Source organism: Eschscholzia californica, unplaced genomic scaffold, assembly GCF_041429995.1.
Source record: "Eschscholzia californica isolate CP2 unplaced genomic scaffold, dmEscCali1.0.p SCAF_6, whole genome shotgun sequence".
Classification (NCBI taxonomy): Eukaryota; Viridiplantae; Streptophyta; class Magnoliopsida; order Ranunculales; family Papaveraceae; genus Eschscholzia; species Eschscholzia californica.
This window is the reverse complement of record NW_028238483.1, coordinates 11,759,230-11,831,318: the sequence shown is the minus strand read 5'-3', so window position 1 is coordinate 11,831,318 and position 72,089 is coordinate 11,759,230. Positions and strand designations below refer to the sequence as shown.

The window sequence follows — 72,089 nt, the reverse complement described above, 5'->3', positions numbered from 1 at the left end:
TACTACTGACTTTTTGTTGTAGCAGAGATAGCATTTAGACTTTGGGGGAGTTCTCTGTTCTGTTAGTTTGTTAATGGTGTACTAGGGTTTTCTGCTATGTACTTAGTTCTCTTTTCTCTGTTCTGTTAGTTTGTTTGGGGGAGTCTTCTGCTATGTACTCAGGTTCTTGGTGTTTTTAGTTTTATATATTTTGGTTGTTTTATATTAATTACTTGTGTTTTTAGTTTTTTTCTTTTTGTAGTTATTGATCTTTTGGTTGTTTTCATCTTGTTTCTGTGAGGCCTGGTTGTGCCTCTTGTCTTCTGGCGTAGTTGGTTGTATTCAGAGGTTGGTTTTTAGCGTGAGCTCTACCTTGGTTTTAGGATTAATATTAGTTTTCAGTTAGTGGTTTTATAGTAGCTCAACCTAGGTTTTTATAGTAGCTCAACCTAGATCTTTCTGGACAGCCCACCCATAGAACTTTCGATTATGGCCTGGAATGTTAGAGGCTGTAACAACTTCGCTAATCGGAAACATCTCATTCGTTTAATTAAAGAACACAACCCGGACTTTATCTTCTTGTCCGAAACCAAATGTATGAACGTGAATATTGATAAACTTCTAAACCTCAATAATATCTATAACAAACATGTTATCGACCCGATTAATAAAGCCGGCGGACTAGCTCTCTTTTGGGCTCCCAACTACGACATTGACATTATCTATGCTGACAATAACATGATTCATGTGAAAAGTACCCTCCAGACAACAGGTCATCAAGTTTACCTCACGGGATTCTACGAAAGCCCGTACAAGAACAATAAAATGCAGCCTTGGAACACTCTAGCTCATCTGATCCCTGATAACAATATTCCTTGGCTTGTCATAAGTGACCTCTATTGTATCCTTGACCAGTCGGAGAAATTGGGAGGTAATCCTGTTCATCTCCCGACAATCCGGCACAACAAGCAAATTATAAACAACCTAGGACTTCATGATTTAGGTTTTATAGGCTATCCGTATACTTGGACTAACAGACAGTTTGCAGGTAATCTGATTGAAGAGAGACTTGATAGAGCTATTGCTAACTATAATTGGCTCACTATTTACCCTCATTCCAAACTTACTCATCTATCCACTCTCGGATCGGATCATAATCCCATCCTTCTTTCTACCAAGGATTCCTCTTCTCTGGGGCATAAGCCCTTCAAATTCATTCGTACTTGGATGTCACATCCCAACTGTGCCAGCTTCATTAACTCCAATTGGCTCACTACCCTCAACCCGATTCAATCTAAACTGAACTCCCTAGCCATTAAACTCTCTAAATGGAATAAAGAAGTGTTTGGTAATCTGGAAACTAACATTAAGCAGCTCACTCAGAATCTTCAAAAGATTAAAAATGCTGAGGCTTTCAAAAATACATATATTCAGATTGAAACGCTTCTCCTCCAACAAGAGAGTTTATGGAAGGAAAAATCGAGAATAGCCAACATTAATCTGGGAGATAGGAACACTTAATACTTCCATGCCAAAGCTACTACGAGAAATCGTAAGAATAAAATTCTTTCCATTAAAAGGGAGGACAACACTTGGTCCAATGATGAAGCAGAAATATCTAATATCTTTTCTCATCACATCCACAATATTTCCTCGACTGCTGGCTCCATTATGTCTACTAATCTCACGGAGTGCTTTCACCCTCAAATCTCCACCACTCAGAACGAATCCCTCACGGCTATCCCTCATTATGAGGAAATCAGGAGGGCCAATTTCTCTCTCAAATCGGGTGCCGCCCCGGGCCCTGACGGCTTCCCCCCTTTTTTCTACCAATCCAATTGGGATACTATCAAAGAGGACATTATGCTTATGACGTCCTCCTTCTTCCAAAACTACTCCTTGCCGGCGATGTCTAATCACACGCACATTTGTCTTCTCCCTAAGACCAAGACGCCTCAATCGCCGGCGGATTATCGTCCTATTAGCTTACTGAACACCACCTATAAAATTATTACAAAAATCTTAGCTAATAGACTTAAACCTATTCTGCATGATATCATTTCACCTTTTCAAGGGGCTTATGTCCCAGGAAGACAAATCACCGATAATATTATTATCAGTCAGGAACTCATTCACTCTTTCAAAAAAGTTAAAGGTTCCAAAAGCTACTTTGGTCTGAAGCTTGACATGTCCAAAGCTTTTGACAGAATTGAATGGAGTTATCTGGAGAATGTTATGAAGTTAATGGGCTTCTCGCCTGAGTGGATCAAACTTATCAATACTTGCATCACTACTAGCTCCATGGCAGTCCTCATCAATGGGAGGCCAGGTCAAGTTTTTAATGTCAGTCGTGGTATTAGACAAGGCGATCCGCTCTCCCCCTTTCTGTTCACTATCGCCATGGAAGGGCTCAGCCGTCTTTTGGAGACGAATAATAATAACACTTCCTTTATTGGTTTCCCCATTCCACACTCTAACCTCTCTATTAAACATCTTCTTTTCGCGGACGATTGCATTATTTTCGGGCAGAACTCCCTTGATAACATTTTCAATCTCAAACTTATTCTTAAAGAGTTTAGTGCGGCGTCTGGCCAAATGATCAATTATGCTAAATCCAACATTTTCTTCTCCAAGAATTCGCATCCAAAATTCAAACGCATGATTATTAGAGAACTTAAGGTTCATCAATCATCTTCTGGTGATAAATATCTGGGTATCAATCTGTTCATTGATCGTAATAAGAAGCAGGTCTTTAACTCTATCATTACCCAAATAAAAAACAAACTCGCTAAATGGCAAACTCATCTCCTCTCACAAGCTGGTCGCTCGGTGGTTCTTTCCACTATCGCAGCGACTGTTTCCCGATACCAAATGCAGTGCTTTGCCCTTCCCAAAGGCATTAGTAACAGCATTGAGTCTCTACAAAGGACTTTCTGGTGGGGAAAATCCAAAACATTTCATACCATTAATTGGCAAGCCATCTGCAAACCTAAAAAATTTGGCGGTCTTGGTTTTCGTCTCCCTACCCTCGATAACCAAGCTTTCCTTCATAAACTTAATTGGCGACTCATCAATAATCTTCAAGCCATGTGGGTTCAGGTGCTCTAAGAGAAATACTTTCATAACTCCCAGAGACCCAAACCTCCCAAAAACAACAATTCTTGGACGTGGAAATCCATATCGAAACATTATATCAGATGGAGAGATTGATCTTCTAGGACATCAACCGTGGCGAGCATATCAATATTTGGAATGACTACTGGATACCCAATCATCCCCCACCTATTACTAACCATAATGGTTCTACGTTGGATAAGGTATCACAACTTATTACGAACGGTATGTGGAACGTTGATGTTATTAATAACTGTTTTAACAATGATATATGCAGCTCGATTCTCAGCATTAACATTCAAACCAACCGAGAGGACAAAGCCATATGGACACTGAATAAATCAGGTAATTTCTCACTCAAATCAATGTATAACTACTTACGTATTACCAATATTCATACTATCCATGATCAAATAGATTGGCTCTTTATATGGAATATCAATACACTGCCTCGTATTAAATTATTTTTATGGAAATGTTGTACTAATAGCTTACATGTGAAAGCTAAGATTGGTAAATTTATTGGAAACACATACACCTGTGTAAACTGTAGTGAGGACGAGTCTCTTGACCATGTTATGCTTCATTGCACTTACGCTAAAGCCATTTGGTTTCACTATCAAGTTCGAACAGATCAACTCACAACCACGATACAATGGATTCAACAATAGAAAAACATAGAGGAAGAAACCATTAACCTATATGCCAAAATTCTTTGGTTTCTTTGGAAAGCGAGATGCGAAAATTGCTTTTCCACGAATAAGGACACTCCTGTACAACTAATAGAGAAAATAAATAACACCATGACGACTCCACTCAAGAATGAGTCCATGCCTATAACTAAATGCATAGACAAACCACAGGTTCAAACATGAAGACCTGCATCGTCACCATATCTAAAGTTCAATGTAGATGCCTCTTTTATCAGCCTCAATGAACCAGCTGGCATAGGATGTATTATCCACGATGCAGAAGCACAATATGTAATAGCAGCAGCAGATTCAGTGCGAGGTCAGAACGCTGAAGAATGCGAAAGTTTGGCTATACTGTACAGCCTAGTATGGGCTACCCAACTGCAAATTTCTCATGTACATCTAGAAAGCGATAATCTAGCATTAATCCTCTTCGTCAATGGCAAGAATGGTGTAATTCAGTGGCAATCACAACAAATCATTCAACAAATTATGGATATTAAGGACAAATTTGAAGGTATAATTTTCTCTCACGTTTCCAGAGAATGCAACTCTCAGGCAGACGCTATAGCTAAATGGGGACGAAAAAATGGTCGTCAGAAAATCTGGAATGTTGCTCCACCTTTTATTTTCGATGTTCAGTTGTATATTTAGATGTTTGTTTTGTAATGACGCTTTCTTTAATGATATTTTCCTTCATCAAAAAAAAAAAAACTCCAAAACAACCAGGATCAACTCTCAAAGCTATCATACGAACAGTATTTGTTCACCTTAAAAAAGTATCTTGTAAATAAAAGAAGGTGAGTTTCCAATGGGCAAAAGTCTAGAATTTGGTCAATCAGGTTGTTTTGTTTTGTTGAAATAGAGACATAATATTAATAAATAAGAGTATGGTGGTTATACAAATGATAAATAGATGAAGGAATAAACCATGTGCAATTACACTTGTGTTTCCTTGCCCATTTAGCTAGAGCATTCGTCGGGATATTATTTTTGCGCCCAATGTGGCCAAACTTGATGCTGTGAAAAGATGGAATGAGTGTCTTGATCATCTTCATATAAGGAAGCACTTGCTAGTGTTGTTCGATTTGATGTCCTTGGAAGTACCTCATAACTCCTTGGTTATCGCTTTCAATTTTGAGGAATGTGTACCTATTTTCTTTTGCCCATTGAATTGCTTATATTATTGCCTTGATTTCACTTTCCTCTATTGATCTGGCTTTAGTTTGAACTGTTTTTGCTGCACTAAATTTTGCCTGAAAATCATGAACAACTATGCTTATACCGATAGGTTTGGCTACGTCAGTAAATGAGGCCTCAATGTTGATTTTAATATAAGGATGGTCTGGGGGTGTCCAATTGTTAGATAGTGGTAATACATGATTAAAATTTGTATTGAGGTTTGAGCTAATAATCGAAAATGCCAATATTTTTTGAATTACTTGTGATAGTGAGATGATAGTGTGTTCAAAACATCAATCACAACAAGCTTTCTATATGTACCGAAGAATGGTAGAGTAGTGCACTTGGTTAATATAACATTCAGATTCGTGAAGGTTTTTCCAAGATCGGATTCATTCCATAAGTGAGGTAATGGTTGTGGTAATAATGTTGAACTACAACTAAACATTTCTAGCAAGTGAACAGTGTAGGAAAGCATAATCTATGGTTTCAGTCTGACGATAAGATGGACAATCATATTGATTATTAATGTATCTACATATACGATTTCGATGTGGGAAAGATTTTGTACAAAATTTCCAAATAGAAAGTTTAATCCTGGGAATAGTGTTAATATTCAATATGAAAGTCCAAGGTACCTCAGGTAGATTAGGTTGATGTTGAGTTAGAGATAAGTGTTTATGCATAGAGCTCACAATATACTTACCTGATTTGGTGAGAGCCCAACGCAGATGTCCTGACCTGTACCACGAATCTCAATGGATTTAATTAAGTTGTTAATGTGTGCATCGAAAATGGAGTCCAACAGGTGATTATTCCATGATTGTAAGTGATAAGTTGGGAGACCCATGTCAGTGATGAGTTATTGTTGTTGGGAAGGGGAGGGGGAATTCAGGATCCAAAAATCAGTCCACATATTGACCTGATCTCCTGTATTTATCTCCCAAATGTCTAGGTTATTAATGTTATCAAGGTATTTGTTAATGGATTTCCAAAACCAAGAGTTATGCTGTTTAGGTGGCCTCAGACTCTTAGTCTTGGGAAAGTATTTAGCTTTAAGAAGTTTTGTCCATATGTCATTAGGGTTCGTTTTCAGTCGCCTAGCAAGTTTCCCGAGTAGCCCTTGGTTGTGAAGTAATGGGTTGTGGAGGCCTAAGCCTCCCCGACTTTCGGGTAAACAATTTTTTTACCATGCTTTGGTATATATACCCATAGATTTTCCCCACCAGAACGAATTTTGGAGAGTCGTTATGCTTTCGCGTATGCCTTTTGGAACGACAAAGCATTGCAATTTGTATCGGGGAACGGCTGAAGCTATAGACGAAATGACTACAGTTCGACCAACTTGTGAGAGAAAGTTGTTATGCCACTTGGAGAGTTTTTATTTTATTTGGTCAAGAAGGGTTTGGAAGACTTGTGTTTTCTTAGCCCCCATAAAGAGTTGAGTACCAAGGTACTTATTAGAGAGAGGCTTGATGAACTTTGAGAATACAGATGATCATACGTTTGAATTTGGGATGCGAATTCTTCAAGAAGAAGATGTTAGATTTGTTGTAGTTAATCATTTCGCCTGAAGAATTACAGAAAGTTTTGAGAATATTTCTCAAGTTGTGAATGTTATCCAAGGAGTTGTTTCCAATTGATAGAACTTATATTCATTTTGATCTAGGGCTGAGAATCGGTACGGACGGGCTGCTCGCGAGTAAAACAAGTCTCGGTCCGGGCAGGTTCGGTCAACAATCCATAGCGACCACCAAAGTTTTCAGATGGGCTGGGCGGGCAAAACATCCTTTCTGACCTGCCATTACCCGCCCAAGCCCGGTTATTCTAGCGGGCATGCCGGGTTTCGGTCGGGTAATACTGGGGTAACCCGAGTAGTGCCGTTAAGAAGAATTCCTTAAGAAGCTCTAGTTTTAAGCCCATACAAGCTTTTGATGATAAGTTGAAAACTTAAGAATCTTATAGAAGTTCAAATCCCTTTCCATATCAAACAATATTTAATGTGGGACTATATTTGTCTTGCTAATGTGAGTCTTGCAATTTGAACTTAGTCTCACATGAAAAACAAGTAAAAAAATGAAGTCTTTCGCATACTATATAGTTGGACTTCATGTGAAGCAAGCTCTTTTATCTTAGTCCCACGTGGAGTGTAAGTCTTTGAACATTATATAACTAGCCCTCCTATAATACAATCCTTTTTATCCTATTCCCATGTGGATTATAAGTAGTCATGTAATGCAAGCCTTTTTATTCCATTCCAACATGAATTATATAAGTAATAAGAAAAAAGTGAAGTCTTTTGAACATTATACAACTAGCCTTCATTTTTTCTAAAGAGGGTAATATATAATTTGCTTTTATGTATCGCAAGCATTGTTAACTTTGTCTAACATGGAGAAATAATTAAGAAAGTGAAGTTTTTTTAACACCATGTAGTTAGCTTTCATGTTCCACAAGGAAGGTGGTGAATTTAAGAGATTTTGAACAATATATAAAACTAACCTTCATTCTCCATGGGGAGTGGTTGAGCTCCTTGATGCTACTTATAGAAGCTAAAACTTCTTCTATTTCTAGCAAACTCCTATGTGGGACTATTCATTATAATAGTAGTAGTAGTGTTATACTCATTTAGTTTAGTCCGACATTGAAGCTTTGTTAGAGATGGCAGGGACTTGGTACATGATATAACCATCATATGGAGACTAGTAGTTGAGCATGAAGAAGTCCTTTAACTCGGGCATCAATTTGGCGGTTAAATAGTTCGGGCTCGGGCGGATAAGCGGATTTGGATTCAAACCCGAGCCCGCCCATTTACTTCATCCGGTCCGGGCGGGTAGTGCCCGTAACGGGTAGCGGGCGCCAATTAGCCCTTCGGGCTTCGGGTACCCTGTCCGGGTTTCGGGCCCACGGGTGTTTTTCCCAACCCTATCTGGATCAGATAGTAGGAGTCTTCTAAGTCCTTCCATTACTAATGTGAATAAGAAGGGGGGAAGGGGATCTCCTTGCCCAATGCCTCTACTAGGGTGAAAAGTGGGGCCAGGTTTATCATTAATAAGAACTGCCATCGATGATGAAGAGATACAAGTCTTAATCACAGCTATCTAGTGGTCGTAGAACCCAAGTTTTGACATTATATTCCCCAGAAAAGACCATTCAATGCGGTCAAAAGCTTTAGATATATCCAGTTTGAGCCCGAAGTAACCTTTCGAGCCTTTAACTTGCTTATAGGAATGGATTATTTCTTGACCAATGATGATGTTATCAGTGATTTGTCTGCCTGGGACATATGCTGCCTGGAAGGGAGAAATTATGCCAGTGAGGACTGATTTCAGTCTATCCGCCCAAACCCTTGTGATGATTTTGTATGTAGTGTTGAGCAGACTTATATGTCCGAAATCCTCCGGGATCTGAGGGGTAGGGGTTTTTGGAATTAGGCAGACATGAGTATGATTGGTGTTTTCAGGTAACTTTGTTGTTGAGAAAAAGGAATGGACCAGGTCATATATATATATATATATATATATCTTTTTGGATAGTGTCCCAATTTTTCTGAAAGAAAAACGGAGGGTAACCGTCTGGACCTGAAGCAGTTTCGGCCTTGAGCCCTTGAATGGCTAGATCTATTTCTTTCTTGGCAGGTAAAGAAGTGAGGTGGATATTCTGGCTAATTATGGAGGGGTGAAAAAGGTCCAGGATAAGTGGGGAGGCTTGGGGTTTACATGAAGTAGAAATATCAAGAAGGTGACTGGTGAAGGTGTCATAAATTTCACTCGTTTCACTGACCCAATCGCCATCTTTATTTTTTATTGATATAATTCTATTGTTCAGATTTCTATGAAGGGCCTGGGACTGGATGTATTTAGTATTTTTGTCCCCTACAGTGATAAAAGCGTTTATAGACTTTTCCTTCCATAAACTTTCTTGTTGCCGATAAAAGATTTGAGTTTTTGATTGAGGGAACCACTAATGTGGGGTTGATTGGCCCTCTGCATGTTTTGAGTGACTTCCTTAATTTGGCTCTCGATATTGTCAAAAATCCCTTTATTCCAGGTAGAGAGATTGTTACTAAGTTTTTTCAGTTTGATTTGAACCTTAGGTTGTTGGGGTTGTGATCATAGTGAGGCCAATAGTTCTTAATGAAGGTAGACATTTGGGATGTGATCCAAGTGGGGATGAATTTGAAAGGTTTAGGGGTAGCATTAAGCAATTTGGCATTAGAAAGGAAGATAGGAATGTGATCTGACCCCACCCCTTCTAAGTGTGTGAGGCTCGAATCAGGAAAATGTTGGAGCCAGTCATTATTTCCCATGGCTCTGTCGAGTCTTTCTTGGATTAGATTGTCTTGAAATTGCTTATTAGACCAGGTGAAAGGGGAACCCATGTACCCTAGTTCCGAGAGTCCCATGGTGTTAATAAGGTCTGTTATTTTGGGTGTCAGAGAATTCATAGCGTTCCTACCACCAGATTTCTCTTGAGGGGGAGGATATTGTTATTGTCACCTATAAGGGCCCAAGGTGTGTGAATATTTTTGCTTAGGTTAGCCAGAGTTTTCCAAGGGGCCATTTTATTCTTGTTAGAAGGACAACCATAAAAGCCAGTTAAGTGAATTGATATGTCCTTATTAGATATGTGGAAGTTAGTGTGAATATTGTTGGGGTTGGACAGAAGAACAGTCATATTCATGTGCTTTTCCAGTATATAGCAAGACCACCTGCTTTTGTGTATAGGATCCGCTAGGTGGTGGTTGGAAAGGTTGATCAGTTTGTTGATTTTCGCAGCATAGGTTTTCGTCTCAGAGAAGAAGATAATATCTGGGTTTTTATTGTGTGTGAGAGTGAGCAAGTGTTTCCTAGTAATGTAGTTTCCTGTTCCTCTAATATCCCAGGCAAGACAAGTTAGAATAGTGTATTCCTGGTAAACATTATCCATGAGACTACAAGAAGAGATAAAAACCACCACCAAAGTAACTGGATCACAAACTAGCAAGCCAACACAAAGGATAATACCAAATCAAAACTTAATAAAGGAAACTGATGAATGCTGAGAACAACACAAGAAGGATGAACAAACTAAATAGAGATAATAGTTAATCTAGATGAAAGCAGAAAAAGAGTAGAGAAGCTAAGAAGACATAAATTAGGATAACAACCATAAAAAACAACAGAGGTTGAACTCACACTAAGAAAAACACCAATTACTAAAGACTAACACAATAGAAACAGAAAGTAAACAATAACTCAGTTGTTAAGTTTCCAAATTCGGCCAAGTGGAACTCAATGCCTGTTGTCTTCCTTTGTCATATCCAAATTTCATTAGGGGTTCTAGGGTTAATGAACACAACCACATTTGTCATTAATTGACTTGGCTTTGTTCAACAAACTATATTTTGGATAAATTCAAACAAAAACCTAACAAATTTGACGAACAAAATCTCAATTCTAAGTTTTCAACAATATCTTTTGATTTTCTTGGTCTTGTCATGATCAATAATCTCCCTATAAATTTAGTTGTTGGTGACGAAGAAGAAGAAGGTTTATGGAAGAAGAAAATAGGGAGCGTTTAAGCAAAAACTCTAATTTTTAAAAGGCATGAGTGAAATATATTAGAGTAATGTCCCTAAAAATTGTTGTCTATATAAGATTTATAATTTTTTTCATCTGTCCACATTGTAAAATTATTGGTCATATAAGATATTTGATTGTCCATATACTGGTCACCTAAATTTTTGTTTTAGATATGTATTTCCCTTACTCTTGTCCTAATGGTTCAGATTTTTAGAATTTTTTAACAACTTTTTCTTCTTCAAACTGTTACTGTTTTCAAATCTTCATGGTCCTTTTTCTTCAAATATGGAAGTGGCTGATTAAACTCATTAAAACGAAGAATTCAGTCTAATACAAAGATTTTTAAGAAGGAAAAGAAGTGAAGGGGATGAAAAGGGTGATTTTGTTCGAAAGAGTAACACGACCGATCTTACACCGCTACCTTCCCTCTAGGTTAATTGTCGGATCTCTTTCTCTCTCACTTTGTCTCTCTCTTTAAGCGAAAGTTTGAAAGCTGAACCCTCACCACATCCGGCGAGAGTTCACAAATCTATAAGCGAAATTGGTTGTGTGTTGTGTTGTGGTGGTCGTAGTACATGCGGTGATGGTCTGATGTGTGGTGGTCGTGGTGTGTGGTGTTGTGTTGGTGGTGTGGTCGTGGTGGCCTTGCTGGTGGTTTGTGGTGGTTTTATCGATGGATTGTGGTGATTTTCCTAGTGGTGGTGTTGATGGTTTTGCCAGTGGTGTTGATGGTTTTGTCAGTGGTGGTGTTGTTCATTGTTGGGACAAAAGTTACTGATATGAAGGGATAGAAACATCATTTATCGTCGAATTTCACCCATTTGACCTATTTTTAGACTTGTTTTAAAGTCCGAAATATGTGGGATTTTTTTCAGCCAATTCAGACCTTGGCCCAATTCAGCTACATTTTTAGATTTTCTTAAATTCAAAAACAAACATATGAAATCTGAATTCAAAACAAGTCCTATTGCGGTTGTAGAAGGTAGAACCCATGTCCTTTTCTGGACAAAATATTTTAATCTTTTTTTGTAAAAGTAACATATACATACTGCACAAATTCAATAACTTACTGTGAAAGACAGTGAATCTACATTATCCACATAAATACAAGTGATTATCCATAGATAAGAGAACTCCTAAATTACCAAAACAAAACTGCAAGTATTTTTCCTTCAGTATTAGAACATTATATTGAGCATATTAAGATCATTCCGACGCTTTATTCCCTCTGAAGTCTGAACGGTTTTCGGGATAATCGACTTTGCTTCTCTTTCTCTCCGTAAGCTCATGTGGCTTTCTTTACCTCAAGGACTGATGAAATAGAAATATAAGTACTAATACTATATAATTGGGTTCTGATACATATAATGGAAATTGGGTTATGTTACATATAATTGGTTTAATGACTAAAGTAGATATTAATTTCGCACTAACACTATATAGAAACTAACGACGATACCTTAATCTATTTCGCGCCAGCTGGTCTCTATACGGGCCTACAACTTCTCTCTGTTCTGTAACTAGTCGTAATTTTTCTTCCATAATCATCTTCTTTTTAACGTTAATCTACAAAGCAACAAAGTAGATTATCGTAAGTGATGTTTGTTTTTTCTCACTGTCGGAAACCGTAAATGAATCTCTAAAACAAGTCGGTTTAAAATGTTTGTATAGCATTTCCTACTAATTTCTTGACCCCAATCTATGGAAAATTGCACAAATAAACCAAACCTTGAGTTTAGAAGGATCAACTCCCTAAAGAGGTGGCTTTGCTTCTGCACCCTTTCTCTTTAGCCCTTGTTGTGATAACGCTTCCTTCGTGTTTCTCCTCGGCTGATAAACAATTATTGGACTCACTTCGTTCGTGTTTCTTTAGCCCTTTTTCTTTGGACCTAATTTGGTATTACTTCCTCCGTCTCAAAATGAAAGTCCCTTATTCTTTTTTGGGTTGTTGTCTCATACCATAAATAACCTATAATATCCCATATTTTGACACATATACCCCTCCTTAATTCTATCAATATCAAGGGCATTTATTAGGAAAGATAATGCATGCACTACTTTTGTCCAATGAAATTCACTAGATTGAATAACAATAAATGCTAGCATTCTTATTTAATAAGGACAATATGTGAACACACAAAACGAAAATAAATTGGGTGAGTTTCGATAATGGACTATGAATATGAGACGGAGGGAGTAATAAATTAAGTTTCTGTCCTACATGAGTTTATCACAATTCTACTGAATGTGTGAAGAAGCAAGGTGCAGACCTATTGACTTTTTTTTTTGTTGAATTGAGCATATATATAGAACTTTAAGAGTCATTACAAGTGATTAAAAACTTATTACAGTACATATTAATCAGAAAGTAAGGAACATTATGCCAAGTCCTGGATAAATTCTTTTTTCGAACCCATTTGGCTAACTTGTCGGCTTGAACGTTGAGATTCCTGTTGGTGTATTGGAAGAGAACTGTTTCAAACCTGTGTTTCTTTTCATGTATTTTTTTAATGTGTATTTTAGATTGACACTGTATTTCATGAGATTTGTCTGATATGTTTTTTATCACATTTATGTTGTCACTTTCAATAATGATATTCTGAAAATTCTGAGATTCAGCCCATAAGAGGCCATTTAGAATCGCTATCGATTCGCTTTCTTCGCTGGATCTGCATCTAACAGTAGAGGTGTGAGCTGCTATAAACTTCGATCTGAGTTGTGGACTATGAGACTTAGTCCAACAATCTACTAGTTGTTTGTATAAGATGCATCAACATTTATTTTAAGGCAGTTCGGATTTGGAGGTTGCCAATTATTTTGTTGTTTTTGTTTGATTAGTTTAATTTTATTATGTGATTCAGGAAAAGTAATGATCATGTTTATAACTGTTTCTAGCTTGTTAATTTCATGTTGGAAACAGTGGTCACATCGCGTTTTCCAGATAATCTATAGGATCGTTGCAAAATGTATGTTGTTCGAAGTTTTGTGATGTTCAGGTGTAGACTGCCAGGAGAAGATCCACTCCGTGACTGAGTTTATGTTTCCTGCAATGATATTAAAATGGAACCAAATGTTTCTAGCTAGAGGGAATTACAGTAAGGCATGCTCTATAGTTTCGATCTCGTCACAATTCGGGCAATTAACATTGTTATCAATATATTTACCTATCCTTTGTCGAACTGGAAGCGCTTTGGTACATATTTTCCAAAGGAAGAGTTGGATCCGGGGAACTGTGGGGATATGCCAAATGAAGTTCCAATCATAGTTGTTGAGGAGAGGGGTATTCATGCTATTACTTAGGTAGTTGTACATAGATTTTACCGTGAAATTACCCGATTTTGTAAGCGTCCATTTTCTTTGGTCTTTACCATTGTTGGTAAGCGGAATAGATTTGATTGAGTTGGCGGTTGTTTCATCGAAGGTAGATGTGAGCTTTTCTTCATTCCAATTATTATGATCAATTAGGTGTGAGACCTTAGTGTAATTTGAGGTGTTATTATTGTGAGTAGGGTTATTAATTTCAGGGATCCAGTTATCTTTCCATATGTCTATGTCTTCTCCATTATGAACCTCCCAAGTAGTTAAGTCGTTAATCCCACTTATGTGTTTTCTGATAGTTTTCCAATTCCAGGAATGAGAGGCTTTAGCCGGTCCCAGATTTTCCATGTGTGGGTAATATTTTGCTTTGAGAAACTTAACCCATGTCGCATTAGGTTCAGTTTTGACTCTCCATGCTAGTTTGCTTAACATAGCGATATTGTCGAGCTCCGGTTTGTGTATTCCTAGACCTCCCATTTTTTTGGGGGTGCAGATAGTGTCCCAAGATTTAGTACAAATACCTTTAGACTTACCCCACCAGAAAGACCTTTGGATGGTCTTAATGCTTTTGCTTATGCCTTTAGGGATGGCGAAGCATTGCATTTAGTATCGGGGTACGGCCGCTGCAACTGCCGAGATGACTACAGCGCGCCCTGCTTGAGAAATGAAAGAGTTACTTCATTTCTCTAGTTTAGATTTAATCTGCTGAACTATATCTTTAAAAACTTTTGTTTTTTGGGCTCCAATAAAAAGCTGAGCGCCGAGGTATTTCTCCGAGGTGGTGGCGTATTTAACTTTAAGAGATCTCATAATAATACGCTTGAATTTGGGGTGGGAATTCTTGGAGTAGAAGATGTTGGATTTGTTGTAGTTAATAATTTGCCCAGACGCTTCGCAAAAAGTCTTGAGAATATCTTCAGCATGTTGATGTTATCTAGAGAGTTACGACCGAACATAATGCAGTCATTCTCGAAGAGAAGATGAGAGATAGAGAGCTCAGGGTTGTTAGTAAGAAAACCTTGGAAATGTCATTGATCTTGATTATCCATAATAAGTCTACTTAGTCCTTCCATGGCTATTGTGAAGAGGAATGGAGAAAGCGGGACACCTTGTCTGATTCCTCTAGTAGGGTAAAAAGTTTGACCCGGACGCACATTGATGAGCACCGCCATGGAAGAAGTGGAAATACAATTGGAGATCATCTTAATCCAATGTTCTGTGTATCCTAGCTTAATCATAATGTCTGTCAGGTATTTCCATTCAATTCTAGGCTTTCGACATATCAAGCTTGAGACCAAAATAACGAGTGGCTCCTTTCATGTTTTTGAGGGAGTGAATAATTTATTGGCCTATAATGATATTGTCCGTGATTTGTCTGCCTGGGATGTAGGCTGCTTGAAAAGGGGTGATAATGTTAGTGAGAGTATTTTTGAGCCTGTCTGCCATTATTTTTGTTATGATTTTATAGGTTGTGTTGAGAAGGCTAAACGGTCTAAAATCTGCTGGAGTTTGGGGAGATGCAGTTTTGGGTATTAAACAAATGTGAGTATGATTTACTTCCTCAAGTAAGTGAGCTGTTGTGAAGAAATTTGTTACTAGGTTATGAATGTCGGGGCTAAGCGTGTCCCAGTTAGATTGATAGAAGAAAGGGGGGTAACCATCCGGACCCGGAGCCGGTTCAGTCTTTAAATCTCTGATAGCTTTGTTAATCTCTTCCTTGTTAGGGATGTTCTGATCTTGAGTGATAGAAGTGTTGAAGAGGCTGGTAATTTTTGGATCTGTGATGGGGTTAAGTGGTGCTTATGTTAAGAAGGTGGGATGTAAACACCTCTTGAATCTGATTATGGTCCTCATGCCATTCTCCGTCTTTATCTTTCATAGCTCTGATGTTGTTTGTTCTGTTTCGTTGGATTGCCTGGGAGTGAAAATATTTCGTGTTTTTGTCTCCCATTGTAACAAAGTTGTTTCGAGACTTTTCTTTCCAAAGGCTTTCCTGCTGTCTGTAAAGTTCTTCTAATTTAATGTGGAGATGAATACTTTCTTCTTTGTTGGTATTCTTTTGGATATCTTTTATTGTTTGATCTATATTTTTCTTTAGAATACCAAAAACTCTCTTATTCCAATTAGTAAGGTGTTTGCTCAGCTTTTTGAGTTTGGGTTGAATATTATTATTACTCTTCCAGTTTTCCGCTATGAAGTCATGGCAGTCTGGATTAGACATCCACGTTCTGATAAATTTGAAGGGTTTAGGTTTATTCTGAAGTTGATTATTCTCATGTAGGAGAATAGGAAGGTGGTCCGAACCTACTGAGTCCAAGTGAGTAATCCCCGAGAATTGGAAAGCTTGAAGCCAAGAGATGTTGGATAGAGCTCTCTCTAGCCTTTCTTGGATAAGGTTTTCTCCTAACTGCTTATTACTCCACGTAAAGGGGTGACCCTGGAAACCCATGTTTAGAAGCTCCAATTGATTGATAATGGTGAGGATTTTGGGAAGATGCGAAGTGTTAGCTTGAACTCGTCCTTCTTTTTCTTGATTGTCTAAAATGCTGTTGAGATCCCCGATGACTATCCAAGGTAAATTATTCTCCACTTTAAGCTTCATTAATCTTTTCCATGGCTTCAACTTGTTCTTCTGATAAGGGCAGCCGTAAAAACCCGTAATATAATAATAATTATTATTATTGGGGTTTGCTACCTCAGCATGCATAATATTGTTATCCGAGTAAAGGATTTTGACATCGAGGTGATGTTTCCAATACAAGGCTAAGTCTCTGGATTTGTTGATAGGTTCAAAAATGTTGTTATTATAGTGCTTATTGATCTTAATATGTTTCTGAATGTTATACGATTTATTTTTAGTTTCTGAAAGAAAAATAAAGTCAGGGTTGTTTTTCGTAATCATGTTCATTAAGTGTTTTTTGGTAATATAAGAGGCTAATCCTCTAACGTTCCAACTGAGTATGGTAGGGCTATGTCTCGGGTTGATATTCATGGTGATTAAAAAGAGCTCACAGGCAGATTCTATATAAAGTACGAAATAGGTAAAGAGAATAAAGGCGCCTCTGAAGATATCACTGTTAAAAAAGGCGCCTCTAAAACCTAAAAGAAAAATGCTATCAAGGAGAATCTGCCGAAAATACTAAAGGCACACCCCTCTAGAAGTGAGTCTAAGAGAACCACTGTAAGAAAGATAGCTAACTCTAATCCACACTCTAAAAGTTATAACGATAAGCTAGAACAGGGATATACTTATAGATAGAAGTTTAAACTAATAAACAGTCAAGATTAAGCAAACTGATATGCAATCTAGATTGTAAAATATGTAATCAACAAGAACAACAAGAAGTAACAGAAACTTAATATGCAGGATTAATCAAATAAAAAGTAACTATCTTATATTAGTTACTTCTTTTAACATCAAAACAACAAGAAGTAACAGAAACTTGATTGAACAAGTCGGTTGATTTGCTCGGACCAGGTGACCCCTAGGTAACTTTCAAATGCCAATATTTTATTTTTAATATTTTATTTTTATTATTATTTAGGGGTTCCTAAATGAGGCAATTGGTTGGCATAAAAGTGCTTTTTGCACGCCTTTGTCTATGGTGTGACCAAAATTCATTAAGGAGTGTGTGGAGTATTTTAAATTTGGCGTACCTTTCATTATGTGTCAATCAAAGGTGAGGGGACAACTCTTTCCCTTTTGCCTGTATTTAAGAGATACCACCTCTATGAAAAGGATGTTCTTCTTATTTTTTTGTCCGGTTGAGCACGTGCGAGTCTCGTGTCTCGTACAACCGGAGTTAGGGACTCTTCCAGTGAGGATTCTGCTTCCTTTGGTGTAAGAGGGAGTGTCTGTACTTCCCGAGTGTTAGTTGATGAAGTTGGATTCAAACTCGGGCTCCCTGTGTCATAAGAGGTTCTGTTCTGCCGAACGTATATCAGAGGTCAGACACGGGACTCTCTTTCACTAAAAATCAAGCGGGCTGTCTATGTTATGTTATTTTGGCAAAGTCCGTACTCTGAGCGAGGTACGACAAGACATAGTTGTCAACCGAGGTGGGGCAGATTTGTCGAGTGCTCGTGACACAAATTTTCTAATTAAGGCGGGCTCGTGAGGCAGGACTACAGATAAAGGCGAGACATATGACATACCGTCCTGACATCAAATTGTAATGAGGCTGGCTCGTGAAGCAGAACCACCGATCGAGGCAAGGTGTTTGTCGGGTAGCCCTAACATAAAATTTTAATGAGGCGGGCTCATGAGACAGGACTATCGATCGAGGCAAGGTGTTTTCCGCGTAGTCCTGACCTAAATTTTTTATTGAGGCCGGCTCACGAGGCAGGACCACCGATCGAGGCAAGGTGCTTGTCATGTAGTCCTGACCTAAATTGTTGATGAGGCGGATCCGGAGCTCCTGGTGAGGTGGACCTATTGCTCTTGGCGAGGTAAGTTGTCATGCAAGGTTGTCAGTCAAGGCCAGGCTAGGTTGCCGGAGGTTCTTGACGCAAATTTTTTAATCGAGGCGGGCTCGTAAGTCAGGGCTACCAATCGAGGAAAGGCGAGTGGTCCTGTTGTAAACTTTTAATGAGGCGGGCTCATGAGACAGGACTACCGATCAAGGTAGGGTGTCTACCGTGTAATCCTGACCTAAATTTATAATGAGGCAAATCTTGAGCTCCTGGCGAGGCGGACCTAGTGCTCTGGCGAGGCACGTGTAGGGCTGTCAGTCAAGGCAGGACTTATATGTCGAGTGCACTTAACGCAGACTTAGTAAGGTCTACTCAAATCGAGGCAGGATTGTAGAGTTGGGCTACTGACCGAGACAAGGCTTATACGCCGAGTGTTTTTCGATCGTAGACTTTTAATAAAGCCTGTTGTAATCAAGGAAGGCTTGCAAAGCAGAGCTACAGATCGAGGCAAGGCTTATACGCCGAGTGCTTTTGACCGTAGACTTTTAATGAGGCGGAGCTGGTGTGCTGATCGAGGCACGGGCAAGCTTGTCGTTCAAGGCAAGGCGAGTTTGCCGAGTGCTCCTGATGCAGACTTATCTGTTCTGCCAGGGTGGAGCTCCACCGATGAATGCCTCTTATCCATAAGGTTAAGGATATTACCCTTTATAGATAATTTATATTGTTTGCCTCTTTTATCCATAAGGGTAAGGGTATTACCCTTTATGGATAATTTATATTATAAACGCATTTGTGTTTGGCATGGCCAAAGTTTTGAGTGTTTGGCGAAGCGTGGTTTGTCTTGTTCGAATGCTCGAGTCAGTGTATGTTGAGTGTCATAAAGAGTTTGGAATCCGTGAAGGATGGTACACTGTCCATTTGTCCTCCTAGTCTAAGCTTAGAGCTTGAGAAGGTCTAGGGTTAGACTAAGTTTCATGGCGTTAGAGCCCTTAGCCTGCTTTGCACAAACAAAATATGACTTGAATTGAAACATCATTGTATTTCAATTAACTTTGCATTAAAAGAGAAATATTCGTGTGGTACGAGTGATGTTATTTTAATTCGAAGTGGTTGTTCACTTTTGACATCAAGAATTTTACATGTACTGACGCGAGTAAAATTGAGGTCTGAAGCAGTGCGGAGCTGGCTTGCAGAGCTGAGTTTACTTTGGATAGAACTGGATCTGAAGCAGTGCAGAGCTGACTTTGGGTAGAGTTGGAGTCTGAAGCAGTGCGAAGCTGGCTTGCAGAGCTGAGCTGTCTTTAGGTGGGGTAGATGCGGAGTTGTGTTCTACCTTTGTTCGTCTCTTGGAGAGACAGGTAATGTCGTTGACTTTTGCTTGGCAAAGAAACCATTGTTTCCTTCCGCTTGTCTCCCACTCGAAGCTTGGTTTGCCTGCACGCCCCTCAGTGGGGGGGGGGGGGGTCGATGGCATAACCATCGACCCTCCGACGCCCAAGTCAGTAAATGATGGAGAAGATAAATAAAAACTTAATGAAATTGAGTTAGAAATATTACCGTTTTAAGTGTTTTGCATTCCAACTGTTGTTGATGTCCAAACCTTCCTGTGAGCGGAGTTTGTATGTTTCCTGTCCCACTACTTGGGTGATCAGGTAAGGTCCTTCCCAAGTGGGAACCAGTTTGCCTGCTCTTGTCTGCTTGGTGTTCTGGAAAACCTTTCGAAGCACCTAATCCCCAACTTTGAAGGATCTCACTCGAACATTTTTATTATAGTGAGAGGTTGTTCTCTGTTGGTAAATGGAATTTCTAATGCCTGCCCTGTCTCTTAGCTTATCAATTGTGTCGAGGTTGTTGTTAAGCTCGCCCAATTGCTTTCTTCTTCAGTCCATTGGTACCGTGCGGTGGGGACTCCTGTTTCAGCTAGGATTACAGCTTTAGAAGCATAAGCTAATGAGAAAGGGGTTTCACCTGTTGGCGTCCGTACAGTTGTTCGATAAGCCCATAATTCTGCTGGAAGTTGGTTTGCCCAAGTTCCTTTAGCTTTTTCCAGTTTCTTCTTTAAAGAGCTCATGATAGTTTTGTTGGATGATTCGGCTTGGCCATTGGCTTGAGGATACCTTAGGGTTGAAAAGCTGAGTTTTATACCCTAATCCATGCAAATGTCTTGGAATGCGAAGCTAATGAATTGAGATTGCTTATGTCAAAAAATGGCTTTCCTTTATATCAGAAAGAAAAGGGAATTGATGCATGACAGCCTCCGTTATGATGGTATATTATGTTAGGTGGGTGATTATTCCTTTGATCAGTTCTGTTTCCAGCTCCGGTTCTCAGCTCGTATGCTCCAGACTTCTTTGGTCCTTGTTCCTGCTCCTCGTTCCTTGCTCCCACTCCTTGCTCCTTGCTCCTTACTCCTTACTACTGCTCCTCGCTCTTGCTCCTTGCTCCTTACTTATGTTCGTCGATTCCCAAAGGGGGGAAAGCTACAAAGGGTTCGAAAACCGCTCCGACGCTCAAGCCAGACAGGGTGTTCTTTGCAGTAAAAAGATTAATAGTGATTGAACCTTTTTTGGGGCGAGTTATGGGAACTCTGGCTTCCACTTCTAGGGTTTAGAAGTAGAAGATTAGGGTTTTCTTTGAGTCCAGAGATGTAGGTCGTGTCTTTCCCCTCTCTGGAGATGATGTGGGGGGGCCTTTTATAGGCTTAAGAGGCGGCAGCGATCGCCTTTGAGGCGGCTACGTTGGTCGTTGAGAGAAGTGTTCCCTTCGTGTTTATCTCGAATCTGGAATAGAGGAAAGTTCCTAAGTTTAAGGATCTTTCGTCCATATCTTTCTTGTCCGATAGATCTTCTGGGAAAAGTTTCCTCCCTTAGACGCGTGAGGCCCAAACTTGCTTAAACACTTTGAGATCCTTAACCGACTAAGATCTCTAAAGGTATTTCGGGATTAAGTCGGTAGGTTTCTAGTGCGCTTCTGCCTTCCCAGTTCTGGGCGTAAGGCATCGACCAGACCTACATGGACCCCCGTCATTCCTTCAGAAATCCTAGGGCTGATCCGTTCATGCCGAGGGCGTAACAGGGCTGGTTTCCTTTAGCCGACCTCCCAGTTAGGGGAGTGTAGCAGATCGTGAAGGGTTCAGCTGTCCTGCTGCCTTAAGCCGGGTAAACCCGTTGGACTTCAGCTCTGATCTTGACTCTTCAGACGTTAGTCAACGTCTGGACATTTTATGCATCATCATGAGTCCCGTCACTCCTTAGTCGAAAGTAATGAGACTAAGGAGTAGAAATAACTCTCGTGTTTTTCAAACCATGAAGACCCTGAAGACAAAAGAGTTTTACCTAGACCTGAGTTGTTCCGTGAAGCTAGGTCGTTCTTCTAGTTTTTCGGAGCTTCGCGCTCCAGTACTGTCTAGAACCGAGCTGTTTAAGGAATTTTCCGAGACCTCCTTTCTGCCAGTGCCGGTTGAGTTGTCTTCTGGCCAGTTCTGCCAGAGCTGTCTTCGATGGCGTTTTCTTAAGGAACACGTTTCTTTCTTGACACGTTTCGGGTTTTTCCCGAGTGCTTGATTTCTTTTCCATGCGCGATTTTGTGACGTCACAGATGTGATTCTGTAATCATGTGTTTCCAGCGTTAATCCTTTGGGCGGCTGTTTACGGTAGTTCGGTTACCATGCGTAGACACATGGCGTTACGCGATTGAAAAGCGAACATGTTCTGTCGAGTCACATAAAATACCTTTCACTAACTTGATCAGTCTCAAGCCGTTAATGGCTTGATTATGCAGTGAGGAGGTGTTAGGGTTTCCAGACGTGTCTCTTCCTTGGTTTGGCTTGAAAAATCCATGCAGTTGTGGCGTGCGATCAACGAGTGTCACGCGTCCTTCTCCTATTGGTATCCTATTGTTGGCACGGATCCACGCTCCGAGACTTCACAAGTCGTTCTTTAGATATCCCGGCCCTTGAGGCACATTCTTCTCTTTCGTCTTTTTAATTTCTGTTTTCTTAGGTTTCTCTGTTGTCCGCGCGTCTTTTCTTCCTTTTTCATTCTTGAGAGATATGGCCGCTCCTCCTCCTGATGCCTGATGATGCATAAAATGTCCAGACGTTGACTAACGTCTGAAGAGTCAAGATCAGACCTGAAGTATCTTGGATCGACTCAGCTTAAGGCAGCAGGACAGCTAAACACTTGATGGCCCACCAGGTATTCCCCTAACTGGGAGGTCGGCCAGAAGAAACCAGCTCTGCATAAACGCCCTTGACATGGACAGATCAGCCCTGGGGTCTCAAAAGGAATGAGGGGAGTCTCCACAGGTTCGGCACATATCTTACGCCCAGAACTGGGGAGATAGCAGCGCTGCGCGACCTAACGACTTAATCCCAAACCTTCTAGAAAGACCTCAGTCGGCCACACATCTCGAAGTGCTTAAGCCCGGTTGGACTCCACGTATCTAAAGGAGGAAACTTCTCCTCTAGAGTCTATCACTCCGGCAAGATATCTACAAAGTATCCTTGAACTTAGGAACTTTCACTTATCAAAGATCCGGGATAGACTCGAAGAGAAACCATAGATACGCAAAAGAGGCAACTTCCCTTACGGTTTGATGGCAACCGCCTCGCCACCGCCACTAATCACAGTCGGCCTAACTTCGCCTATAAAAGGCCCCCCACTTCGTCCTTCACAGGATACAACCTCTTCACCCCAAAAACACGATATCTTCACCCAGAAAAGATCTCCCAATACTCAGAGTTCCCATAACTCGCCCCCCAAAAGGATCGATCAATATTCATTCTTTTACTGCAAAGAGCACCCTGACTGTCTTGAGCGTCGGAGCAGTTTTCGAACCCTTTGCAAGTTTTCCCCCTCGGGAACAGGCGAACAGGATTCAGAAGCCAGGAGCAAGGAGCAGGAGCGAGGAGCAGGAGCGAGGAGCAAGGAGCATGAGCGAGGAGCAAGGAGAAGGAGCAAGGAGCTGGATCGGAGAGCAGAAAAGCAGAAACTAGGTCTGGACGCAGAGCTGATCAGAGGAATCTCTCCTCTCACAATAGAATATACCATCATAACGGAGGTTGTCATGCATCAACTCCCTTTCTCATGGTGATTTAACCGGAAGCCAATTTTCGACATCAGCATTTGGCGCTAGAAGGAGGGATCTCTCCAGCAAATCATCAGATTCGGTAACCCGTACCTCATTCAATACCTTTTTTAGAACAAACTATTTCCCCTAAGTTCCCCAGGCAAACATGTCCTCGGAGGAACACACTCCACGTGGGACACCCCACAGGCTTCCCAGCTCGACCGAGCTTATGGCCGAACTGGAACAGCTCAAGACTGAATACTTCTGAAGGGATCAGGAGGCAAAACGATTGGAGGAAAGCCTCCACAAAGCTGAGACAGCCAGGAAGGCTGCCGCACCCGAGGAAAGGAAAGAAGTGATCAGATCATACGCGAGAAAGCTCTTCTCGCCCGGCGATGCCTACACTTCCGGAACCCTAACTCTACAACCAGGCGACCAGATGCACCTGGAGAGCATCTTGGATGAACAAGGCGTGCTGGACCCGAACCGACCTTACGTCCCCAAGAAGGCGGGGATAGGAGGATGCATGGACGACCCTACTATTTGCGACGTACTCTTACATCAGGTAGTGGAATTAATAAGAGAAAGAGAGAAGGATAAGCTCTGGGGGAGAACGGTAATTCGACAGCCACCCCTCTGCCGGGAAAAACTGGAGTCCGAAAAACTTCAAATGTCCCACGCTGGATCATTATCACGGTCTAGAAGACCCAGGAGTATTCATCAACAACTACGTCGCGATGATGAGCTTATGCACGACTAACCGAAACATATGGTGCGTGGTCTTCGCTACTATCCTGAAAGGACCAGCTCAGGCGTGGTACCAAGCGCTAGCCCCGGGATCGATCAAGTCCTTTGATCAGCTTGCCAGGCCTTCTGCGAAGCCTTCCGAGGAAGCACTACCATTAAAAGAGGAACAAAGAGTTGTTCAATGTGGTACAAGGAAAAAACGAGGCTCGGGCAAGATACTGGCAGAGATTTCGCAACCTTATGGTACAGGTCCCCGACCTAGAACCAAAGGTCGCCTTTGTCGCCTTACAGAGAGGCCTCAGACAGGACGACATAATCAGGGATATCTTGGGGAGAAAACCAAACACCCTTGCAGAACTGATAGAGAGGCTGCAACAGTTTATTAGAAGAGATGAAAATTATCTACGAATGAAGGAAGTGGCCAACATCCCATACGAGAGTGAACCTCCCCGAAAGAAGGAACGGGACGAAGCCAGGCCACCCTGGGATCGAGAGCGAGGCAGGAGGCCCAGACCTAACTTCGCCATCTACACCCCACTGATGAAAGTGCTGATGTCGAAAATTGTCTCTCGGTTAAATCAGCATGAAAAAGGGAGTTGATGCATGACAGCCTCCGTTATGATGGTATAGTCTGTTTAGAGAGGAGAGATTCCTCCGTTCAGCTCTTCTCCGCTCCGCAGCTCTGCTTCTCTGCTCCTTGCTTCTAGTTTCCGCTCCTGACTCCTTGCTCCAGCTCCTGACTCCTTGCTCCAGCTCCTGACTCCTTGCTCCAGCTCCTGATTTCTTGCTCCTGTTCGTCTGTTCCCGAGGGGGGAAAACCTGCAAAGGGTTCAAAAACCGCTCCGACGCTCAAGACAGTAATTCGGCAGCCACCTCTCTGCCGGGAAATACTGGAATCCGAGAGACCGGCAAACTTCAAGTGCCCCAAGCTGGAACACTATCACGGCGTGGAAGACCCGGGAGTATTCGTCAACAACTATGTGGCGAGGATGAATCTGAGCACGACCAACCGAAATATATGGTGTGTAGTATTCGCCACCATCCTAAAAGGACCGGCTCAGGCATGGTACCAGGCGCTAGCCCCAGGGTCAATAAAGTCTTTTGACCAGCTCGCCCAAGCTTTCTGCGAAGCTTTCCGAGGAAGTACCAGTATCAAGAGAGGGACCGACGAGCTGTTCAATGTGGTACAAGGAAAGAGCGAAACTTTAGCGAGCTACTGGCAGAGATTTCGCAACCTTATGGTACAGGTTCCCGACCTGGAATCAAACGTCACTTTTGTCGCCTTACAGAGAGGTCTCAGACAGGATGACGTAATCAAAGATATCTCGGGGAGGAAGCCAGGCAGCCTCGCTGATCTGATAGAAAGGCTGCAACAGTTTATCAGGACAAAGGAGAATTATTTGCGAATGAAGAGGTGGCCAATATTCCTTACGAAAGCGAACGCCGCCGAAAAAGAGAACGGGAGGAAGTCAGGTTACCCAGGGAACGAGAGCGAGGCAGGAGGCCCAAGGCTGACTTCGCAACATACACCCCCTTAATGAAAGGAAGGGAGGAAATCTTGCAGGTACTAATAGCGAAAGCAAAGGCTGAGCTGCCCAAACCCAATGACGACCAAGGAGAGTTCGGATCCAAAGATATGACTGCGTGGTGTGCCTTTCACAGAGGCTACGACCACAAGACCGACGACTGTCAGCACCTCAAGAATCTGATCGAGGAGATGGTAAGAAAAGGAGAACTGGATAAATACATTCATAAAGAACAGCGACCCTACGAATACCGAAACAAAAGCCAGTAAACAGGGCAAGAATCGGATCGGGATCTGAAATCAACGGGCAGGGCCCCACTTCTAGAAAAACGAACAGAGGTTCAGAAGGATCCGCCAGAGTAATGGGGAATATCAATACCATAGCAGGAGGACCTACCTCGGAGAAGCAACCAAAGGCGAGCAGCGCAGATACGTGAACGAAGCAAAGAATCGGTCGGTCTTCCTAATCAAGCCTGCCATGGAAACTCCACCCATTGTCTTCACAGACGACGATCTGGTCGGGGTAATAACTCCACACGCAGATCCGCTTGTAATAACAGTTGTAGTTGCCCATTGGAGGATAGGACGCATTCTAGTCGATACGAGGAGCTCCACGGAGGTCATGAGCCGGACATGCTTCCAGAAACTCGGGGTAAGCAAATGCCATCTCAAACCTTATAAATCTTGCTTGACAGGATTCGGAGACAATCAGGTCGAAACAGACGGAATAGCGACCCTGCCAGTACTGATCGGCGAAGGAGAATCAGCAAAGGCGATAATGCTAAACTTCGCAATCGTCGATAAGATGTACGCTTATAACATCATATTGGGCAGAAACTTCCTGAGGGAGTCAGGAGAAATAGTTTCCATGAACCACCTTATGATGAAGTTCCCAATTCCGGGAACGAATCTCATCGGAACGGTCAGGAGAGACTGGAAAATAGCCCGAGAATGCTATCTCGTCTTCGCCCCGGGCTGCGAGCAAGAAGAAGTGAACTCAGCCACCGTTGGAGGAGACAAAGTGTTTTATGATGACCCGACAGCAGACATGCAGAGCTGAAAAATTAAGGTCGTCACTGATGATGCATAAAATGTCCAAACGTTGACTAACGTCTGAAGAGGCTAGACCAGAAGTCTCTTGGAACAGCTCGGCTTGAGGCAGCAGGACAGCTAAAACCCCTGACGGTCCACCACACATTCCCACAACCGGGAGGTCGGCCAGAAGAAACCAGCTCTGCATAAAACGCCCTCGGCATGGATAGATCAGCCCTGCGATCTCTAAAGGAATAAGGGGGTCTCCACAGGTTCGGCCCATATTTTACGCCAAAAACTGGGAAGATAACAGCGTTGCGCAACCTAAACGACTTAATCCCGGACTTTCCAGAAAGATCTCAGTCGGTTACACATCTTGAAGTGTTCAAGCACGGTTGGACTCCACGTATCTAAAGGAGGAAACTTCTCCTTTCGAGTCTATCACTCCGGCAAGATATCCACAAAGTATCCTCGAACTTAAGAACTTTCACTTATCAAAGATCCGAGATAGACTCGAAGGGAAACCCTAGATACGCAAAAGAGGTAACTTCTACCAAGGATTGACGGCCACCGCCTCACCACCGCCACTAACTATAGTCGGCCTAACTTCGCCTATAAAATGCCCCCCACTTCGTCCTTTACAGGATACGCTCACTTTACCCTAAAAAGGCACAAGGGATTTACCCTAAGAAAAATACATTCTCTTGACCCCAAAAACATAAGATCTCTTCATACCAGAAGGATCGCCCTAAAAACAGAGTTCCCATAACTCGCCCCCCAAAAGGATCAATCAATATTCATTCTTTTACTGCAAAGAGCACCCTGACTGTCTTGAGCGTCGGAGCGGTTTTCGAACCCTTTGCAGGTTTTCCCCCCTCGGGAGTAGACGAACAGGAGCAAGGAATCAGGAGCTGGAGTAAGGAATCAAGAGCTGGAGCAAGGAATCAGGAGCTGGAGCAAGGAGTCAGGAGCTGGAGCAATGAGCAGGGAGACAAGGAGCAGGGCTGAGAAGCGGAACGGAGCAGAGAAGCGGAGCTGAACAGAGGAATCTCACCTCTCCAAACAGAATATACCATCATAACGGAAGCTGTCATGCATCAAATCCCTTTTTCATACTGATTTAATCGAGAGCCAATTTTCGACATCAGCAGTCACTACCCCTACTATCTTTCCTTTTTGAATAAAGCCATTAGGCAAAAGAAGTAGCATTACTAGCTACATATTTTACCATATAAAATAAAAATGTTTTTTAGCACAAAACGCTATAACAGGAGGAGTCCTAGTTAAACTCATCTCGCTCTGAATCGAGCAGGTAGCCCTGACAGCGAAATCCACAACCAGGGGACCTAAAGGCAGCCTTGGTAGGTGAAAGCAACGACCAAGGGCCCTAAATTAAACAGCCCTGCTAAGTGAAAGCCACGATCAGGGACAGGATAGCCTCCGTAGCTACGGCGACAACCGAGGGCCCTAAGGAGCAGTCCTAGTTAAACTGAACTTTGCTCGAGTAAAAACCGACCCCTCACCAAGGTCCCAAGGAGAAGTCCTAGTTACACTGATCGGCTCAAGCCGGCAAACGAGGTAGCTCTGGTAGCTACGGCTGCAACCCGAGGCCTCACAAGGAGGAGTCCTAGCTAAACTCAACCCTTTACTCGAGTGAAACGTGGTCCCTGTGGATCCCCAAGGAGAAGTCCTAGATAAAACTACCACCCCGATGAAGGTGACCGGGGGTATAAGGAGAAGTCCTTGCGAAACTATTCATGCTTAAAATGAGGAAGACAGCCCTGGTAGCTAAGGCCACGACCGGGGGCACGGGAGGAGTCCCGGCAAAAACTAGTCGAGCTCAAGCCGACGAAAACAGCCCTGCTAGCGAAAGCCACGACCAGGGACAGGACAACCTCGATAGCTATGGCAACGACCGAGGGTCCTAAGGAGAAGTCCTAGTTAAACTAACCAAGCTCAAGCTGGAGAAACCAGCTCTGGTAGCGAAAGCCACGACCAGAGGTCTAAGGAGAAGTCCTAGTTAAACTAGTCAAGCTAAAGCTGGCGAAACCAGCTCTGGTAGCGAAAGCCACGACCAGAGGTCTAAGAAGAAGTCCTAGTTAAACTAGCCAAAGCTGGCAATATCAGTTCTGGTAGCGAAAGCCACGATCAGAGGTCTAAGGAAAAGTCCTGGTGAAACTAGTTATGCGAAGACAGCTCTGGTATAGACTACCAGGGGCAGAGCTAAAAACTCTAAACACTATTCAAAACTTTTTTACGCAGGGCTAATTCGGGTTCCATTTTGCAGAAGGAAATAGTAAGCTTAGAGCATGTTAGAATAGGTCTAACTCTTTCTATGTTATGCAAAAGCGATCATTTGGAGCATGCGTAGTAAGTTTAGGGACGCATTAGCAAGATTAGGGCTTTATATAATTAACCATTTTACATTTAAGTATTTTTCAGATAAAAACAGAGTCAAGAAGGAAGAGCTCCAAAAAACACCCATCACCGACTATTTACAGGTTTGACGAAGAAGAAGAAATAGGAGAAGAGGCAGACAGAGAAATTACATCAGAAGGAATTAATTCTATGGAAGTTCGTATAATCACTGCCACGAGGCTACCGTCAAACAAACGAACTAAGTATCCCATTACTTCAAAAGTCACTCGCCGGCCATCGTCCAATATCCCTCTCTGAGAGAGCTGCAAGGGACAGAAAGGTTCGCCGAACAGGATCGCCTCTAAATTCTCGAAAACAGACAAGCCGATAAATCAAAAAACCCTGATCAGACCTTCACCTTCGACATTCACGCGTTAGTGGCGAGCGTGAAGACCTCCAGCAAGAAGCGTCAAACGGAAACTGATCCCAAGGTTATCTCGGGGAAGAAGCCCCTCGATGAACAAACTAGGCATGGCGAAATATGGAAGGATCAGTCATGCTCTCATACATATTTATAGGACGACGAAGTCGCAATAATGGGACGTGATCAACGAAGGGTCGTGGTGATCAGTCGTAACTAAAAAATAGGGAACCAAGAGACGCAAGCATGAGAAATAAGGAAGCGCAAAAATAAAAGGGAAAAGGTAAACTCTTTATTAATTCATAAAAATGATCTATTATAGAAGAAATTGCAGAGAAGGACACCAAAAGCTACAATATGCATTCGGGTCTATTACAGAAAAAATGGCAGTAAAATCCTCAACAGTTGAGGGAAAGGAAAACAAACCAAAGTACGCGAACGGCTAGAAGAGCCATCACGTAGCTCGAGAGGAGAAAAGATGAAAGGCCACCAGGTACCCCTTTTCAGAAGTGCAGTCAAGACCAGAAGACAACCGAGGGAAAAATGACCCTCTTGCCATCATCACCTTGTCCTGAGCACCCCAGTTGGAGGCAGCACTGGTAACCACACATCTCCAGTAGAAGCCGCAGAAAGAGAAAAGCGATAGAATACCAGTATTAAGGGAAGGAGGTCCTCTCTCTCTAAAAAACTCCTAATAAAGGATTATGGAACCAAAATGAGCTATTTATAGTAGAAGAAGGCAGCCGGAAGACCCCTCGAAAATGAGGGGTAATCATTAAAGACAGAAACCAAACACGCCTCGAAAATACTCAAGGGAATAATGACCAGGAGACGTGAACGGCTCAAGAATAGCGGTTACCAATGAGGTCTTAGTGGGTTTCAAGGAGACGTGTTTCATCCACCAATCGCGACGCTCCACGCGTATGCGCATGATGAAGCTAGTTACCGTATGAAGAAGTTCAAAAGATCAACGCTGAAAACGCGTGATCAGGGAATCAAATCTATAACGTCATAAAATCACGCATGGATGAGAAATTAATTACTTGCGCAGAAGACGAAACGTGCCTTGGAATGATCTGTCACGTGTCAGAGCATAGCCAGATCAGCTCTAGCAAAGCTAACACTCAGACGAAAAAAATCTCCAAGTCATGAACATCAATCAGCTCTGGAGTATTGACAGTAAGACAGAACTCCACCAAACGACCACGGTCTAGGTAAGGCCCAAAGAGCTTCACGATACAGCTCTGGGACAGGTAATACTTTCGACTTCTGGCCTTCAAAGTAAAACACGCGAGTTACTTCTACTCCTTAGTCTCTCTACTTTCAACTAAGGAGTGGCGGGACTCATGATGATGCATAAAATGTCCAGACGTTGACCAACGTCTGAAGAGTCAAAGATCAGACCGGGAGTCTCTTGGAACAGCTCGGCTTAAAGGAGCAGGACAGTTAAAACCCCTGATGGTCCACCAAGCATTCCCACAACCGGGAGGTCGGCCGGAAGAAACCAGTTCTGCATAAAATGCCCTCGACATGGACAGATCAGCCCTGTGATCTCTAAAGAAATAAGGGGGTCTCCTCAGGTTCGGCCCATATCTTACGCCCAGAACTGGGAAGATATCAGCGCTGCGCAACCTAATGACTTAATCCCGGACTTTCCAGAAAGATCTCAGTCGGTTATGCATCTTGAAGTGTTTAAGCCCGGTTGAACTCCACGTATCTAAAGGAGGAAACTTCTCCTTTAGAGTCTATCACTTCGGCAAGATATATACAAAGTGTCCTTGAACTTAGGAACTTTCACTTATCAAAGATCCGAGATAGACTCGAAGAGAAACCCTAGATACGCGAAAGAGGCAACTTCTATTAAGGTTTGACGGCCACCGCCTCACCACCGCCACTAAGGATAGTCGGCCTAACTTCGCCTATAAAAGGCCCCCCACTTCGTCCCACACAGGACACAGTCTCTTTACCTAAGAAATAGGCTCTTTTGACCCCAAGAACACGATCTTTTTACCTAAAAAAGACAACCTCTTCACCCCAAAGAGACGATCTCTGAAGGACAGACACCCTTTCTCCCAAATACAAGATCTCTTCATACCAGAAGGATCGCCCCAAAAACAGAGTTCCCATAACTCGCCCCCCCCAAAAGGATCAATCAATATTCATTCTTTTTCTGCAAAGAGCACCCTGACTGTCTTGAGCTTCGGAGCGGTTTTCGAACCCTTTGCAGGTTTTCCCCCCTCGGGAACAGACGAACATGAGCAAGGAGTCAGGAGCTGGAGCAAGGAATTAGGAGCTGGAGCAAGGAGTCAGGAGCTGGAGCAAGGAATCAGGAGCTGGAGCAAGGAGTCAGGAGCTGGAACAATGAATCAGAAGCTGGAGCAAGGAGTCAGGAGCTGGGACTAGAATCAAGGAGCGGAGCAGAGCTGAGAAGCAGAGCTGAACAGAGGAATCTCTCCTCTCTAAACAGAATATACCATCATAACGGAGGCTGTCATGCATCAACTCCCTTTTTCATGCTGATTAACCGAGAGCCAATTTTCGACATCAGCAGCTTCCTTGTTTAGCATAGCACCATACAAGTAAATTTATATTTTACCTCCTTAAGTCTGGCCCATCTTATCGTGTTTAGGGTACATCGGTGTCTTTCTTTTGGAAGGCAAATTTGAGATGTTCCGCGTTCTTGGGATGCGTGAGGACGTGCCCTGATGCATTCTCTAACCTATAAGTGTCGGGTCTTAAGACTTCCACTATCTTATAAGGCCCTCCCACGTGGGAAAGAGTTTGGCCGCTGATGGTTTTTGGGTGAACTTAGAGTTTCTCCACACCATATCTCCGACGTCAATCTTTCTTATCTTCATGTGGGACCTGTGCTGTTTGGTCATAGTGTCTTTGAAGGCTAGGTTTCGCAGCTCTACTTGGTCTCGGACTTCGTCGACCAAGTCAAGGTGTTCTAACACTAGCTGTTCATTGGTTTCGGGATCGAAGTGTTCTACCCTTAGACTTGGCTATGATCGAAGTGTTCCACACCATATCTCCGATGTCAAACTTTCTTATCTTCATGTGGGACCTGTGTTGTTTGGTCATAGTGTCTTTGAAGGCTAGGTTTCGCACCTCTGCTTGGTCTCAGACTTCGTCGACCAAGTCTAGGTGTTCTAACACTAGTTGTTCATTGGTTTCGGGATCGAGGTGTTCTAGCGCCAAATGCTGATGTCGAAAATTGGCCTCCGGTTAAATCAGCATGAAAAAGGGAGTTGATGCATAACAGCCTCCGTTATGATGGTATATTCTGTTGTGAGAGGACAGATTCCTCTGTTCAGCCCTGGTTCTCTGCTCTGCTTCTCTATTCCAGCACCTCGCTCCTCGCTCTAGTTCCTTGCTCTTTGCTCCTTGTTCCTTGCTCCTCGCTCCTCGCTCCAGTTCCTTGCTCCTTGCTCCTTGCTCCTTGCTCCTGATCGCCTGTTCCCGAGGGGGGAAAACCTGCAAAGGGTTCGAAAACCGCTCCAACGCTCAAGACAGCCAGGGTGCTCTTTGCAGTAAAAGAATGAATATTGATCGATCCTTTTGGGGGGCGAGTTATGGGAACTCTGAGTATTGGGTGATCTTTTTAGGGTGAAGAGATCGTGTCCTGTGAAGGACGATGTGGGGGGCTTTTATAGGCGAAGTTAGGCCGACTGTAATTAGTGGCGGTGGCGAAGCGGTTGCCGTCAAACCGTAAGGGAAGTTGCCTCTTTTGCGTATCTAGGGTTTCTCTTCGAGTCTATCCCGGATCTTTGATAAGTGAAAGTTCCTAAGTTCAAGGATACTTTGTAGATATCTTGCCGGAGTGATAGACTTTAAAGGAGAAGTTTCCTCCCTTAGATACGTGGAGTCCAATCGGGCTTAAACACTTCGAGATGTGTGGCCGACGGAGATCTTTCTAGAAGGTTCGGGATTAAGTCGTTAGGTCGCGCAGCGCTGATATCTCCCCAATTCTGGGCGTAAGATATGGGCCGAACCTGTGGAGACCCCCCTTATTCCTTTTGAGACCCCAGGGCTGATCTGTCCATGTCAAGGGCGTTTATGCAGAGCTGGTTTCTTCTGGCCGACCTCCCAGTTAGGGGAATATGTGGTGGACCATCAGGTGTTTAGCTGTCCTGCTGCCTTAAGCCGAGTCGATCCAAGAGACTTCAGGTCTGATCTTGACTCTTCAGACGTTAGTCAACGTCTACACATTTTGTGCATCATCACCCTCCTTGCTTCGTCAGCGTCCTCGGGTAGCTTCTGTGTATGTAAGTATTCCACGTAAGGTCTCATCCAGACACTTCCCTATGCTACCCTGATTGCCAACACCTCAGCTGCTTTGTCGCTGCTTTTTTCTTCCAACCTTTGGAAAATTACTCCCAGTATGGGGGCTTGGCCCTTGATCATTTTAGATAGGGCGTCCGCCAGGACGTTTTCTTGCCGCGAGATCCTTGTGATGGAGAAGTATTTGAAGTGTCAGACCAAATCTCTGACCTTCTGCACATACTTTTCCATATCAGTTCCTTTCACTTCGTAATCCCTATTGATGTGGTTGACGACGAGTTGAGAGTCGTTGTATACTCGAACGCTGGTGGCTCGGAATTTTAAGGCCATCCTTAGTCCCGTTAGCAGGCCTTCGTATTCAGCTTCGTTGTTGGTGACGGCGAACCCGAACGTAGTGGTTTGGAAGGGTTTCTCATTTTCGGGGTTGATCAGTACAGCTCCGGCCCCTTTTGTGGCTTCGCTTGACGCTCCGTCCACGAAGAGGGACAAGATCTGTTCTGGTCCTATGTCTGTCGCAGAGACAGAACATTCCGTTATGAAGTATGCTAATGCTTGTCCTTTTATTGCAGTTCGGGGTGTGTACCTGATGTCGAACTCGCTGAGCTCCGCTGCCCACTTGGTCAATCGTCCCGAAAGGTCCATCTTTTGGAGCACATTCCTAGGCGACTGATCGGTCTGTACGATCATCGTGTGAGCTTGGAAGTACGGGCGCAGCTTCCGAGCCGTCAAGATAAGCGCGTAGACCAATTTCTCCACTGTTGGATAATTCAACTCTGCTTCATTCAAGACTTTGCTGACAAAGTATACTGGATGCATTATCTCATCGACCTTCTCGATCACTACTGCAAACACCACCTCCCGGGAGGTTGCTGATAGGGTGTCAACCGACCAAAATATTATTCTTTCTTCCAACACACTAAACTAGAGTATAAGGTTAGAATGGGTATCGATCCCACAAAGAGGTATGGTTGTTATCTAATTTTGACTACTTAAATAAATGGGGGGATTGTTGCGAAAATAAAAAATAATAACAATACGAAGGATTTTTTTAAATACTATGGTAGAGTAAATTGATTAGAGAATTCATCTTCCGTCATCGAACATGTTGTTAACCAAACTTAATATCTATCTTAATACTAATAACCTTAAAGCATCCTATCTCAGGTCTACTCCGTCAAAACCCCTAATTTCATCAAAGGCGCAGGCCGCCACTCTTTAAATTCTTTCCGTTAAATAACTCGATGCAAGTTGCTTGAATTTAACCTAACGGAAGCAGTGGTATCTATGGGTCGAGGTTATTCTAAGCAATCCGATATATAAGCTATTCAGATTTAACCTAGGTCATGTTTCACACATAATCGCTTGGCAACATCTCGTCGCTTGCAATTATGTTATGCTACGTGTAACAAAGGTGTCCCCCTATTGCGGTTCGAAACCCTAGTTTAGCTAAAGATGTGATTTTAGATCATCTAACTCATGATATTAAACGAACAAAAATCCAATCCTAAAATATATAAATTGTAAAACATGAATAGTATTAATCGATTAATACTTAAGAGAGGATAATTTAATTAACAACATATTCATGACATAGACTACATCTCTAATCAATGAAATTATTAGCTACTCATATTTGTTTTTGGAATTAAACTATAATAGAAGAAGAATTCAAAGAAATCAAACAACGATCAAAAGCTATTGATACCGACACCAATGGAGAACACCCGTTTCTTCTATTCTCCTCTTTATCTCTGTTAATGATTTTAGTTGTTGCCTTCTAACTTTTTTTATTTCTCTCTCTTGATGCTCCTAGCTGCTGCCTTCTCCCAAAAAGAAAACACCAAAAAACCCTTCTTTCCTTTCTTGCCCTAAAGATCTTCACGCCCAAATAAGCAACTCCTTCCCTTTTTCTTTTCTTTGTTTTAGTATAATATAGGAAGGGCCCCACACCTTCCTATTTTGTATTTATAATATACAATACTACAGTAGTATGTATACTAACCACGACTGCTTGGACCACATGCCCGGCCCGCGTCGCACTCCACCGATTGAGCTGCTTCGGTCTCGTTCTTGTGGTGCTCATAGCTTCTTCATACGATATCGGAATAACCTGATTCTTTCGCCATTGGATTCGTAATTCAATTCCCTATAATCTCACGCGAGAAATTCTTCAAATAACTTCTTAACTGTGACGTTAATCTATTCTTCCTTTAACGCGCGTGATTCCACTTTTTTTTCGAGATGTAGCCTGAAACGATACATAAATACCAAAAGTAATGATAATAACGGATAATTCACACAAAAACTAGAAAATATGTATAAGAAAATGATAGACAAAACATGTAAATTATGCACCTATCAAATTCCCCCACACTTGCCTTTTGCTAGTCCTCGAGCAAACTACAAACCTAAACTAAGATAAACTCTGTTTCGTAGAGGATACGATCACATTTAGCGTATGTGACAAGCCTTTAAACCCCTAGGTGTCCCTAGTGGACGAGTTATAGTCTCGTGAGGGTTTACCAGAGATGTACCCACAAACCTACACTCCAACTTATAAATATTTTAAAACACATGCATCCCAATAACTAAGTAAACATAAAATTTCTGCACCATAACAATAAGAAGTTAGATGTAGTAAAGATCACAATTCTCATGCTTAACCGTAGAGTTAGGAGGAAACCACCGAATAAAATATTTCAGCACCGAGAGCGATCTGATAAGTAATGTACCTCACCATTTATAGGATTCATGAAATTTTCACTCATGTGTGCAAGCAAGAGAAAAATGAATCCTGCACACGTGTAACAAGTGCGAAGGAAAAAGGGAACCTTCCAAAACTAAAGATTGTTAAAAATAACTGGATGAAAATGAACTCCTTTTTCTAGTCTAATGATCTCTAAGAAAGGAAATCAACCATTATGCAAGGATGGGAATGCGTATTTACCTTCTCACCCGATCCACAATCAACACCATTCTCTCAGAATCCCATAGAAACGTCTTCAATCCTCGGTATCCAACTGATGATGATGAACTCATAAACTTCATAGATCTTTACAATTTGAAAAAAAACATGAAATTACTATCACTTTGATTTCTGAATTATGACCTTCACTGTTTGATCTACTACTCATATTTTTCTCTTCTCGTAACTTTTATCACTTAACACGTTTTCTTTCTTTCAACTTCTCAACTTGTCACAAAAATCTGCCATAAAATGTCTTAAGTCTTCAGCAGAGATGAGACCATTTGTATCCTTATCAAACACCTTAAACTTCGCTTGAAATAAGCTTCTCAGACTCAATATCTTTTTTTCCGCTCTATCATAAAACACATTACCAAACTCCTAATCTTGCAATTTTATAACATAAAAATAGAAACTTCCTTCCACTAGGAGATTTACTCATTTATTAGTTGTTTCACCCTTTGTACTGCCTCGATATCATGAACTTTACTAGTTAACATCTTTCGTTATGTTTCACTTTTGTATATAAGTTGTCAACATACAATGAAATTCTGCTCTTTGTACTGTTGCTTTATAAACCTTTCAACTTTCTTCAAATTTGTGATTTTTCGCTTGTTGTTGTCGATATGTTTCTATGGATCTGATTCGGTCGAGAGAATGATGCCAACTGCAAACAAGACTACAAGATAAAGTTAGCAATTCTGATGACATCCTTATGGTTGCATGAAATAGCACTCAAGAGATAGTGCTGAAATGGGTGTGAGGTTGGTAGCTCATCATTCTACCCGGAATTTGCGCAGATGAACACTCTGGGTGGACAATTTATAGTAGGTAGGATTAAGTGAATCATTGACACTCAAATACTGAATACTCCACCGGTGATCGCTGTCCCGTTTTGTCAGCATATTGCCTCTCAACCGCTAAGCAACCCGAATAAAGTCCCTATACACATCTAAATTCAATTATTTTGGCTAGAAGTCCCTATGTTCCCGTAGCTACCAGTACACTAAGTGACTCTAAAATATCTAAAAATTGGAGGTTTTCATGCAAATATGTACAAAAAGTTCAAAAAGTGTCCTAAAAAAAAAACCAATACCTAAAATTCTAGATGCTTAACCACTCCACTGTAGGGATTTACACCCTTCTACTAGTGTTTATAGCGGAAATATGACATCTAATGTCTACACTAGTATTCCCAGGATCACATGCAAAACTAGTAATTAATCTAATGGAGATAGTAGATTACCTTAATCGCTTTTCCCTCAAACTAGTTGAATTGATTGAAGAATACCAAGAGCTTCAAGTGTAGCTCCTCTACTTGGGACACGAGCAATCAATTTGATCTCCCACCTTGTTGTATAGCTAGCACACCAATGGTGGTTGGAAAAGAAGAACTCCTTTCTTCTTGACTAGATAGATAGTTAATGGGAATTAGCTCACTTTCTCCTCTCTACTTGATGTGGTAGAGTAAGAAAGCTTAGAGAGAAATTCCACACCTTATTCTCTGCCCTAAGAGTGTTTATATAGAACCCTAATAAGAATCCACCTCCTTTTAGGTTTCCTAAAACACCCTTTAGAATAAGATTTAGGGAAATAGCCGAAAATAGCAACTATTGGTATTTTCTCAATTCCCTAAGGAGGAGGTGTCCAAACACCACGAAAATTGTCAGATATAATTTTTATTATATCAGAAACTAACCCTCCAAAATTCAGCCCAATCCGAGTCCTAGAAGTACCCGAACCGGTCTAGGCCCAAAAACCCTGTTTTTGGCCTTTTTGTACTATCTTTGCCTAATTCCTTTTTAGGCCTATGAGATATGTTTATGGGACACTCTCATGATTATATCTCACTCCCACTAGTCATATCCTAGATCAATTTGTCACTCTTATGTGTAACCCGTTGTAGGATCCGATCGAAGTTAGCCGCGAATTACTTCGTAATTCGACGATCGTAGTTGGTCTCTAGCTACAACTCTACGATCCCTAAATCAATCGGACTTGATGATCTTCCACATCAATTGTCCTATCCGACAATTTGTTCGCATTGTCACCTTGGTCGAAGGACATCTCCTTCAACTCCTTCAGACTCCCACTTGGACTTAGAACAAGTGCAATGCCTCGATTCCCGTGTCAATTTAGTATCCCATCTGATACGTCACATCATTCAGACTTTCTTGATATCCGAGTACAACTGTAAAAGACAAACGATTAACTTTTAATCCGTTTGAGCGCGGCCACGCATTTTCAGTTGCTACTCATCAAGTGGCCTTGAGACACTTTGTACCTAATGTGATTAGGGTGACGCAATCCATTCTTGCGCTCCCACTTAACTTCATGTCTATCCTGTCCTTCCCAGTATCCGTCTTTATAACCTCCTTTTACGGCGCGGCGTTTAATGGAACCAAAGTCGGGCATTCCTTACATAAGATGAGTGGAGCACTCATGTTTTGAGGAATCTCTCCAATTGTCTTTATGAGAAGTATTGACGTTCATCACGAATGATGTACTTCTCATTTGAGGGTTATCCAGTGTATAAACCTTTTACAAACCCACGTAGTCGAATAGAATATACTATTCATATAGCCCATGAAACTGCGCTATCCCATCGACTCCCGTGCTAGTCTTCGTGAGTCATTGTTGTCCATGCAATGACCTGGACCAGGGATTTTTTTTGATAATAAATATTCCAAGTTCACTTAATAGGGTTTCATTCATCAGATCACGTATCTGACAAACCTATTCGGAACGTTTTATTATCGATGGACTGTCGTTTAAACACTAAACCAAGTTTAGACGACTGGTGAAATAATTCTTATTATTTCTGATAACGAGAGTTGTAAATCTGAGCCTCTTCCGTAAAACTCCTTTTACCCACTCAGTTTTACTTGTCGAGGTTTAAAATTACACCTCATGCCTTAGACTGTGTATGAATCTCATACTATGTCTTAGGTGACAGTTTAGTTTGACTACCGTGGTAGTCGGTTTTAAACTTTGCTTATTATCAATTAATTTGAAGATTACTATCTTCAACCTTGATAATATCTAGTAATCTTTACTAGAGTTAAGGCCTTTAATTTTTTGTGTAGTATTTGCAACAGTTCCCGGCTTAAAACACTTTTAGCCTACTTTCCTTCCATGTCTGGAAGTTTGCTACGATGACATGTTCAACTTTGTACTACTTCATCCTTTAGCCTTCTAGGATGTACTAAGTAGTGTTTTGGTTTTCCAATCCGAATTCGGATGTTTAAATGCTAATCATGTCCAACATGATTGACTTTATGTTTTCGAACATAAATGTCTCTCTCATGCGTGCTAGCTCATCGGTGTCTTTTAGACTCCGAGTTTTGCAACGCCCTCTGTCATGAGTTTTTGGGTCGAAATTCTTTTAGACTTTCCGAGTCTTAGATTTTCTGTTTCGGATCTCAAGCATCTCAGCGTACTGAGTCTCTCTAATCCTATCATCCTTTTGATCTATGCTTATAGATCTTCAGATGCCCAAAATGGCATTTTATCCTTTTGTGTGTGGTCCTTTATTGAGTCAGTTCGTTACTGTTATACAACACCTTATGTCGTACTCAATCTTTTGTATGTACTATGCATATGGACCCGGAAGGTTTGTTTACTCCCACTTACCTTCTTGAAACTCGTGATTCAAGATTTTCTTCATTCTCCAGGAATCAAATTTCTCTGATTGCCTTTTGAATCGAAGATTCTAACTCTTGCGTGCTTTTAATCCGTCGATAGATTTCTGAAGCATGCTTGTGGACATAACTTGATTGAAAGAATCTTATTCTTCTTGTCTAGTTTCGGGAAACATGAATGTTTCCATCCTTCTCAGTTTTCTACTTTGGAAAACCAATTTAGGTCTTCTGTTGACTTAAATTATCAAGCTTCATGTCTTGACGAGATATGGATTCCACGATGATTTTGGCTTCTAGCCAAAATCTAGAGTCAGTTTCCATTTCTGCGCAGGTCTTTTATCTCTTTAGAAAAAAACCTTTATTTTCTGTGTCTTTGAGATTTGACCTTTTAGGGCTTTTGAACAACAATTTGGAATTTTCTCAACTACTTTGAGATATTCCTTTAGAGACACTTTCACTTGTTTTGAGAGTTCTCCGGCGAATGACATTCGCTTTTGTGCGGTGGGTTTATTAGATCATGTCTTTAACCTTTTCTTTTCCGAGGAGCCGCAGTTTGTTGCTCTTGGTCGAATTTAATCGACTTGTACAAGTTTCATGATTGTTCTTCATGACCCTCCATGATTTTTCTCATGATCGAATTAAATCGACTTGTACTTTTCTCCCACTTATTCTTGTAATAATTAGTGTTTTCTCCCAGACTACTAGGTGTGCTAATTATTAGAAGAATACTATCATGAGCAACAAACACTTTGTTCTCTTGATTGGTTATGGAAGAAGCCCAAATTTCTTTTTAAAAAAGAAATTGCGTCAGATATTAGCTAGTTTTGTAATGCTTTTACAAATTTAGCTTTAGACGGAATTTTGGTAAGTGTGAAAACAATCGTTTATAGAATATGTCCCAAAATATTCGGAAGACTGGCTTAAACCCATCTTTTATCGAATTATGCATAGCAATGTTCGATTGCTCCCACTGAATCCACCATCCGTCGGATGTGTTCCATGGAGCAGAGTTGGGAAACTGTTTCTCAACTCCTTTGATGGTTATCAAGTGTTTGACTCAAGTTTTCACTATCTTGTCAAAGTGATTCTTTACTTCGGTTTGTACTTTGTTTGAACCTTTCAAACATTCTGACTTATACTTTATGATTTGTACGTTTCCATACTTCATGAAGTTGTCAGAGTACGTATTTGAAGTTTCTCTCGTTAGCTTCTGCAAGTAAACTTATAGGTCTGCATAACACCGTATGAGTCCTAATAGATTACTAGTCTTTATGCCTTTTGAAAAGGGTGACTTTGTCAATTAGTCCTTAAGACCCAATTGACAATGCTGAAGTTTAATGAGTTTGAATCTCTTGATTTTAGCCATTATCAATGTTAACCTTCAGTTAATTTTATCACTGGTTTAAAACATCAGACGTTTCTAGAAGAACAAAATAATCACTATTAAGTTCTAAGCTAGATCAGTGTCTAAAAGAAGACTTCGATCCCTTTCAGCATCCCTAGCATTACTGCTTCTGCTCCCTCTTGGATCTTTACTTCTTTTAGTCAAGTATGTGATTTCCTTGAGCTCCCACTGAGCCGCTCATCTGGTCTTAAATACCTGATGAAGGAATTTTACGATACTTGTTTTGAACTTTGTTAACAAGGATACGGAATCGGAATTCATAATTCCATTCCTTTTGTCCTCCAGGTGCTAAAGGTAGTTTCCTTTTAAATGGTCTAGCCATTGTTCAGAAACATTCACAGTAATGAGAAATACTCTTGATCATGTACTCGGTAGCTGCTTTTCTTTGATCAAATGTTTGTCTCACTTGACTGATCCTTTTGCCCTTTTGAATCTATTTCTTAGATTCTTTGTACCAAATCTCAAGAACCTTTCTTAGACTGGATATTCCCGTATGTTCTGCTCAGTTTGTTTGTAACAACCTGAGTGACTCATCTAAGGTCTTATCTATCTTTGTTCAATCAATATTGAATTGGGTGATAGATGTATTCTGTTGTCTTCCGTTAGGATGACTTTCAGATTGCCTTGGAGGTCTCGTACCTCTCCATTTATGACTTCTGTGGGAAATTCTTCCTCAGTTTGTTTTAATGGTTATGCTAGCATTCATTATTCTTCCAAAGAGAATGTTATACGATTGCTTGCAAATGGCTTTTGACCTTCTCTTGTATGAGTCAACATTGGGATTGGGTATTCTAGTGACCTTCCTTTTGAATCTGAGAATTATTCTCGGATTCATTCTTCCATTCTAGGAAGTGGATCAGCACCTCCCTTAGGTGTGATTCAATGTTGAAATCGTTTGTGTCATCTTAAAACTACATAAAGAAATGGCAAAGTTTTAAAACTCGTTATCGTTTTTGAAAAACATTAGTTTTCCCACATTATTCAATAAAAATCGTCCCCGATTGAATAAGTGATTCCAAGACCCCAGTTCTTCGAAGTAAAGCGGACGAAGGCCCTACCCTTTGACTCCGTCGTTCCGGGTGAGTGAATTCCTTCACTGATCATACCTTATGACTCTTGGTTAATAGATTTCATTAATGAATGACTAATCTATCCTTTTGCCTCGAGTATCCAAGACTCTCTTGCTGATCTCGTTGAGTAGAACCATTTAGACGTGTAGGCCTCTTCTATAGACCTACCCGCATTGTCCCAAGGTAGAGGAGGTACTCTGCGAAGGCCGACCCACCTTCCTCGAACAAGGGCGCAACGAGTGTCTTAATCTGGATAGGCGATTACTCAAGATTACTTTTGGGGACTTTTACGCTAGTCTGGCGTTTGTTATAGTGAACTATTTAGCCTAACTAACATCCACGACATAAAGCGTAAATAAGTAAGTAAATGCGCGCGAGAAAGTAAATCAAGCAGACATGGATCCTAGTATGGCCCCTAACCTAGAATATCTAATCACCCTTGGTTTTCTTCTTGTTTCGCCTTTTGGTTCGTCTTAGATCGCCATCTTTGAACCTCCATTGATTTCTCCCACTCGCCTTTGGATTTCATCCTCGAGTTTCTTCAATGGACTCATAGACCCTAAACTCTAATTACAAGACTCTAACGATTCGCAGATCGTATAAACTTGAAATTAAAATTAATTACAAAGCATGCACCCATCCGTGCTTAAAACAAGAATAAAGAAATAAATCTATGGCCATACTAGTTTCCCGCATTCACATCACATGCAATCATATAATATATCAAGGCTAAGAATTATATATGCATGATTATCTTGGGAGATACTTTTGTTGACATCACATGTCACATTACGGACCTTAAGTCTAAATTCGAAGAATTCTACTAGTGGTGCTTTCCGGTTTTATCTTTTATGATTTCTAAAATCATCTTTAAGAAAAACTCCGTTTTGGGCTCGAGAAAGCCCGGGTCAATTTCGGAAAAAATATTGGTTCGATTCTTAATGATTTCATAAATCAATTTAAAGAGAAATCCGTTTTGGGCTATTGGATGGCCCGGATTGATTTTGGAATTATTTGGTTGGAATCGGAAAAAATTTTGGCAAAAACTCCCACTCGAATGATGGTCCCTTTTCGTGGTCCGAAAAGCCTCGAAAAAGCCCGGGACAAGTCCTAGACAAGTCCCGGGCCAAGCCCAAAAAGGGCTCGGACAAGGTCCGGACATAGCACGGCCCATAGGGCCGGCATGTCCTGGCCGAGGCCTATCAAGGCATGGTCTCGTCCTGGCCGGAGCCAGGACGCTAGTCCATGTACCAGACGCGTCCTAGACGTGTCTGGTACTGGACCGGACCAGCACTAGGTGTCTCGGACTAGTCCGAGACACCCAGAACCTCCCAGACGCGTCTCCAAGACGCGTCTGGTCGAGTGCTCTGGACGCGTCCTAGACGCGTCCAGGAAGCTCCTTCGCAGCTGCTGGTCGCGTCTTAGACGCGACCTCGACGCGTCTTAGACGCGACCTCGACGCGTCTTCAAGACGCGTCCTTAGTAGCTGCTCTGGACGCGTCTCAAAGACGCGTCCAGAAGCTTCTGTCGCAGCTGCTGGTCGCGTCTTCAAGACGCGTCTCAGCAGCTGCTCTGGACGCGTCCAGAGGACGCATCCAGGAGCTTCTGGTCCGGCCAGGAAGCTTCCTGGCCGGACACTAGGGTTTTTCAAAACCCTAGTTTCCAAAAAGAAAAAAAAAAAAAAAATTTCTTATGCAACTCTAAGTTGCTATTTTCCAATTTTAAAACTTTTCTTAAATTTTTGAAATTCCTTTTAGAACACTTCTAAAAAAATTTTAAAACTTTTAGAAACTTTTAAATTTTTCCAAATTTGTTTTGAGAGCTTCCTAAAGTCAAAACTACTCTTTTTAGAACACTTCTAAAATTCTAAAATTCCAAAAAAAAATTTTCAAAAGTTTCCAAAACTTAAAAACAACTCTTAATCAAACCAATTTTGGATCAAAATCTAGGTTTTTGAAATTTTTCAAAGAACAATTTTGAAATCAATTATGAAAAATCATTGAATCCAATTCAAAATTAATCAAATTTTATGTTTTAAAATCTTTTTAAACATAACTATCAATTTAATTAAGCATGGATTAGTTTGAAATTCAATCAAATTGAGACTTTTAAAACACTTTTAATCATCAATGTGATTCTCAATTTGAAAATTTATTGAATCCTATCAAATTATGAGTTAAAAATACCTTTTAAAACACCTTTTAAAATACTTTTATAAACTCAATTTTCAAACTATCAAGCATATGAATTAGTTCGATTCTTAGCAAAAACTAGTTAATAGCAAGAGGCTCTGACGCCACTGTAGGGATTTACACCCTTCTACTAGTGTTTATAGCGGAAATATGACATCTAATGTCTACACTAGTATTCCCAGGATCACATGCAAAACTAGTAATTAATCTAATGGAGATAGTAGATTACCTTAATCGCTTTTCCCTCAAACTAGTTGAATTGATTGAAGAAGACCAAGAGCTTCAAGTGTAGCTCCTCTACTTGGGACACGAGCAATCAATTTGATCTCCCACCTTGTTGTATAGCTAGCACACCAATGGTGGTTGGAAAAGAAGAACTCCTTTCTTCTTGACTAGATAGATAGTTAATGGGAATTAGCTCACTTTCTCCTCTCTACTTGATGTGGTAGAGTAAGAAAGCTTAGAGAGAAATTCCACACCTTATTCTCTGCCCTAAGAGTGTTTATATAGAACCCTAATAAGAATCCACCTCCTTTTAGGTTTCCTAAAACACCCTTTAGAATAAGATTTAGGGAAATAGCCGAAAATAGCAACTATTGGTATTTTCTCAATTCCCTAAGGAGGAGGTGTCCAAACACCACGAAAATTGGCAGATATAATGTTTATTATATCAGAAACTAACCCTCCAAAATTCAGCCCAATCCGAATCCTAGAAGTACCCGAACCGGTCTAGGCCCAAAAACCCTGTTTTTGGCCTTTTTGTACTATCTTTGCCTAATTCCTTTTTAGGCCTATGAGATATGTTTATGGGACACTCCCATGATTATATCTCACTCCCACTAGTCATATCCTAGATCAATTTGTCACTCTTATTTGTAACCCGTTGTAGGATCCGATCAAAGTTAGCCGCGAATTACTTCGTAATTCGACGATCGTAGTTGGTCTCTAGCTACAACTCTACGATCCCTAAATCAATCGGACTTGATGATCTTCCACATCAATTGTCCTATCCGACAATTTGTTCGCATTGTCACCTTGGTCGAAGGACATCTCCTTCAACTCCTTCATCCACTCCCCCACACTTAAACTTTACATTGTCCTCAATGTAAATTGATTCGGTAAAGTAAAGCTGGGAAATCCTACAATATGTATGAAAAGATATGGAAAAGAAAATAAAAAGATAAAAATACTAAACCAATGGGTTGCCTCCCATGCAGCGCTTAGTTTAACGTCCTTAGCCCGACTCAGCATCCTCGTTCTACTCCTCCAAAGGGAGTGCATCTACTACATTGATTTTGTCCACTCCAGTGTCAAACAGTTCATAATAGGGCTTCAATCGATGCCCGTTAACTTTCAACTCCTGCCCTGTTGACATTCTACGAATCTCGACTGCACCATGAGAGAAAACATTGAGCACAACAAATGGTCCTATCCAGCGGGATTTCAATTTACCAGGAAATAAATAAAGGCGAGAATTAAATAAAAGGACTTTCTGACCAACAGTAAACTGTTTCCTAGATATCCTACTATCATGAAAAGCCTTTGTCTTTTCCTTATAAATGCGTGAACTCTCATATGCATCATTACGAATTTCTTCTAATTCACTTAGTTGCAGTTTCCTTTGTTTGCCAGCCCCATCTATCTCCATGTTACATTGCTGAATAGCCCAAAAAGCCTTATGCTCAATTTCAACAGGAAGATGACAAGGTTTACCGTACACAAGCCTATATGGTGACATCCCAATAGGAGTCTTGTATGCAGTTCTGTATGCCCATAATGCATCATCGAGATGTAAGCTCCAATCTTTTCTTGATGGATTCACAGTTTTCTCTAGGATTGATTTCACCTCTCTATTAGATACTTCGGCTTGCCCGTTTGTGTGTGGGTGATAAGCTGTAGCAATCTTGTGAGAAACATTATACTTTTTCAACAAGCTTTGCAAAAACTTGTTTCGAAAGTGTCATCCCCCATCGCTGATTATAGCTCTCGGAGTTCCAAACCTTGCAAAAATATGATCTTTAACAAAATCTGTAACCACTTTAGAATCATTAGTCGCGGTGGCTTTAGCTTCCACCCATTTTGAGACATAATCAACAGTAAGTAAGATATAAAGTTTACCAAAAGAATTAACAAAAGGACCCATAAAATCAATGCCCCAAACATCAAAAATTTCAACGAAAAGAATAAATTTTTGTGCCATTTGATTTCTAGCACCTAGATTGCCTGTTCTTTGGCACCTATCACAAGTTGTACAGAACACATATGCATCTTTAAATAATGTGGGCCAATAGAAACCACTTTCAAGTACCTTATGAGCGGTTCTCTTTGATCCAAAGTGTCCTCCACAAGCATATGAATGACAAAAAGATAAGATAGAATTGTATTCAGATTCGGGAACGCACCTACGAATAATCTGGTCTGAACAGTGTTTCCAAAGATATGGATCATCCCATATATATTGTTTCGTAATCTTTTTAAGTTTGTCCCTCTCAGCACGAGACAATTGTTTTGGAATCTGTTTGGACACTAAATAATTCACAATATCAGCGTACCATGGTTCTGAAACTGCAATTGAGAAGAGTTGTTCATCTGGAAAGCTTTCACACAACGGGATAGCTTCCTCATCTACAGTAAGACGACTCAAGTGATCTGCAACTGTATTCTCAATGCCTTTCTTGTCTTTTATATCAAGATCAAACTCTTGTAGGAGTAGTATCCATCGAATGAGCCTTGGTTTTGCCTCTTTCTTTGTAAGTAAGTACCTAAGTGCTGCATGATCAGAAAATACAACAACTTTTGTACCAATTAAATATGAACGAAATTTTTCCAAAGCAAAAACGATTGCTAACAACTCCTTTTCAGTGGTGGTGTAGTTCTGTTGGGCCTCATTCAACGTTCTGGAAGCATAATAAATAGCATGGGGTTTATTCCCAGTACGTTGGCCTAATACTGCACCGACTGCATAATCACTAGCATCACACATGAGTTCAAATGGTTTACTCCAATCAGGTGGTCTAATGATAGGGGCTGTTATCAAAAGTTCTTTCAAACGATTGAATGCCACCAAACACTTATCATCGAAGTTAAAGACCACATCTTTTTGTAATAATTGACACAATGGTGAAGCAATCTTGGAAAAATCTTTGATAAACCTACGATAAAATCCTGCATGACCAAGAAAAGAACGAATCTCCCTCACCGTTGTGGGAGGGGTAAGAGCACGGATAAGATCAATTTTAGCTTTATCAACTTCCAAACCTTTAGAAGATATAATATGGCCCAAAACAATGCCATGAGTTACCATAAAATGGCACTTCTCCCAATTCAACACAAGATTAGTTTCAACACATCGCTTAAGAATTAATGTAAGGTTATCCAAGCATAAATCAAATGAATCACCAAACACACTAAAATCATCCATAAAAACTTCGATAATGTTTTCCACGTAATCTGAAAAGATACTTACCATACACCTTTGAAAGGTAGCGGGGGCATTACACAAACCAAACGGCATTCTTCTGTAAGCAAATGTGCCGAAAGGACAAGTGAAAGTGGTTTTCTCTTGATCCTCCGGTGCTATAGCAATCTGATTGTAACCTGAATAACCATCAAGAAAGCAATAATAAGAATGTCCTGCCAATCTTTCTAACATTTGATCCATAAAGGGTAAAGGGAAGTGATCTTTTCTAGTGGTAGCATTAAGCTTGCGATAATCAATACAAACCCTCCAACCGGTTTGCACTCGAGTTGGGACAAGTTCGTTGTCCTCATTCTGCACCACTGTAACACCTGATTTCTTCGGCACCACTTGTACCGGACTCACCCACTTGCTATCGGAAATAGGGTAAATAACCCCCACATCTAATAGCTTAAGTATCTCTTTCTTCACTACTTCCATCATTGGAGGATTTAAGCGACGTTGTGCTTCCCTTGTCGGCCTTGCCCCCTCCTCAAGAAATATTTTATGCATGCAAGTGGAAGGGCTTATTCCCTTGATATCAGCAATTGTCCATCCTATAGCCGTTTTATACTCCTTCAACACCCGAATGAGTCTTTGTTCCTGCAATTCAGTCAGTTCTGTAGAAACTATTACGGGCAACTCCTCATTATCACCCAAATACATGTATTTCAGGTGAGATGGAAGAGGCTTAAGTTCTAGTTTAGGAGCCTGCAATATAGATGGCAACAACTTCTCATTAGTGCACGGTAAAGATATAAAAGAGATATTATGAGCATGTGGATACAATTGCAAGGATTTAAGTTCACCGATAACTTCATCAAATTCATCCCTCAATCTAAACTCAGTTAATGGATTCATAAGGCCTTTAGAACCCACACTTCTTGTGATAATGGTTTTTAATGGATCATCACCTCCCAAATAAAATAGTTGTTGAGCTCACGAGTCAACAATATCAACAAAGTAACAAGAACCAACATCGATTGGATATCTCATTGCTTCATAGATATTGAAGCGTATGATTTCTCCATCGAATTCCATCGTCAATGTTCCATCAAAAACATCAATCTTAGTCCTAGCTGTTCGCATGAACGAACGTCCCAATAACAACGGTATAGAGGAGTCCGTAAAGCCCTCTGTCATTTCCAACACACAGAAATCTGCTGGAAACACCAGTTGATTGACCTGCACAAGAACATCCTCAATAATACCCCTAGGGTATACATTAGATCGATCAGCTAATTGTAAGATAACATTCGTTTCTTTCAACGGTCCTAGATTAAGGGATTCATATATCGACGCAGGCATGACATTGACTGATGCTCCTAAATCTAACATGGCTTTATTAAACAATGTGTTGCCTATAACAATAGGGATGTCAAAACTACCAGGATCTTTACATTTTGGTGGGAGTTTCTTTTGCAAGATAGCCGAAGCATTTTCCCCCACTCTTATTACCTCATTCCCCATTAGTCTTTCCTTGTTGGTGCACAAATCCTTCAACATCCTTGCATATTTTGGCACCTGCCTTATTGCATCTATGAGTGGAATGTTCACATGAACCTTCTTGAAAATCTCCAAAATCTCCTTATCTTGTTCCGTTTTTTTAGAGCTAGCAAATCTGCGAGGAAAAGGTAAAGGAGGAATATAAGAAGCAATACGAGATTTAGATTTTTCTACAAGTACCTCATTCGTTTTAGAACAATTAGTTTTCTTCTTCTCCAAAGTCGACCCCTTAGGATCCTCGTTCTTCTCAGCATCTTCTGGTTGTACAGTTCGTGTACCACTTCTCAAAGTCACTGCATTGGCTGATTCTCTTGGATTAAGAGGTTGAGAAGGGAGTTCACTATCCTGTGCCTTTAGTAGATTGATCTCAGTTGCCATCGTGCCTACTTGCAGTTGTAATTCTTTAATTGCATTATCATTAGCTTGCTGATTCTTCTGCATCATCAATGTCATATTTTTCATCATGGCAACCATTTCTGACGATTCTGAGTTCTGAACTGGGTGTGATTGTTGTACTTGTTGTTGTATACCACCCGGACGGCTAAAACCTGGCCCTTGAACTGCAGCTTGCTTGTTTGCATAGCTAAAATTTGGATGATCTCTCCACCCTGGATTGTATGTGCTAGAATAAGGATCATATCGTTGTCTTTGCTGATTTGGAAAAATAGCGTTGACTTGATCGTTTCCCTCTTCACAACCTTGAGTAGATGACGGAACTATCGCAGCTGCAATTTGTTGTATCATTGCTGTCATGTTGCCCATTTGCTGACGAAGCTCGACAACCTCACTTACTTCGTTAACCCTTCGAACGAGTGATTCTGATCCACGACTAGAGAATTGTTGAGAATTTGCTGCCATGTTCTCAATTAACTCTCTAGCTTGACTTGAACTACTGTTTTATTGACCAAAGCTCCACCACCTGCAGCATCAAGAAGACTTCTATCAGTAGCCTGAAGGCCCTCATAAAAATATTGGATAATCAATAAATCACTAAATTGGTGGTGTGGACAGCTAGCCACCAATCTCTTGTAACGTTCCCAACATTCATATAGTGTCTCCCCTGGCATTTGCCTAATACCACAAATTTCTTTCCTAATCTGAGTTACTTTGGACGCAGGGAAGTATCTCTCTAGGAACAGTTTCTTCAAACCATTCCAAGCCGTGACACTACCAGAAGGTAGATAGTACAACCATTCTTTCGCTGTGTCCATCAAAGAAAAAGGAAAAGCTCGTAACATGACTTCATCAACATCAGTCCCTGCTGGTATCATGGCCATGACTATGTTATGAAAATCCATTAAGTGCTTATTTGGATCTTCATTAGTCATTCCATGGAACTTCGGTAGCTCACGGCTCAACCCTGGCTTGATCTCAAAAGTGGATGTCGTCTGGATACACCATTGTTGAGTTCCTAGCTTGTGAGAAGCTAAATCCTTGAGTGTACGATTCGCGTCACCCATGGCTTCTTCTTCTACCTCTATATCTGAATCTGATAAAGGGGTGTTCACTGCTCGAGTAAAATCTTTCAGCAAAGTACCAGATCGAAGTTGCATAAACAGTACCTGAAAATAGAGAAAAATAGAAACAAAATTAAAGTAATAAAAACAAGATAACAATCCGTTGCCTCCCCGGCAGCGGCGCCAAAATTTGATAGGGTGTCAACCGACCAAAATATTATTCTTTCTTCCAACACACTAAACTAGAGTATAAGGTTAGAATGGGTATCGATCCCACAGAGAGGTATGGTTGTTATCTAATTTTGACTACTTAAATAAATGGGGGGATTGTTGCGAAAATAAAAAATAATAACAATACGAAGGATTTTTTTAAATACTATGGTAGAGTAAATTGATTAGAGAATTCATCTTCCGTCATCGAACATGTTGTTAACCAAACTTAATATCTATCTTAATACTAATAACCTTAAAGCATCCTATCTCAGGTCTACTCCGTCAAAACCCCTAATTTCATCAAAGGCGCAGGCCGCCACTCTAAATTCTTTCCGTTAAATAACTCGATGCAAGTTGCTTGAATTTAACCTAACGGAAGCAGTGGTATCTATGGGTCGAGGTTATTCTAAGCAATTCGATATATAAGCTATTCAGATTTAACCTAGGTCATGTTTCACACATAATCGCTTGGCAACATCTCGTCGCTTGCAATTATGTTATGCTACGTGTAACAAAGGTGTCCGCCTATTGCGGTTCGAAACCCTAGTTTAGCTAAAGATGTGATTTTAGATCATCTAACTCATGATATTAAACGAACAAAAATCCAATCCTAAAATATATAAATTGTAAAACATGAATAGTATTAATCGATTAATACTTAAGAGAGGATAATTTAATTAACAACATATTCATGACATAGACTACATCTCTAATCAATGAAATTATTAGCTACTCATATTTGTTCTTGGAATTAAACTATAATAGAAGAAGAATTCAAAGAAATCAAACAACGATCAAAAGCTATTGATACCGACACCAATAGAGAACACCCGTTTCTTCTATTCTCCTCTTTATCTCTGTTAATGATTTTAGCTGTTGCCTTCTAACTCTTTTTATTTCTCTCTCTTGATGCTCCTAGCTGCTGCCTTCTCCCAAAAAGAAAACACCAAAAAACCCTTCTTTCCTTTCTTGCCCTAAAGATCTTCACGCCCAAATAAGCAACTCCTTCCCTTTTTCTTTTCTTTGTTTTAGTATAATATAGGAAGGGCCCCACACCTTCCTATTTTGTATTTATAATATACAATACTACAGTAGTATGTATACTAACCACGACTGCTTGGACCACATGCCCGGCCCGCGTCGCACTCCACCGATTGAGCTGCTTCGGTCTCGTTCTTGTGGTGCTCATAGCTTCTTCATACGATATCGGAATAACCTGATTCTTTCGCCATTGGATTCGTAATTCAATTCCCTATAATCTCACGCGAGAAATTCTTCAAATAACTTCTTAACTGTGACGTTAATCAATTCTTCCTTTAACGCGCGTGACTCCACTTTTTTTCGAGATGTAGCCTGAAACGATACATAAATACCAAAAGTAATGATAATAACGGATAATTCACACAAAAACTAGAAAATATGTATAAGAAAATGATAGACAAAACATGTAAATTATGCACCTATCAGTTGCCAAATAGACGATGAGCTCATCTTTTGGGTTCGGACTGACCAGCAGAGGCAATCCCTCCAGATTTGCTTTCAGGTCCTGGAAGGCCTGTTCTGCTTCCGCTGTCCATACGAAGTTCGGTACGTTTCGGAGGACTTTAAAGAAAGGGAGGGCCTTGTCTCTCATCTTGCTTAGGAACCTAGAGAGGAAGGCTAGTCTTCCCGACATCCATTGGACGTCTTTTCTGCTTTTCTGGCTGGGCATGTCTCGTATCGCGGTGATCTTGGCGGGATTAGCCTCTATACCCCGGTGGCTTATGTTACGACCGAATGGGGTTTTGCAATGATGAATCGAGTAATCCAAAAAAAGCAATAGGAAATAGTAATGGCATAATCAAGAACAGAACACAGAGATTTACGTGGTTTGGTTGGTGAGACATACTCCACGACGACAAACGGCGCGATGATTCCACTATAATAAGCAAACAAGTTACACAAGAGATTCGTGAGAATTCAACACTGATATCTCCTAGGGTTTTAGTTTATATAGCCACTAAACCCTAATCCCACCGACTCACCGCCTCACCGCCTCTCTCTCTTTCTAAATCCGAAATACACATGGATACCTAACACTAATAACCGACATAAGCCCTGCTTTGCATACCAGCCCTGTCTCGAGTCCAGCTCTGTCTAGCAGCCTTGCTTCGAGTACCAGCTCTACCTCAATAATCAGCTCCGTTAACGGGTCCAAAATTCCTTGTAAGCGGGTCGGCGGGTCATAAACCGGTTTAGATATCAATCCATATTCCAGTCAATTCCAACAATTCTCCACCTTGACTTAAATATGCTCCTCTTGACTTGAATCTGCCACCATCATAGCTCAGCGCCTCTGAGCCGTCGTCTTACCAGCCCTACCAGGGCTCAACATCTGGAAATCCCAATCAAGTCTAAGCAATGCTTAAACTTCAAAGTTGTAACTGCCTTGGTCAACATATCCGCTGGATTCTCTGCCGCGGACACCTTCTTCATCGTGATCTTACCTTCTTCAATCACGTCCTTGATAAAGTGACACCTGACGTCAATGTGTTTGGTTCTCTCGTTATACATTTGATTTTTGGTCAAATGAATCGCGCTCTGGTTGTCGCAGTATACCTTTGTCACCTCCTGCTTCAGGCCCAAATCCTGAACTAAACCACTCAGCCATATCGCCTCCTTCACCGCCTCTGTTGCTGCCATGTACTCTGCTTCCGTTGTAGACAGAGCTACTACTGACTGTAGCACTGCTCTCCAACTAATGGCACTCCCGCAGAGAGTGAACGTATAGCCTGTCAGCGATCTCTTCCTATCAAGATCCCCTGAAAAATCTGAATCCACAAATCCAACCACCGAACCAGAATGGTCAGCCCTTCTGTCGTAAACCAGACCAGTTTCCGCAGTTCCTCCCAGATACCGCAGTATCCATTTCACAGCCTGCCAATGACCTCTACCAGGTCTGCCCATGTATCTGCTGACTACACTGACAGCGTGTGAAATATCAGGCCTTGTGCAAACCATAGCATACATAATGCTACCTACTGCATTTGCATAAGGCACCTGAGACATGTTCTCTGTCTCCTCATCAGTTGTTGGTGACAGCTCTGCCGAAAGCTTGAAGCGTGCTGCCAATGGAGTACCGACAGGTTTTGCCTCAGTCATACCAAAACGTTCCAACACCTTATCGATGTACGCGTTTTCTGAGACAAGAACAGTTTCCTAGCAGATCTGTCTCTCCGTATCTTCATACCCAATATCTTCCTTGAGGCACCCAAGTCTTTCATCTCAAACTCACCCTTTAACTGATCCTTTAACATGTGGATTTCAGACATATCCCTGCAAGCTATCAGCATGTCATCCACATACAAGAGTAGATACACATAAGAACCATTTGATAGTTTCCTGTGGTACACACAGCTATCATATCTGCTCCGATCATAACCGTTTCTAACCATAAAGTTATCAAAACGCTTATAACACTGCCTAAGAGATTGTTTTAATCCATACAAGGATTTCTTAAGCAAACAGACCTGGTCTTCTTTCCCGAGAATCTCAACCCCCTCTGGTTGACGCATATAGATTTGTTCCTCCAACTCACCATGTAAGAACGCAGTCTTAACATCAAGTTGCTCCAATTCCATATCATACAAAGCAACCATAGCAAGTAATACTCTAATAGAGCTATGTTTAACAATAGGATAAAATACCTCATTGAAGTCAATCCCTTCTCGCTGTGTAAACCCCTTAGCTACTAACGTTGCTTTGTACCGTGCATCCTCCACCCCTGGGATTCCTTCCTTCTTCTTGAAGACCCATTTGCTACCAACAATCTTCTGACCCTTAGGCTTTTCGGTTAATTCCCAAGCCTGGTTCTTATTAAGAGATTCAATCTCTTCATTCATGGCAAGAGACCACTGCCTCGACTCATCACTCCTCATAGCTTCTTCATAGGTGCATGGCTCACCTCCGTCAATGTTTTCCCCCACACTAAGTGCGAATGCAACCATATTTGACATCACATACCTTTCTGGTGCCCGGATGTCTCTCCTTCCCCTTTTCCTCGCAACACTGTAATGAACCTCTTCCTGTTCATCTTCCTCAGCTTGCTCATATATCTGAGGTCGAACCTCTTCTGGAGTGTCTATCTCAAACTCCACCTGTTCCCTATGATCTTCCTGCTCCACCTGTTTACCAGCACTCTCCCGAGCATCCACATGTGTTACCTTCTGAGTTACCATGGCTAACTCATCAAAAGTAACATCTCTACTGATAAGAAACTTCTTTGATTTTCTATCCGGATTCCACAATAGGTAACCCTTAACACCAGGCTCATATCCAAGAAATACACATTTCTTAGCCCTCGGGTAAAGTATACCTTCCTTAACATGTGCATAAGCCGGGCAACCGAAAATCCTCAAGCTCTCACACTTTGCAGGATAACCAGACCACACCTCATTAGGAGTTTTACACCCAATAGATGTACATGGAGAAATATTTACCAGATACGGTGCCGTGTTCACTACTTCAGCCCAAAACACCTCCAGCATCCCTGCATTCGAAAGCATACAACGAGCTCGTTCTAATAGAGTTCTGTTCATACGCTCTGCCACACCATTCTGTTGTGGTGTCTTTCTGACCGTATGGTGTCTCACTATCCCTTCGTCTACACAGAACCTATTAAACTCGTTTCCGCAAAAATTCTATGCCATTGTCAGTCCTCAAGCGTTTGATCGATTTTCCAGTCTGCTTCTCGATCAAAGTCTTCCACTGCTTGAACTTGACAAATGCTTCATCTTTGCGTTTCAGTAAGTAGACCCATACTTTCCTGGAAAAATCATCTATCAAGGTTAACATGTATCTACCTCCGCCATGCGAGCTAACCCGAGAGGGACCCCAAAGATCTGAATGGATGTAGTCAAGAGTTACTTTGGTATTATGAACCGCTGTACTGAATTTGACCCGACATTGCTTCCCGAAGACACAATGCTCGCAGAATTCCAGTTTTCCAACCTTCTGCCCACATAGTAACCCCTGCTTTCTCAGCATAGCCATCCTCCTTTCGCTCATATGCCCTAACCGCATATTCCATAGCTTGGTAGTCTCAGCTTCCTTGTCTGGTGACGATACCGCTACAGTTCCAGTAACAGTGTTACCCTGTAGCATATGCAAACCATTCTTCTTCAACCCTTTCATAACTGTAAGACTCCCCTTAGAAATTCGAAGAACACCACCTTCGCCAGTATATTTGCAACCATTATCATCCAGAGTTCCCAAAGAGATTAAGTTCCTCTTCAAATCTGGAACATGTCTGATGTATGTTATAGTCCTCCCAACACCATCGTGCATCTTGATCTGAATAGTACCAATTCCAACCACCTTACAGGGAGTATCGTTTCCCATTAACACCTTTCCGTCATTAATGATTGTGTAAGTGGAAAACCAATCCCTATGAGAACATACATGGAATGTACAGCTAGTATCCCAACTCCACCTATCTTCAGCGAAGCAGGCATTGATAGCCAAAACCATAGCTTCATCATACTCTTCAATGATTGCCAAGACACTACCATCATCTTCTTCGATGACTTCTGCCTCTGCTGGCTTCTTTCTAAGCTCGGGACAATTCTTCTTGTAATGCCCCTCTTTCTTACAATTATAGCATCTGTACTTCTTAGGTTTCGATTTAGATCGTGAACGGCCCTTCCCATTGCCTACATGTTGCAGCCTTCCTGATGTGAAATCTAGTGAACCTAAATAATAGACTAACTAGACCAAATTAAACTCGCAAGTGCACGAACCGTATGTAAATATGGAAAGTATTACGAGGTCGATCCCACGGAGAATTGTTCGGAATTAAACCTAAACCTAAAACTAACTAATAAACTAGAAAAATAGATAATTGATGTTTAAGGGTAATTTGGGAAATTAAGAATTGAAATTTAGAAGACAAAATAAAGTTGTAATGGGAAATTATAATTTGGTAGATCTAGGATATCGGAATTCACCACTAACAATCGTATTTAAATTTAATATTGAATTTAAACTATTATCTCTCTTTCGATAACTCAAAAATTGTTAGAACTCAATCTTCAATTTTCGGAAAATAAAGCAATAAAGGATCTTCTTCAATTAACTAAAGTCATAACCCACTTCACTTAAAATATCATACAATTAAGAACCAAGTTGTTAGTTTATTAGACTAACCGAAGTACGGCTAATTTATAAAACATTAAAGCACATAAACGAGATAATAAAATAAATAAAATATTAGAATTTAAATAATTATGTTAGGGTTTCATCCTTTACCCTAGTGAGAGAGTTAGAAACCTGTGAATATCAAAGACATGATTGGAATAATGAGAAAAGAAAAAGAATCTGAGAGAAAACACCTTTTTTCGCGTTTTTTTCCTTCTGCGCAGCCAAACAGACCCTGGAGGAAAATTATTTTCTCATCTTCTCGGAAAATAATTTTCCGTGAGAAAATTATTTTATTCTCTGGTTTCTTCTCTCTCTTCTGTTTCTCTCTCTTTCTTCACTGATTCTTCTCTCTTTCTCTCTCTAAACAGTACACAGCAACCTCTCTCTCTCTCTCTCTCTAACAGTGGCAATGGAGAGAGAAATTTTACTTTCTCTCTCTAACCTCTCTCGGATCTTCCAATGGTTGAGAGCCCCCTTTCTTTCTTCACTTCTTCTCTTTTTATAGGAGATGAAGGTCGGTTGAATTACTCCTTTTGATCGTCGGTTTCTGTTGCGTGGAGTCGGCGGCGAGGTTCTCGGTCGTCGGTGAAGTCGCGGGTTAAAGAATAGGAAGATGGTCGGTGGATTGCTAGGTGCACGTCTGCCTGTGACAGAAAGTAGCCCGCCCCTTTCCTGGTTCGTTCGATCCCTTTTCTGGATGCGCGCCATGTGTCCTCTTGACCCTTGGTCCACCTACTTTGACCCGAACTTTGACTCGCTTTATTTTATTCATCCGGACTCCGATTTGACTTCCGTTTTCGCCTACGGGTTCGTCTTAGACTCTACTTTCCATCCGAGCACTAATACTGATCATAAAATGAGAATTCCAAAATGACCAAAATACCCCTCGTCTGCGTTTTCTCCGACTTTTATCCGTTTTGCACATGTAATCCGAAAAAGGTACCTGAGTAGAAAAAGAGGTAATTTATGAGAGTAACTTGCCCTAGATAGACTAACTCATCCAATTTAAGAGACTAAGATGGGACATTTCCATGTCTCATCAAACATCCCCAAACTTAGATTTTGCTAGTCCTCGAGCAAAACAGAAAAATAAAACTAAACCTAATTCACCACTTTCGTAGGGAATCACGATTGCACTTAGCACGTGCAACAAGCCGTTAAACCCCTAAGTTTCCCCTAGAGGACGAGTTTTGTCTCGTGAGGGTTTGCAGCGAATCTACCCACAAAATTCAACATTTCAAAAATCAAGAAGGGTGTAAAAATACATGATCCGGAATTGTTTATCCAAGAGATTTTTTGAGGGTTAATAGAAATGCAATCTAAGTTAATCAAACCATCCGAAAACTAAGAACCTATTTACTAGTAATCAAGACTCTAATTGCACGTGACCAGCCATTGTGAATATCATTTCGGTTCTGAACAGACAAGACCTCGATTACCGTCTTAATACATTTCGCCTCGACTGCTGCCTCACGGTCATACACTCAAAAATTCAAATCACTCAGAATTGGTTCACTCAATTGTGTGAGTATGAAAGAAAACTCAACACATTACAAAAGCTGGACCAGAATTTATGATGGACGACTGATCTCATAGAAAGGAAACAACCACTAATACGGGATGGGGAAGCTAACCTACTCTTCTCACCTGATCTACTTTCTAACCATGTTTCCTAGACGTCAATAGATACTAAAGATGAACTAGAACTCCTGAGAACTCGACTTCTTCCAATCTTTACTTCAAGAACTTTTTCAAGGGATAAATACTTAAACCCAACAAACACTTTTCTCTTCTTTTTCTTTCTTTTTCTTGGTAGAACCCTTTTTTTTTTTTACTTTGATTTGATTACTTCTTCCTTGAGTTCTTTATTTTCACTTTCATGCCTTATTCTCAGGATTCTAACTGATGGATGGAGTTTTTATTTTCCTCTAGTTGACATGGTTATCAAGTTTCTCAGACTACAAGAGAAAGGTTCGCATTCCTGATGACACCCCTAGTGGTTGTGAAATTTAAACTCAGGAAATCATCTGAGTTCTTTTTTTGTATTGTGAGGTTGAGTAGCTCTTCATTCTACTCGGAATTAATGCAGAAGAGATCACTCAAAGCTAAAAGAAAGGCTCAGAATCTCACATGGGTTAAGTCTCCACTAATGATTAATCAGGTTCTCTCAGAAGTGGCTACTCTTCGCCTATCTAACACTCACATGGCCGGTGCACAGACAATTTCAAGACTCAACTTTCATGAACAAACCCTTAGCAAGCATGCAGTCTTAATCAACTAGACTTTATGACTATTAACAAGCAAAAATAACTAGATTCACAAATCTAGAAAATTAAAAATTTTGACCCTTTTTAATTTTTGAAATGAAGGACAAAAATTCAATCCTCATCCCCAAACTTAAACCGAACATTGTCCTCAATGTTTTGAAGACTATGCAAAAAAAATAATGGAATGAGGGAAGGATATTACCAGATTCGGATGTCCTGTATTTGGGTTGCCTCCCAAAAAGCGCTAAGTTTAACGTCTTCAGCCAGACGATGAAGATTCAAAGAAAAGAAAAACAAAGAAGAGAAGAGAGAGAAAAAAATTTACTATAGACCTACTGGATTCTGGTTTAGTGACTCCCCATACAACAGTAATCGGAAAATCTGAGGGTCAACCCAGAATGTGAAATATCCAATGAGGTCTAGTCTCACTTCTCTGTAATGATATAACAGTTTAAATGAGACTCCCAGAGTGAATGAGCGATCCCCAAACTTAGATGATGCTAAGATCACTAAGTTTGGCAATACACTAAAGATGACTGACATTGGATAGCATGGATCCTTATAAACTTGACAAACGGGTAGAGAGATCATGCTAGACTTGACAGGTATTTCTATGGGAAGGACACGAGTTTCCGAAAGACATGGTGCCAAATGATCTAAGAGGTTTTCAGGTTCACCTAGACTCACACTAAAACTCGGAGGTTTTAAAGTAAGCTCATCAGGATGTTGTATCGAAATTTCCTCCAAGTTAGGTCCAAGATGCTTAATTTCTGACTTAGGTATGGATACAGACAAACCTTCTAAGATTTCTTTCATTATGATGTCGTCAGTGTCTCTAAAGAAATCTAAAGTTTCACCTAAGTCTAGTGGGGCATCATTTTCATTCAAGATTTTAGCAAGCCACAATTCATCATCTTCATCTTCTGCTCGACTTTCATTATGACTTAAAGGGGTATCATCATGACTGGGATGAGAAGAACTCTCAATGTCAGTATCCTCCGTCTGTTAGACTTCGGTTCCAATTTGGTGTTATCAAGAGAGAGATATCTTCCTCATACATTGACTCTTCATCATCCAAAATAACTGGGTATGTCACATGATATGTATTTATAGTGTCTCTTGTCAAATCTTCTTCCTCTTTTCGGATGGGTGAACACTCTTTTATTTGGTACAGAGTATGACTTGAAGCACTATAATTATAACCATCATCACATGGTGTGACATACTTTATATTCTCATGATACTTCTCTCGGGGTTCTTCCATGTATTGATCAAACTTTATTGTTCTAACCAGTAGATCACTTTTGAAATGTGGTGCAGCACTTGACTCACTTGGGTCCCAACCTGCTAAGAGTTTATTTGCGTTCTGAGTGAATTTTTCTGTACTCTTAGCTAACTCTGTTGTAGACCTAGCTAATTCCTTAAGACTTTGTTGTAATGAAAGTGAAATATGGGATGAATTACCATTGGTTAGCCCGAATTCCTGATGAGGTGACTGATACATATGTGGATCCCTAAACTCTTGACTGTAATGCATGTGTGAATAATTATTGAGATATTCTAATTGTGGTCCACAACCTTCTTGAGGTTGGTAATGATCCCAATAATTGTTTACACCATAGCCATTAGCCATCGGATTTTCATAATAATTTTGATTGTTAAAACGTTGATAATTATTGGCATCTCTTAATTGAGGGACAAAACCTTGTTGCGGTTGATGATAATTCCAATGATTACCAACGTTATGACTTTCATAACAGGATCGATCAAAATTATTTTGACTTGTGATATCTTCTCCACATGACGATTCTAACCGTGAGAGTCTTTCCCGCAACTCTACCCGTGTCAATCTCTCTTCCAATTCTCTAAAGCATTCCGGATAGAACTCTTCCATGGATTACTTCTTTTTTCTCTTTTTTTTTTTTTTTCTCGAAAACCAGGGATTCAATACGAAGATCCTAAGATGAAAGAAAATCACAAGCAAGTTGACTCAACCAAGCCACCTAAACAGAATCTAGCAACAAGTTATTAGACGTAGATTTGGTGAATGGTTTGTCAGATTTGCCTAGTAATCTAGACAGCTCCTATTTCGCCACAACACTTGAACTTTGACTGTTATAAAGGTTACTCGATCAGAGTAGTCGGTAAACAATTCTCCAGGAAGACAGCCAACGATGGACGTTGTGATAGCCGTCTTCCTTCGGCAAACGTTTCCTCTTCTCGAGGCGGCCTTTTTGACAAGAATTGCTCACACACTGTCCTCTGAGAATGCCTAGATAATGATCAAGTTCCCGACTTATTTATGAAGGTCCTATGAGCTCGATACCCTAGAGTCACTGTCTAAATCAGATTTTAATTAGTAACGAGGCTTAGGATCGTGAATGTTGTTTCCTAAATGGGCAAGAGAACGGTGATGAAATCCGAACTCCTATCTTGTGATTGGGTTTGTGCCCTTACTAGAATGCTTACACTAAACAGTTCGGCAAAACAATTAGGCACACGAATTCACACAATTACCCACTGACAGGAGATTCGTGGGTGATCAGAAAAAGTTACCTCCCGTTCTAGACGGGCGACGATCCTTGCAAATATCCTGAACCACTCTTGCTTAAATCTGTAAAACACTCACAAATACCCTGAATTTAGAAAGTTCCCAAAAAAAAGTAAGAAAGAAATTATTTTTATGAATTTTTTTAATTTTTTTATGTATATATATATATATATTTTTTATTATTATTTTTATTTGCAAATAAATTCCTAAACTACTAGTTTAAAAATCAATTAGAAATTTAGAAATAATTCCTAAAAACAAATCCCCGGCAGCGGCGCCAAAAACTTGATGTGAAATCTAGTGAACCTAAATAATAGACTAACTAGACCAAATTAAACTCGCAAGTGCACGAACCGTATGTAAATATGGAAAGTATTACGAGGTCGATCCCACAGAGAATTGTTCGGAATTAAACCTAAACCTAAAACTAACTAATAAACTAGAAAAATAGATAATTGATGTTTAAGGGTAATTTGGGAAATTAAGAATTGAAATTTAGAAGACAAAATAAAGTTGTAATGGGAAATTATAATTTGGTAGATCTAGGATATCGGAATTCACCACTAACAATCGTATTTAAATTTAATATTGAATTTAAACTATTATCTCTCTTTCGATAACTCAAAAATTGTTAGAACTCAATCTTCAATTTTCGGAAAATAAAGCAATAAAGGATCTTCTTCAATTAACTAAAGTCATAACCCACTTCACTTAAAATATCATACAATTAAGAACCAAGTTGTTAGTTTATTAGACTAACCGAAGTACGGCTAATTTATAAAACATTAAAGCACATAAACGAGATAATAAAATAAATAAAATATTAGAATTTAAATAATTATGTTAGGGTTTCATCCTTTACCCTAGTGAGAGAGTTAGAAACCCATGAATATCAAAGACATGATTGGAATAATGAGATAAGAAAAAGAATCGGAGAGAAAACACCTTTTTTCGCGTTTTTTTCCTTCTGTGCAGCCAAACAGACCCTGGAGGAAAATTATTTTCTCAACTTCTCGGAAAATAATTTTCCGTGAGAAAATTATTTTCCTCTCTGGTTTCTTCTCTCTCTCTTCTATTTCTCTCTCTTTCTTCACTGATTCTTCTCTCTTTCTCTCTCTAAACAGTACACAGCAACCTCTCTCTCTCTCTCTCTCTCTCTCTCTAACAGTGGCAATGGAGAGAGAAATTTTACTTTCTCTCTCTAACCTCTCTCGGATCTTCCAATGGTTGAGAGCCCCATTTCTTTCTTCACTTCTTCTCTTTTTATAGGAGATGAAGGTCGGTTGAATTACTCCTTTTGATCGTCGGTTTCTGTTGCGTGGAGTCGGCGGCGAGGTTCTCGGTCGTCGGTGAAGTCGCGGGTTAAAGAATAGGAAGATGGTCGGTGGATTGCTAGGTGCACGTCTGCCTGTGACAGAAAGTAGCCCGCCCCTTTCCTGGTTCGTTCGATCCCTTTTCTGGATGCGCGCCACGTGTCCTCTTGACCCTTGGTCCACCTACTTTGACCCGAACTTTGACTCGCTTTATTTTATTCATCCGGACTCCGATTTGACTTCCGTTTTCGCCTACGGGTTCGTCTTGGACTCTACTTTCCATCCGAGCACTAATACTGATCATAAAATGAGAATTCCAAAATGACCAAAATACCCCTCGTATGCGTTTTCTCCGACTTTTATCCGTTTTGCACATGTAATCCGAAAAAGGTACCTGAGTAGAAAAAGAGGTAATTTATGAGAGTAACTTGCCCTAGATAGACTAACTCATCCAATTTAAGAGACTAAGATGGGACATTTCCATGTCTCATCACTTCCCCTTACAACCAAACCATCTCCTGAGCTGCTTTCTTCCATTGACCTTCGTCTCAACTCCTTAGAATTCAATGCTGCTTTAACATCTTCCAAGGTTGTAGTTGTTTTACCAGACATAAAAGAATCAACAAAGCTTTCATATGATGGTGGCAGGGACGCAAGCAAAAGTACTGCCTTATCTTCATCTTCAAATTTGACATCTATATTTGCCAAATCCAAGAATACCCAGTTGATTTCATCCATATGGTCTTTCAACGAACCCTCTTCTAACATCCGTAAACTAAATAATTTCTTCTTTAAATACAAACGATTAGTTAGAGATTTCGTCGTATACCTTGCTTCCAGCTTACTCCATAGTCCATCCGGCATTGTTTCCGTCGCTACTTCCCGCAAGACCTCATTGCTCAAACAGAGCAGAATCTGACAATGAGCTCTTTCCATGAGATCTTCCTTGTCTACTTCGGTTAATGATTCAACGAGTGCATCCTGCCCGTTCAATGTTTTCAGCAAACCCTCTTGAACCACCTGCTCGCATCTTAATCTTCCAAAGATTAAAATCATTACTTCCATCGAACTTCTCTATCTCGTATTTCGCCATCACAGAAACCTCAAAACCACAGCTCTGATACCAGTTTGTTACGGCCGAATGGGGTTTTGCAATGACAAATCGAGTAATCCAAGAAAAGCAATAGGAAATAATAATGACATAATCAAGAACATAACACAGAGATTTACGTGGTTCGGTTAGTGAGAGTTACTCCACGGCGACAAACGGCGCGATGATTCCACTATAATAAACAAACAAGTTACACAAGAGATTCGTGAGAATTCAACACTGATATCTCCTAGGGTTTTAGTTTATATAGCCGCTAAACCCTAATCCCACCGACTCACCGCCTCTCTCTTTTTAAATTCGAAATACACATAGATACCTAACACTAATAACCGATATAAGCCATGCTTTGCATACTAGCCCTGTCTCGATTCCAGCTCTGTCTAGCAGCCCTGCTTCGCATACCAGCTCTACGTCGGTAATCAACTCCGCTAACGGGTCAAAATTCCTTGTAAGCGGGTTGGCGGGTCGTAAACCGGTTTAGATATCAATCCATATTCCAGTCACTTCCAACAATTCTCCACCTTGACTTGAATATGCTCCTCTTGACTTGAATCTGCCACCATCATAGCTTAGCGCCTCTGAGCCGTCGTCGCACCAGCCCTGCCAAGGCTCGACATCTGGAAATCCCAACCAAGTCTAAGCAATGCTTAAACTTGAAAGTTGTAACTGCTTTGGTCAACATATCCGCTGGATTCTCTACTGTGGACACCTTCTTCATCGTGATCTTTCCTTCTTCAATCACGTCCTTGATAAAGTGATACCTGACGTCAATGTGTTTAGTTCTCTCGTGATACATTTGATTTTTGGTCAAATGAATCGCGCTCTGGTTATCGTAGTAGACCTTTGTCACCTCCTGCTTCAGGACCAAATTCCAGTCACTTCCAACAGCTTACCATGAACCCGAGGAATTCTCCAGACGTTACTCCGAACGCACACTTTTCGGGGTTTAACTTCATGTTGTAAGTTTGGAGTATGTCGAAGGCGACTTCAAGGTTTGGTATCAAGTCCTTGCGGGTACTACTTTTCACGATCATGTCGTCTACGTAACACTCGATTGTCTTTCTAAGCTGATCTCCGAATATTCCATTGACCAAGCATTGGTAAGTTTCCCCAGCATTCTTGAGGCCGAATGGCATCTACTGGTAGCGATATAACCCCCGGTCCGTCAGGAAGGCGGTATGCTCCTGATCGGCCCAGTGCATGGCTCTCTGATGGTATCCCACAAAGGCGTCCATAAAGCTCAAGAATTCGTGACCTGCTGTGGAGTCTACTAACTGGTCGATGGATGGTAGGGGGAAGCTATGTTTCGGGCACGCTTTATTTAGAGTTATGAAGTCTATGCACATCCTCCATGTGTCGTTTTCTTTCTTCACTAGCACCACGTTGGCCAGCCACTCTGGGTATCGAGCCTCTCTTATCACTCTCGACGCTAGTAGCTTTTCTACTTGTCTCGCGATCTCATCCTTTTTTTCTGGTGCGGAGTTCCTCTTGTTTTGCTTGATTGGCATGTTTCCTTCTCTGACGTTGGGTTTGTGGGTGATGATACTGGGGTCTATCCCAGGTACCTCGTCTGTTCTGAAGGCAAAGACATAGCAGTGGGCTTTTAGAAAGGCGCTCAACTCGTTTTTCTCGGTTTCGGTTAGGGTGCTACCCACGTAGGTGACTTCGCTAGGTTTGTCTCCGATCTGTACCGGTACTGTGAGGTCCGCCGTTTTCTCCGCTTTTTCTTCTTCCCCAGGATGCTTGACTTCGGGTACTACTTTTTTATGGGAAGGTGGTCCCGGTGTGAGCTTTTTAGTGGTGTGGTCATCAGAAGACATGGTTCATGCTGCACTGGAAGACAGCTAGTTTTGAAAGTGAGAAGAGTGGATTCAGGTTTACCGAATTGACTATTTTTGCTGGAGTGCCCTCCTTCTAGCGCCAAATGCTAATGTCGATTTTCGGACCCCGATTAAATCAGCATGGAAAAGGTAGTTGATGCATGACATCCTCCGCTATAATGGTATATTCTGTCAAGTGAGGGAATACTCCTCTGATCTGCTCTGGTTTACAGCTCTGGTTCTCAGCTTTTCTGCTTTTCGCTCCTGGCTCCTCACTCCTAGCTCCAGTTCTTTTCTCCTTGCTCCTTGCTCCAGCTCTGTATTCCTCGCTCCAGCTCCGTACTTCTTGCTCCTGTCCGTCGTTTCTCGAGGGGGGAAAACCTGCAAAGGGTTCGGAAACTGCTCCGACGCTCAAGACAGTCGGGTTGCTCTTTGCAGTGAAAAGATTAATGGCGATTGAACCTTTTTTAGGGCGAGTTATGGGAACTCTGTTTTCTACTTCTAGGGTTTAGAAGTAGGGGATTAGGATTTCTCTCTAAGTTCCGAGAGGGTAAGTGAACATGTCCTGTAGAAGACGATGTGGGGGGCCTTTTATAGGCTTAAGAGGCGGCAGCGATTGCCTTTGAGGCGGCTACGTTGGTCGTTGTGGGAAGTTTTCCCTTTGTGTTTATCTCGAATCCAGGATAGAGGAAAGATCCTAAGTTTAAGGATCTTTCGTCGATATCTTTCTGGTCCGATAGATCTTCTGGGAGAAGTTTCCTCCCTTAGACGCGTGAAGCCCAAACTCGCTTAAACACTTCGAGATCCTTAACCGACTGAGATCTCTAAGGAAATTCCGGGATTAAGTCGGTAGGTTGCTGGTGCACTTCTGCCTTCCAAGTTCTGGGCATAAGGTATCGACCGAACCTACGTGGACCCCCCTCATTCCTTTAGAGACCCCAGGGTTGATCCGTTCATGCCAAGGGCGTAACAGGGCTGGTTTCCTCTAGCCGACCTCCCAGTTAGGGGAGTGTAACGGATCGTCAAGGATTTAGCTGTCTTGCTGCCTTAAGCCGGGTTGACCCGTTGGACTTCAGGTCTGATCTTGACTCTTCAGACGTTAGTCAACGCCTAGACATTTTATGCATCATCAAGGAAGGTCTGACCTACAGGAGTGATAAAGTAGCTTGCCTACTTTGATCGTTAGGAAAGAGAAAGACAGGTCGCCCTTCCTTGATAGTACAATCGTCTGGTCGTCCATGAGAGAGAAAAGAGCGGTCGTTTGGTTGTCCTTGATTGATAGAGCGGTCGTCTGGTCATCCAGGAGAGAGAAAGAAATGGTCGTCTGGTCGCCCTTCCTTGACAGAACGGTCGTCTGATCGTCCATGAGAGAGAAAGGAATGGTTGTCTGATCGTCTGGTCGTCCTTCTTTGATAGAACGGTCGTCCGATCGTCTAGGAGAGAGAAATTAAGGAATCTCGCAAGAGGGTTGGACGACCGACGAAAGAGAAAGTGATCGGTTGATTGTCCGAGAGTTGGATGTATTTAGGTGATCACTTAGTATGTTTGTTGATGATCAGTTGGTCCCTCTGTATGAAAGAGAAAGTGATGGGTAGTGTGAGTATGGGATATGTTCGACGATAACCAGATGATGGTGTTAGGCCAGTACTCGATGTGTTTTGCGATTATCCGATCCCCCGTATCATCTTCCTCCCGGTCCTTTTATAGTGTTAATGCTCGACCGTCACCTAGTGTGAGTTGTTGTCTTTAATGGTGGTAACGCACGGAGTTGTCACCATTAATGCAGATACTCTAACCCCTTAACGGGTATATTGCGGATATTGTCATCTTAAATGACTGTAACGTTCCTCCAACGGAAACACGGAGGGAGGTCAGCTGAGGAGGTGAGGACGGACCTCTTTATCCAGGGCTGATGCGCTTCTGTATTTTGGTCCGCTGAGGATGTGAGGACGAACCTCTTTTATCCAGGGTTAGATGCGCTTCCATATTTTGGTCCGCTGAGGAGGTGAGGACGGACCTCTTTATCCAGGGTTGGATGCACTTCTGTACTTTGGCATTGCTTCGGGGTGCCCAAAGATAAATGGGTCAGACCCATTAGCCATTAATTCACGGGCTTGGTCACCGTGTAAGCTCATTAACCGTGGATTTCTAGATCGCTCCTGGTGACGTATTTTGGCCCATACATCATTCATCATCTAACAAGCATATCCCATTTAATAACTTAACAAAAGCATAAAATATCTAATTATGAAGCATGGACAATGAAAAGATTATAGAATATATATGAAATGACAATTAATAGAAATTAAAACTCAATAGAAGGATTTATTAATCAATAACATATTTTAAGAAAAATCAAATATGGTTTCCTCTAAAACCCTAGATACAAAATTATCTACTCATTGAATTTAGAGACATATACATTGATAAAATAAAATACATGAAAATAAATGAGACAAAGAAAAGAAATCACTTAAATCCTTGCTCCAAATGGTTTCTGATGATGCACAAAATGTCCAGACGTTGACTAACGTCTGAAGAGTCAAGATCAGACCTGAAGTCTCTTGGATCAACTCGGCTTAAGGCAGCAGGACAGCTAAACACCTGATGGTCCAACACATATTCCCCTAACTGGGAGGTTGGCCAGAAGAAACCAGCTCTGCATAAACGCCCTTGACATGGACAGATCAACCCTGGGGTCTCAAAAGGAATAAGGGGGGTCTCCACAGGTTCGGCCCATATCTTACGCCCAGAACTAGGGAGATATCAGCGTTGCGCGACCTAACGACTTAATCCCGAACCTTCTAGAAAGATCTCAGTCGGCCACACATCTCGAAGTGTTTAAGCCCGGTTGGACTCCACGTATCCAAAGGAGGAAACTTCTCCTTTAGAGTCTATCACTCCGGCAAGATATCTACAAAGTATCCTTGAACTTAGGAACTTTCACTTATCAAAGATCTGGGATAGACTCGAAGAGAAACCCTAGATACGCAAAACAGGTAACTTCCCTTACGGATTGACGGCAACCGCCTCGCCACCGCCACTAATTACAGTCGGCCTAATTTCGCCTATAAAAGGCCCCTCACTTCGTCCTTCACAGGACACAACCTCTTCACCCCAAAAAACACAATCTCTTCACCTAGAAAAGATCACCCAATACTCAGAGTTCCCATAACTCGCCCCCCAAAAGGATCGATCAATATTCATTCTTTTACTGCAAAGAGCACCCTGACTGTCTTGAGCGTCGGAGCGGTTTTCGAACCCTTTGCAGGTTTCCCCCCCTCGGGAACAGGCGAATGGGATTCAGAAGCCAGGAGCAAGGAGCTGGATTGGAGAGCAGAAAAGCAAAAACCAGGGCTGGACGCAAAGCTGATCAGAGGAATCTCTCCTCTCATAACAGAATATACCATCATAACGGAGGCTGTCATGCATCAACTCCCTTTTTCATGCTGATTTAACCGGAAACCAATTTTCGACATCAGCAGTTTCCAAGTATGTCCCAAATTATGTTCCAAATCCAAATAATAACACTTTGAGAATAGGTGAAAGTAGAGAGGTTTAGAAAAGAAATTAGAAAGGAATTGGTTGCAGAAAAAAATGGAGGAAGAAAATGAGATAGAATTAGAAAGTAGATCTAGAAGTTATAAAAGAAAGAAATTGTGAAGAAGAGATGAAGGTGGCTAAGATGATAGAAGAAGATGATTTTAGGGTTTTACTACTACAACAGGGAGGGGGAGAGAGAGGGTTAGAATAGAATGGAATGAGAGGGATATCAAGTCTAGGTGTTAATGAAGAGAATGGAATGAGAGGGATATCAAGTCTAGGTGTTAATGAGGGAGCAAGAGCTATTAAATAGGCTTAGGGTTTATTAGGACTTAAATGGGAGAAAAAGGGATAAGAGGTCGATTCTGTAAATTTTCATAACCCTATATTCTCTCATTCACGTCTCAGGCGACTATCGTTTTGTATGTGGGAAAACAAAGGCTATGGAGTGACCGAAACAATGGTGTTAACTTGCAGCAGATGCAGCAGCCGTCGGATTTGGAGGAGCGCGAATTTGGATGGCTAACATTAAAAGGTTTGGTATGAGACTACGGTATCTAAGTTACGACGGGTTACACTTTATCATCCTCTGGGGACATTTTCAACGCGTAACGGGAACACGGAACAAGGATATTCCACACATCATATCGCGCCACATCATTCATTCTTATCCCACCTGCCAGATAGGTGACCGAAAGTATCCCACCAGTCAACAATGTTTGACTCAAGTTTTGACTTAGGCTTATTTTCTCGTCGGGAGTCCGATTTGACTTCTGTTTTCACTTACGGGTTCATCGTGGACTCTACTTATCACCCATATACTGACCTTAACCATATTCCTAGAATACCTTTGGTACAAATGACCTAAATGCCCTTCCAAGTATCTTTTTTCCCGTTTTTATGTGTTTTTCACTCTTAACTCCACAAAAGTCACCTAATCAAGGAAACCAATCATTTTATTACAAGAAAGACTCGAAATGGACTAATTCGCCTAAGTTAATCGACTCAGATGAGACATTTTCATGACCCATCATTCTTCTTTATCAAGAACGGAATACAATCACCTTTTCCTTCAGGTCTGAAAACCCTCACGATCTATGGTCGTTAGCCTCCCCCATTAACGGAGATCCTTGAACTTCAACTCCCTCCAATAATGAATTTTGTTGAAATACTAAACTTGTCCATTAGTGAAACTTCATCAAACTAATTTCCTCCATTAATAGTGTTCTTAGTGGACGATCATGGAGATAGTTACAGGTGATTGTGGCGGTGTGGGAGGGGGTTGGATTTTAAGATGAAATAAAAAACAAAAATAAATTTTATTTCAGTTTTGTCTTGGAAAAAAATTCATTTTACTACCTATTTGATGTGTAATACCAAAAATATATTCGAACAGAAATAAAAATGAGAAAACCATATTCATACTTTATTGACACATGTACCGAGTTCTTAATGTTAGAGGGTCAAAGCGAGAGAGACCAAAGAATGAGGGGCCGAACTACAATTTCTCGAACAGTACATAACAATACATGTGATATCACGATAAAAAAAATTTAATATCGAAAGGGATTTCCTTGCCCAGATGATGGGAAATTTTGACTTCTCTAATCACTGGATCAACCTTATTGAAGCTTTGATGAGACATGAAAATGTCCCATCTTAGTCTCTTAATTTGGACAAGTTAGTCTATCTAGGGTTGTTA

General features: G+C 41.1%; 3 protein-coding genes across 3 annotated transcripts; 2 read left to right on the top strand and 1 right to left on the bottom strand.

Moving 5' to 3' along the window:
• The first annotated feature begins 468 nt into the window (after window positions 1-468).
• On the top strand, window positions 469-1,500 carry LOC147531744 (uncharacterized). Its single transcript, XM_086649817.1, has one exon. The coding sequence runs from the start codon at window positions 469-471 to the stop codon at window positions 1,498-1,500; it is 1,032 nt and encodes a 343-aa protein (XP_086505943.1).
• A 1,776-nt stretch (window positions 1,501-3,276) lies between these two features.
• Window positions 3,277-4,439, top strand: LOC147531743 (uncharacterized). The gene is made up of 3 exons (XM_086649816.1): window positions 3,277-3,296; window positions 3,371-3,438; window positions 4,006-4,439. The coding sequence occupies exons 1-3, from the start codon at window positions 3,277-3,279 to the stop codon at window positions 4,437-4,439; spliced, it is 522 nt and encodes a 173-aa protein (XP_086505942.1).
• A 29,452-nt stretch (window positions 4,440-33,891) lies between these two features.
• On the bottom strand, window positions 33,892-34,515 carry LOC147531742 (uncharacterized). Its single transcript, XM_086649815.1, has one exon. The coding sequence runs from the start codon at window positions 34,513-34,515 to the stop codon at window positions 33,892-33,894; it is 624 nt and encodes a 207-aa protein (XP_086505941.1).
• Between the last annotated feature and the right edge of the window lie 37,574 nt (window positions 34,516-72,089).

Bases quoted from the DNA above. Each gene is read 5' to 3' on its own strand.
- LOC147531744 (XM_086649817.1), top strand. From the start codon at position 469: ATGGCCTGGAATGTTAGAGGCTGTAACAACTTCGCTAATCGGAAACAT.
- LOC147531743 (XM_086649816.1), top strand. From the start codon at position 3,277: ATGGTTCTACGTTGGATAAG. The intron at 3,297-3,370 runs GTATCACAACTT...TGATATATGCAG, and splicing joins ATGGTTCTACGTTGGATAAG to CTCGATTCTCAGCATTAACA. The intron at 3,439-4,005 runs GTAATTTCTCAC...AGTTCAATGTAG, and splicing joins ATGGACACTGAATAAATCAG to ATGCCTCTTTTATCAGCCTC.
- LOC147531742 (XM_086649815.1), bottom strand. From the start codon at position 34,515: ATGCATCCAGTATACTTTGTCAGCAAAGTCTTGAATGAAGCAGAGTTG.